Source organism: Panthera uncia, chromosome C2 (genome assembly GCF_023721935.1).
Source record: "Panthera uncia isolate 11264 chromosome C2, Puncia_PCG_1.0, whole genome shotgun sequence".
Taxonomy (NCBI): domain Eukaryota; kingdom Metazoa; phylum Chordata; class Mammalia; order Carnivora; family Felidae; genus Panthera; species Panthera uncia.
Window position 1 is genome coordinate 58,003,364 of NC_064810.1, and position 72,089 is coordinate 58,075,452.

At 40.0% G+C, this 72,089-nt stretch overlaps 1 long non-coding RNA gene and 1 pseudogene across 1 annotated transcript; one reads left to right on the plus strand and one right to left on the minus strand.

Moving 5' to 3' along the window:
- Positions 1-3,658: 3,658 nt before the first annotated feature.
- Positions 3,659-9,963, minus strand: LOC125921568 (uncharacterized; annotated as a pseudogene).
- A 5,385-nt stretch (positions 9,964-15,348) lies between these two features.
- Positions 15,349-40,235, plus strand: LOC125920957 (uncharacterized). Its single transcript, XR_007457264.1, has 2 exons — positions 15,349-16,340; positions 35,209-40,235. It is a non-coding gene; the product is annotated as an uncharacterized LOC125920957 (long non-coding RNA).
- The last annotated feature ends 31,854 nt before the right edge of the window (positions 40,236-72,089 follow it).

Here is a 72,089-nt window from a genome sequence, read left to right on the forward strand (position 1 = left end):
TCTGAACTCTCAGCTCAGCAAAGAGTGCGCCATTTTATAAGCAGAGTCTGTTCATTTTTTTCTTAACGTAATAACTTCTAAAAGATAGTGTTTGTGCGACCAGCAAAGGAGAAATAACAGTTTACACCTTTATGTATATATTTCTCAACTTCACAAGAAACATTAGAAAAGGTTTAACCCTCTATAATTCTCGCAGAATAAAGCTTAAGAGCAAGACCTGAGCAAAGTAGTGTGTTCTACCACCATTCTATTGGCATGGGCTACAACTGAGATCAAAGCCCAAGACATCTTAGATTGGGCTTCCCAAAAGGAGAGAGAGAGAGAATGGGGGGGGGGGGCAGGAAGGGGGAGAGAGGGAAGGGGGAAAGGGAAAAAGAATACTTTTTGAATTGGGTAAATGTCCTAATCGAAGGCCTCACTTGCCAAAGCTGCTGGCAAAGGCAGTGTTTCAGAGAAAGGAATCAGGATGGAAGCATCCCTAATAAGGGACTTGATTCAGATTCTAACTTAAAATTGCATTCCCAGACCCAAGAGAAGGATGATCTCCTGGTTGATTCTCTCTGCTGTTGTCATGACCGGAATTCTTCTGGTTCACATCCATGCTTAATTGGTTGGTTGCATTTGATCTGAGACCGTGAATCCCACTAAATGATTATTTCCTTTAAGAAAGCCTCCCTGCGAGAACGCCACTCTGGCATTACTCCAGATAGGAAGCTGCCTTGTGTCTTTTGCTTCTTTTACAGTAATGCATTTCTTCCCCCCTATGTAAGTCTCCATATGTCCTTCCCAGTCCCCCTTATGATTCTTCTTTGGCCTTCTGTCATATTGCAGAAAACTTCTAAGTTGTCATCTGGAGATTTCTTTACTCAGAATTGTTTATCCCCAAGATCACAAGAGCATGGGAGGTTTACCCAGACCCTTACCACTTTTCTCTTCTAGGGTGCTCTCTAGGCACCTTCATTATAGCTGCAGCTACAGCAACATTTCTTCTGTATGTGGCCTTGAATCTTTGATATTTGTTTAATGAAATGGCCATACATGTTCCCAGATGCTTAGCTTTCTTGGGACACTTTCAAAGTGCTTTGTGCCCTCAGATTTAGTTTATTCAGTCTGCAAAAAGTTGTGCTCCTTAGACCTCTCTGGGTCACTGCTACCAGTCTCTATCATCTGTGAGGAAATCAGCAAAGCCCTGGGTCACAAGGACTATTCTCATTTGCCCATCGCTTCATGATTCCAAATATCATCCAGTGAAAGACTGGAAGGCCATAATACTTCTCTCTCCATTGTGCCTTGAGGGCTGAGCTAGCACATACAGAATAGAACTGGTTTTGTTTGTTTGTTTGCTTGTTTGTTTGTTTGCTTTTAAGCAAGTATAATGTACAGACACTATTGGTGGAAGACTAGAGAGGGGCAGAGATAGTGGTTTCCTTTGACCGAATGATCACGCTCATATGTGTGGTTCAGGCATATTTGCTTTTTGTTTCTTCTGTGCGTTCTTTTTAGTGAGTTTGTCTCAGAGTGCAAGATTTAAACAGTCCAGGCACACAGTGTCTTCTTGGAGGACCTGTGGATCCCAACAGCATGAAGTCATGATTGCTCAATTCACATGCGAAGATGAATGTAATGAGAAGAATCTCCCAGAGCCTAGGCTAGTTAAAAAAGAAAAGTTGTGAAGACGGCAAGTTTTGAGGTCAAGCCTGGCTTCTCTGTTTCTGTAGCCCTCTTCTTGAATTTACTTTAGGTCTGCTTTATTGTAGTGCTTTTTTATGACAAAGAGAAAGCTTCTCTCTGGACACAAACTTTCAAAGATCAGAACTCTTCAGTCACTGCTATTAACTACTCTATAACCTCAATAATTAAGCCTTTTACTCTGGTCACTTTCTTTCACTAGGGAATTTATGTCAATCCAAGAAAAACAAAAGAGCTAGAAATTTCATCTGTGTTTCATATAATGGGGAGAAAAAGGAAAATGGAATTGAGCCTAAAAAGATGGCTCCAGGGCACCTGGGTGGATCAGTTGGCTAAACATCTGACTCTTGGTTTCAGCTCAGGTCATGATGTGACAGTTCATGAGATCGAGCCCTGCATCAGGCTCTATGCTGACAGTGAGGAGCCTGCTTGGGATTCTCTCTCTCCCTCTCTCTCTCTCTCTCTCTCTGCCTCTCCCATGTCTCTCTCTCTCTCAAAATAAATAAACAAGCTTAAAAAAAAAAGATGGTTCCAAATGAAGGTATGTGTTAGAGTAAGGCACTCCTCAAATATACGATACATTCTAATCTGAAGAAATATTTAGATGTAAAATAAACCAGCATGAGCAAAAGTTTGAGATAGTTGAAATGTTTCCTTCTGAGACTGGAAATAATTCTCTGGTGGGTACTTTTACTTAAAAATAGAGTATACTGAGTTTGCTTTTCATAATAAAACCAGTTCATGATCACTAGAAAAATTGAAAAATATAAAAAAGAAGGGAGGAAAAAAAACCTACTTACAGTCCCCACTAGATTGGAAATCATTTAGGGCATAGATGGGATTTTGTAAAAAAAAACAAAAAACAAAAAAAAACACAGCCTTTGGGATCAGAAAGATCTGGATTTAATTCCAGTTCTAAGTTTCATGACCTTAGGCAAATTCCTTCAATTTGAGCAGATGCTTGATAAATGCAAGATGAGCCAAAAAAAAAAAAAAAAAAAAAAAAAAAAAAAGAAAAAAAGCCTGATAATTTTTACATACCAGAGTCATTAGAGAGGAAACTCTCTTTTCTTTTTCATATGTGGCACTGGTTTAGGATCCGTGTTTAACAATCTTTAATGTTCTTGTTTGGGCTTCTTTGTTCTTTATTGTTGTGAGCTGAACTCTGCATTCCTGGCTTTCTCAATTGGCAATCCCATAATGGCCTTATTTTAGCTGTTTTATGGGGTTTTTTTGTTTGTTTGTTTTTTGTTTTTTAAGTAATCTCTACACCCAATGCAGGGCTTGAACTCACAACCCCAAGATGAAAAGTCAGGTGCTCTACTGACTGATTCAATCAGATGCCCCTATTTTATCCCACAACTTTTCTCACTGTAGCTCTTGCCTTTCTCCCCCAGTGCCTCCTTTACCTCTTTGAAACAACTTCAGTCTTGACCTACCAGGCTCAACCGCACCAGTGATGTCTCACTCTCTAACTAGAAAGAGGACAGGCAACCCTTGAACTTGAGCCTGCAAGTCCTTTTTCATTCTTGAAGTAAATGAAAGCTAAAACAGAAATGGCTGATGGGCACCTGGCTGGCTCAGTTGGTTAAGCCTCCAACTTCGACTCAGGTCATGATCTCATGGCTGCTGATTTCAAGTCCCACATCAGGCTCTGTGCTGACAGCTCACAGCCTGGAGCCTGCTTCGGATTCTGTGTCTCCCTCTGTCTGCCCCTCTGCTGTTTGCCCTCTGTCTCTCACATTGTCTCAAAAATAAATAAACGTTAAAAAAAAATTCACACAAATGAAAATGGAAAAACTGCCAATACCTGATTTCTGTCCCCTATTTTTCCATTTGCAATCATATACTTAGGTACCTTTTGTCCCCATGGAAAAAAAAATATCTAAAGTTCAGACCTACCAATAACAGGAAGAAAAGAAAAAAAAAAAGCTTTTTTTTTTTTTTTTCAAGAATGAAATGTTTTTCCATCAGAGAGGATTCTTAAGCACCTTCTCCACGTATGCGGCCTGCTAGCTGGACGTCTTTTGGCATAATTGTTACACGTTTGGCATGGATAGCACACAGATTGGTGCCTTCAAAGCAGCCCGCCAGATAGGCCTCGCTTGCCCCCTGAAAAGCACCGATAGCCACGCTCTGGAAGCACAGATCTGCTTTGAAGTCCAGAGCAATTTCTCGCACCAGACACTGGAAAGGAAGTTTGCCGATCAGAAGTTCAGTGGACTTCTGATGACGTCACCGAGGGCCAAGGTACCAGGCCTGTAACGATAAGGTTTCTTCACCCCTCCCAGTAGAGGGCGCAGTCTTGTGAGCCTGGCTTTTGTAGCCAGTTGCTTCCTCAGTACCACCGGTACTGAGAAAAAATAATATTTTTTTCTCTGTTAAAAAAAAAAAAAAGAACAACTGGAGACCCGTTTCTTTCCTGGATTGAGTGTAATGAAGGGGTGAGCAATTCATTTGGTTTTTTTGTTGTTGTTGCTGTTTTTACATAGCTGCTTATTTTAGAGTTTCTGTTTTTGAGTACATACTTTTTTAAGATTAATCTCTACACCCAGCATGGTGCTTGACAACCCCAAGACCAAGAGCCACATGCTCTACCCACCGAACCAGCCAGGTGCCCTGCTTTTGAATATTTCAATTAATAATAGCATAAATACATAGAGCCCCCAGTGTTAGGTTAGATGACAAGCAGCTATAATTCAAACATGAAAAAATCTTATGTTTTATGTTCTTAGTCACCTGTAATCGCTTGATCTACAGATGCTGCAAGCTTCTTTCCTGAGGAAGTGTCCAGTTAAACCACATGCTGAATTGTGCAAGGAGATCATGTGTGGTTCATTTGCCTTTTGATCTCTGGCAGTATCTTCAGAATACAGTCCAAGCTGCTGAGCTGAAGCCATGGGTCTCTTTAACTCCCTTCATGTGGGGACACTTGACATTTTCTCACCTTTCTTGCAAACATGTAAACCTCACAAAGAAAGTTTGAGAAGGAGGTTGAGACTGTTGGGGCAAAAGGAAACGAGAAGCACTCAGAAGCTCCCTGGGTCTCCTCAGCTGCTGGGGCTCCCCGGCCCCAGTGCGAGTGGGGTGTGGAATTCTCAGCCCTTCCAGCCCCCTTCCTCCTCCTATGGGGCTGAGAGGCAGCCTCCTCCCTGTTCTCTGAGCTTCTCTCCTGCCATCACTCCCACCCCGATGACACCTTCCTGCATTTAAATGTTAGTCACCCTTGCTATAGAAGTAGCAAGATCCAGTGGAAAAACACTGGACTAGAAATATGGAGTCTTGAATTCCAGTTCTTGGCCTGATGTCATTGACTTGAACTAATATAGGCAAGTTATCAGCCTCCCTAGAGGTCAGCTTGTACAACTGTAAAACGGACCACCTGCACCTACCTTCTTGACCACACAAGGATCCCTCTAGGATTTGGATGAGGTGATGACACAAAGGTACATAAGAGTAAGAAATGCAGGACAAATGTGAGCTCAGTTTTCTCAGGAGCCTCCTGCTTATATTCATGTTTCTTAGTCTGGATTAGATTGCAGGAAGCCAGGGAGGGGATTTTGCATCTGTCTTCACACCGTAGCAATAGCAATGCTTTTATATTCTGAAGAATTAAATTAGAATTTTTTTCTATTTTTAGCTGTTTTATTTATTTATTTTTATTATTTATATTTTAATTAGTTAACATCCAGTGCAATATTGGTTTCAGAAGTAGAATTTAGTGATTCATCACTTACGTACAACACCCAGTGATCATCCCGACAAGTGCCCTCAATACCTATCACCCATCTAGCCCATCCCCCACTTCCCTCCCTGCATCAACCCTCAATTTGTTCTTTATCGTTAAGATTAAGAGTCTCTTGTGGTTTGTTTCTCTCTCTTATAAAGAATTATTTCAAAAGAATGTCCCTGCATCCTCCAACCTGGCTGTCTAAGTCACCTCAAAGAGCGTCCCCTTGTTCTTGCTGAGTTCCCGTTCACAATTTTCCAAAAGTTTTGACTCCTGAGGACCCCTTCTGTCTTTCCACTTGGTGCCACACACTAGACTGGCTGGCTGCCTGCCTGCCCTGCCCTGCAGGGTGCAGAAAGCTCTAGCTGGGCAGGGGGCAGCTGCGGTGGACCTAACAAGTAGAAGGTGATGGGGCAGGAGAGAGGAAAATGGGGTGCATTAGAGGGAGGAGGAGCATGCAAAAAGAGGGGCTGGCTCACCTCCATCTTGGGCTGAAGTGAAAAGGAAGGATCCCCCTTGGACTGAAGGCTATTGAACTTCTGCTCAGAAGTTGACTTGTCAGTCAAAAGCAATTGTAAATGGCCTTTCTATCCTGGATGGAAGATGTGGGGCTAAAGGCTAAACAGCTAATCTAAGGGCTGGGGGGGGGCAGCATGATGTGAAGGCTCTGGGCACCAACTTTAAGGTCAGGTGAACCTCAGTTTGAATCTTGGCTCCATAGCTTTCTAGTTAGAAACCTTGATCTTCCTAAACCTTTTTTTTTTTTTTTTCATCTGAAAATGTGCTAGTAGGTATCTGATGAGGAGTTTTTCATGAGATTAAATGAGGAAATACATGGAAAGCACTTAGCACATAGTAAACTCTCAGTAACTAATAGAAATTCTTGTTACTGTTAAATACAAAGGAGACCAGCCTTAGAGTTTAAAATAGAACACAAAGGTAACCCTGGAGTGGGGTGTGTGTGTGGAGATGGGAAGGGAAAGAAAGACCACAGAGCAAGCATTTGAATCTGGGTATGGGTTTTGGGGAAGTGGAGAAAGAGGGAATTGAATCAAGGCACAGAACTTACGCCATTTAGAATAACACAAGTGGTCTGGTTTTGTCAGAAGGTTTCCAGAATTGTTACCATGGCAAATTCTTGTTAACTTTTAGTCACCGGCACTGTGGTATGGTTTGGTGACATTTCCTAACTTTAAACTGGCTATATCAATTAGGCAAAGGTATCTTAAACTGATTACAAAAATAACTAACTCTTACAGGAAAAGATTGATTAGACTCATTAAATTTAAGAACTGCTCATAAAAAGACCATTAAGAGCATGAAAAGACATGCTACAGACCGGGAAAAGATATTTGCAACCCAGGTGTAACCCAAATAGAATGTCAAGGGGGAGAGGCAGGTGGCCAAAGACTTGAACTACACAAAGAAGATATCCAAATGGCCAATAAGTGTATGAAAAGGAGCACAGATATCAGGGATATGCAAATTAAAACCACTCCTTGTACTCTAAATGGGGGTGGGGGGTGGGGCAGGAATGTTGGTGAAGATATGGAGTAGTTGGAACTCTTGTACATTGCTGTTGGGAGTGGAAATTGGTATAAAAACTTTGGAAATGGATTTAGGAGTATCTATTGCAGCCATACACATGCATTTCCTATAATCCCAAATTCCAATCCTTAGTGCATGGAATAGTCAAAGCAGTGTTGTTCACAACAGTCCCAAACTGAAAATAGTCTAAATGTCCATTGACAATAGAATGAAGGAGCAAACTGTGATACATTTATACAAATGAAATATTATTCAGCAATGCAAATGGACAACCACTCCAGTAACAATGTGGATGAGTCTCACAAACATAATGTTGAGTAAAGGAAGTCCAACACAAGAGTACCATTTCGTGTACATAAAGTTGAAATGTCAAAAATATTCTATGATGATCAACAGCAAGACCGTGGTCATCTTTAGGGAAGGGGAGGTGACTGAGAGGGACAATAAGGGGACTGCTGGAAAGATTTTCATGATCCTTTCTTGATTTTATGAAAGTTGCAAAAATTTTATAAACTCATTGATTTGTCCACATATGAATTTTGTATTTTTCCAAATGTATTACACATAGCTCAATGAAACATAAGTTTACTTATACACCAAGGAGAACCTTCTTCTCTCCCATGTAACCCCCAGAAGAGCACTGTATCACAGCGAGCTGTGAGATGTGGCACTGTGCATTTCTTTGCTAGATGACCATAGCACTCTGCAGCCTTTGTGGGAGGGGAGACATCATCACCTCCGTGATGCCTGGGCATTGGCAGAAAGGTCAGGGAGACAATGAGGAGGTAATTAGGCACAACTCCATGAGAAATTTTGTGAATTCAGGAAAAGACTTACACATCTTAAAACCAAGTATGCTCAGTGCCTGCAGATAGCCAGGGCCCTGTGACCTGCCAGAAGGAAGTTTCATGAAGCAGGATGGAGGGGACAGCCTCAAGGAGGCAGCAGAGACTGCATCTGAGCCTTGCACTTTCCCAAGAGGCAGGTACACATGTGAAAGAGAAGAGAACTAAGGCATGGAGAGATTAAGTACCCAGGTCCAGGCACCTGCTGTGAAGTGGCAAGATCTGAACCCAAGCAATGGGAGCCACGTAGGTGGTTTTAAGTTTTCTAGTAGCCACACTGGAAAAAGAAAGAAGAAAGTGGTGAACTAATTATTTAAATTGATATTTCCAAAAAATTATTCTTTCCACCTGTAGTAAATATAAAAATAAGTCTTGATGAGATCATTTTTCCAACACTAAGTCTTTGAAACCCTGTGTGTATTTCATACCAACAGTACAGCTGCACTTCGAGTGCACACATGGCTAGTGACCCTGTTTGGGACAGCACAGGTCTAGAGCGCTGGAGAGGAAAGAGGAGGACCATCCAGGTGAGTAGGATGGTTTGTGCAAAGGCTCACTGATGGGAGTGCTCTGCGCATTCTAGAAATGTGAATTCCAGTGTTTCCGAGCAAGTTAAATCTATGCTTAGCTTCCTAAGCATCTTCCCATGAACTGCCTGAGTCTGTGCATCCTGATGGCTGCCCCCCTGGAAAATTTCCTCTGCTACCTGGCACCCCTCTCTGCCTCCAGTGATTAAAGAGAGCTAAAAGCACACATCCAGGAACTCAGGCTTTCAGACCCACAGGGAGCATAAGCCAGCATGAGCCACACGTGCAGCATCAGTCCCATGCACGTGCAGCAGAAGCCTGGCCTCTCACCTCCTGACTTATCCCTCCCTCCCCTTCAAAGTTCATTCTCCACCGTCCTCACCTCTCCCACCCACCTCACTCTCTTCCTCACTTCTGACTTTACAACTCAGGGGCTTCTACTCTGCCTTCTTGACCCTCTTCCTCTCTGCCCCTCTGATCTGCACTCACCTTTTCCTTAGGACATGATGCAGGCTTTTCATGTAATTTATGAAGAGCTCTGCTCTAACCAGCAACCACTGTTAGGGCTGCACAGTCCTGTTGGTGTGTGTCCACATACCTTTGTCTTGTCAGTTTCACGGCCAATTTGTCCCCCCATCAGAGCTGTGTCTTTGTCATTGTCGGATAGACAGCAGGCAACTTATAAATAAGTGTTGTGGGAATTAAACATTCAAGGGTTGAAAGAAGTGGTATTCCCATGCCAACGTGACTCTCAAAACAGGACGGCTGAGTAACTGTACTCTATGGTCATTGTACATTTGCCAAATATTGGCCTGTTGAATCATTCCCTGAAGTCTGTCCAATTACAACATTAACTATGAATTAATTCTCCATCCGGATAGGAAATAATGATATGCGGTAATGTGAGCTAAGCATAGATTTAACTTGCTCAGAAACACTGGAATTCACATTTCTAGATGCTCCGGCCAGAACAGACTGAGACGTTCATTCACAGATACACATGCCCTGGCGGTGGGCATGTCCTAGATAATGCCAAGCGTTAGGGTCAGTCACTTTCAGAGATACGTGAAAGGTCAATGAATAATTTTCTCAAAAGATTTGCAATAATGCTCTATTCCCATATCACCCTAGGAAAATTTAATTAAAATAATTTTATTTTCATCCCTGAATGTATTTGTCTTTGCTTTGAGGTCTTCACCAAACAATGCTAGGGAAATTCCTCTGAAATTCTTCTGATTCATGGAAACGATGACTGTTCTACAGAGTAAACTGGTAGGTGCTAGGACCACTACAGTGGGTGTGTTATAAACCACAGGACCGCACCTCCACACTTAGGGACCTGGGTCAAGTGCCAGTCCACTGATAATTTGCAGGGTCACTACCTCTCTGAACAGCTTTTCTTTTCAACTGCAAAATGGAAGGAAGTAGACTTGCGTTTTTAGGTGAACTAAAAACCCGGTAGAAAGCACACATATTGCCAGAGGAAGCCCTGAGGAAGAAAATGAAGAAGAGCGTCTTCTCTGACCCTCCCTTCCTTTCATGAAGGGAGTTAATGGGGAGGAAATAGGAACCCCAGGAGAAGAGAACAGAGTTCTCAACAGAGTTGAGCACCTCCTCACCTCATGGCACCCAATCATTACCATCTAGGCAAGGCCTTTTCTTGTTTTATTTAGTTTTGCTTGTATGTTTCCTCTTCATCCCTGGCTTCATCCCTGGCTCCCACTTGCCCTCACCCCAGATACTCACTAACATGTACTTGGATGTGTGTGTGTATTGATACACTTGAAATTCTATGATGTTATATTGTCTTTTTTTAATTTTTAATGTTTATTTACTTTTGAGAGAGAGAGACAGTGCAAGAGAGGGAGGGGCAGAGACAGAGGGAGACACAGAATCCAAAGCAGGCTCCAGGCTTTGAGCTGTCAGCACAGAGCCTGACACGGGGCTTGGACTTACAAACCACGAGATTATGACCTGAGCTGAAGTCAGACGCTTAACCAACTGAGCCACCCAGGCACCCCTGTTATATTGTCTTTGTATACATGTTAAATATGTATGTACATATGTGTGTATATAAATATATGGAGAGAGAAAGGGAGAGAGAGAGAGGGAGCAAGCAGTGGATAGGGAACTCATTATTTTTTTTACTTCTTTTTTTTCATTCAGCTCTATGTTTTTAGGAGTTCCGTGTCCCTGGTTAACAGTATCTTACATTCACTCATTTATTCCTCAATGATGGACACAGAGATAGGCTATAAAACTCAAAGGTTAGGGATGCTCTGGAGCCAGACTGACTGGTATCATTCCCATTTACCAACAGTGGGAACCGAGCCCATTCACTCAACCTCCCAGACTTCAGCTTCTCAATTCTAAAACAGAGATAGTAGTAGTATCTACCACGAAGAGGGCTGAGAACAAACAAAGTGCTGGGCCCACATAAGCTCCCAACAAGTATCACAAGTGTTAGCTGTCATTATCATCACCGTCATGATTATTATTCCTGCACCCAGTGCTGCATGGAGCACCCTTGTACACATTCCTTATTGGACCCGGGCCTGAGTTTCTCTGGGGTGTAGACTCCAGAGAGGGATGGCTGGGTCATAGGGCGTAGGTGCACTTAATTTCACCAAGTACTGCCAAATTGCTGTCCAGAATGACGGCTCCAGTCTACATTCCCACCATCGGTTCCTGAGAGTTCCGGGAAAAGTTTTCTCAGCCAGTGAGAGCACAGATTTTAACAAGTCTTCTCTCCAGTTGCACTGACATCATCTGTCTGGGAGACTTCTGTCCAAATTGGGTGGACACGTGGCTGATTTAGGAGTCTGTGTTCTTCCACACTCCAGAGCCCTAAGTCCTGTAGTGATTATCAAATGGGCTCACACCTTGGGGGGCATAAGAATAACCCTGGGAGGAGGTTCAAATGCTTTCCTTTGGGATTCTGACCACACATCCTAGGAGAACATGCACCGCTCTCTCCTTAATCCCAAGTAAGAGTCCCTGCCTCCAGGAGCCACTGTTGCTGATGGACAGGTGTTTTCAGCACGAAACAAAAGGTGGAGAATCACAGTGGGGAGAGTAAGCCTGCAGTGGCTCCAGGATGGAGCCTGCAGTGCAACCCGATGGAGTGGGAAGATCCCCTTATCCAGAAAACTCTCCTATTGTCAAAGATCTTTCTATAGCCTGGATAATACAGGAAATGTCACTACTTAATTCAGTCTTTTAAATTCAGCCTGTAATTTCTCTGGAAGATCATGCACTATCAACATGTTACCTGGGTTCTCCATTACCTGGGCTCCCTTGCCTGTGGCCCAATACCTGTCAGTACTAGAAGGTATAAGCATCTAAGCAGAAGTCCCTGAGGGACTTGGATGTTCAGTAGGCAAAGCGTGATAAATGTTTGATAAATTTAGGAGATGTGTCTCCGGTCCACAGGGGTAGTGAGTACAGCTCCAGAGGAGATTCTGAGGCTCACTTAAGAGTGTCATTTAAATTCAGCCTGGCACCTACACCATCATAAAGATGCTAAACCGTAAACAATTAATAGCTAACTGCCAGTAATCCAGGATCTAGGTCTGGAACCCAGTAACTTCCAAAATATCCCTTTTTATGAGAGGCAAGTCAGTAAAATTTTGTTCCTTCTGTGTCTGCCTCACAAGAGTTCATCAAACTTCAAAAACAGAAACCAGGTAATTCACCCATTGCCTCGCTCACTGGTGAGCTATTTCTTATCCGTGGTTCCTTTCTTCCTCTGAAAAGAAACCACAAGCCTCCAATTTCACTGAATCTGTTGGAAAGTAAAGTTGGCATTTGGATGTGGATGTGTGTAGCCCTCAGGGACGAGAGAAAGAAAGAAGAAGGCTCTGTGCCAGGTGACGGGCAGACAGTTTCCTGCGTTATGAGGTAATGGTTAGTGATGCTGTTTGGCTGGAGGCTCGCACACTGGTCTCTTCAGTGTGTGCCAGTGTGTGTGGATGGTGAAGCACATTTTGGGATGCTGGGGAAGATAGAGTAATATTTAAAGTGGCATAGTAATAGGTAACTAATTTTTTTTTTTCTAACGTTTATTTATTTTTGAGACAGAGAGAGACAGAGCATGAGCAGGGGAGGGTCAGAGAGAGAGGGAGACACAGAATCTGAAACGGGCTCCAGGCTCTGAGCTGTCAGCACAGAGCCCAACGCGGGGCTGGAACTCACGGACCGTGAGATCGTGACCTGAGCCTAAGTCGACCGCTTAACCGACTGAGCCACCCAGGTGCCCCTAGGTAACTAATTTTTAAATATCGTTCATATCTTTCTTATTACTTTGACCCTCCCTTCCCACATAATCTCTTGACCCTGTAAGGCATATATTGGTTAAAGAAAAAAAAAAAAACATACTGGAATATGTTATAAAAATCCCAGCTGAAGGCTGGTCCAGTCCCAGCTGAAGAGCTAGCAGGAGGCATGGCTGGATGGGAATCTGAGGGACCAGAAAAACAAATAATCGGCTGGCTTAAGAGGGAAAGAGACCAAGGCCCTGTGGACCACTGTGAGGTCCACTGTTAGAAAATGGATCGGCCTGAGGAATGATGGTGTTTACAATGACCTCTTAGAAGGCAAGGACTGGGGCACCTGGGTGGCTCAGTCAGTTAAGCGTCCAACTTCAGCTCAGGTCATTATCTCACAGTTCCTGAGTTTGAGCCACACATGAGGCTCTCTGCTGTCAGCTTAGAGCCTACTTCAGATCCTCTGTCTCCCTTTCTCTGCCTCTCCCACATGTGCACAGGCTCTCTCTCTCTCTCTCTCTCTCTCTCAAAAATAAATAAACATTAAAAAAATTATATAAGAAAAGAAGGCAAAGACTAATGTTGCAAAGGCAAGGATGAATTAAACAGGAAGCATTTGTTGGAAGAGCCAGATTAGAAGCTGATATTAGGGGTGGGGTTTCGGCACAGGAGGCAAGGACAGGTATCAGGTGTGCAAGGTTAGGAGAGGTTGGAATGAGTAAAATAACAAAGTAAAAAAGAGGTTGAATCTTGAGGACTGGACCTAGAGGCCAGAGAGGGAGGTTCTGTTAGTTTCCTCTTGTCCGTGTTTTCCTCCTCATAACATATTGTCTCTATCCCATCCCCTACTTCCACATGCAGAGAGCGGGGGATGCCTCTTCTGAGGGTTCATCTTCTCAATTTGGTGTCAAGTTGGTATCAGTGAGTGTCTCTGTCTCTGTTTTCAGGTGCTGCTGGGCCCCAGCTTCCATGGCCCTTCAAGTGAGGCTCTGCAATCCCCATCCAAAGGTTTGCCCTGACCCAAGAGAGACAAGCCCAGAAAGAGAAATTTAAGCTAACCTTGCCCAACCATTGGAGTTCTAGCCCCAGTTACTGTGGCCTCTCAACTCTCCCTAACTTTGACCCTCAATTCTGAAAAATGGGCCTCAGCCTTAGCTCACAAACATTTATTGAACCCCTGCAATGAAGCAGGCACTCTGGTCTTTACTGGAAATACAGTTACAAATAAGGTACTGGCCTAGCTTCCTGGTGACTACAGGTCAATGAGAGACAGGCTCGGGTAGACAGGAAGTTGCAGTAAGCTGCACTGAGTACTGGGATGGGGAAATAGAAGCAAGTAGGAGGGCAGCTAACCCCAGCTGGGGGAGGAAGGGTGGGGCAGGAACTCCTAGGGGAAGTGATAACCAAGCCCTCCTACAAAGACAAGTAGAAGGGGGGCGCCTGGGTGGCGCAGTCGGTTAAGCGTCCGACTTCAGCCAGGTCACGATCTCGCGGTCCGTGAGTTCGAGCCCCGCGTCGGGCTCTGGGCTGATGGCTCGGAGCCTGGAGCCTGTTTCCGATTCTGTGTCTCCCTCTCTCTCTGCCCCTCCCCCATTCATGCTCTGTCTCTCTCTGTCCCAAAAAAAAAAAAAAAAAAAAAAAAAAACGTTGAAAGAAAAAAAAAAAGACAAGTAGAAGGGAATCCAGCAAAGTAGAGGGTTGTGGGTGTGGACAGTGACGTTGGGGAAAGGAACAGTAAGTTCAATGGCCTGTAGATTAGATAAAGGTCTCAGGATCTGAACACAATTCAATATGGCTGAAGCCACAGAGGACCATGGAGGAAGGGCAAAAGATGTGACTCTAGTAGTAAGAGCCAGATTATGACCAGCTTACAAGTAGGGTGACCACATACATTTATTGTCCAAATCGAGGATTCAGCCATTGTAAACTGGGACCACTCTGGCAAACCAATTCAGATCGTCATTTCACTTGTAAAGCAAGTAAGGATTTGACTGTAAGTGAATCTGGGTCCCTCTCTCTGTCTTACTATACCAAACTTCACCTCAGTGGCCTGCCTGAAATGTAAGTCCCTTCTGTACAGAGGCCCTGGCTTACTCTTGCTGAACGTCTCCTGTGTATGCCCTACACATGTGGATGGAAATAATTTCTTGCTCAGCTTCTCTAGTCAATCTTATCCCAGGGTGGTCAACCAGGGGGTGCCAGAAGAGACGCTATCTAGAATCTGCAAAAAGCATCTTGTTTGCGTCATATGCCTCCAAATAAAACAAGTCAATATTTCTCACTAATGATGGGGTTTTGGAGTGCTGGGGGTTCAGAGCTGATGGCCAAGAAAGAATCCTTAAACACATCTTTGGTGCAAAAAAGATGATTTAATTAAAGCACAGGGACAGGACTCGTGGGCAGAAAAAATTGCACCTGGGTTGTGAAAAGTGACTGGTTATATACTCTGGAGTTGAGGGAGATAAAGGCAAAAGGGAGACTTCCAGAAGGACTTTGATATGCTAAAGAGGCCTGAGACCTTGCTATTGTCAAGCTAAGTAGTTTATCCTCTAGTAAGGCATTAACATCAGGATGGTAGGGGGTTCCTAGAAAAATGTTACATTCTGTATTTTTCTCAAGTATTTGTCAGTGGGCTGCAGGTTATAAGGAAATTTTACCTGCCATTTCCTTCTTGCCTTTGTTCCCCACATCACTGTGGAGGGGAGGGTGATATTAGGGGTTCTAGGAAACTGTCTATAGGTTTCTGGAGATTAGGCTATTGATAAGATTGCCTTTTTCTTGTAATTTTCTAAGATATTTGTAAACTGATGAAGACTCATGTCCTGCATGACTGTGATCTCTATCAGTTAACCATTTGTTTTCTTTCCTTTCCTTTGTTCTTGGGCAGCCAGGCCTGCCTGAGGAATATCACACATATCCCACCTGGGGGGTGGGGGTGGGAGGTGTTGTTAGCTTGTGTTTTGCCCTCAGTTTGCCTTACGTTCCCTCATCACTAAGATTGTTTCATTTTTTACCAACACCTACATGTGCACTGAGTTAGTATCAGAGGTTATAGTTCACATCCAGGCTGCCCACTTACTAGGTCTGTGAACTCAAGCTACCTGACCGTGAGACCCATTCTCCCATTTGCAAAGTAAAGAAAATAGAACCAGCTGCCCAGAGTTGTTAGGGGTAAATGAGGGAACACAGGTGATAGAACCTAACTTACTGTCGGATTTGGGAGAGATGCTCTATGAGAACTAAGAGAGATGATTCATTTTCAGAAATACCAAATAAAAGCTGTGCTGTCTAGATAACAGTATGTTTACAACTGTTTCCTATTGGAAATATATAGGAACTCTTCCCCCTCCCATAATGGAGTCCCAAACCCTTGGACACTTCACTGACTGGTTCTTCTTCCTCTCTTGGTTTCCTGAGCTTATTTTCATGGGCTTTGCAATGAGCATGCGCCAAAAAACGAAGGACTGAAAGTCACTGAGTCACATCAGGAAATGTACATTTGTTCCAATCAGACGACTTTTTGCCTTACTTGGGTATAGGCGACCTCAAGGTAAGACTATAACCTCTGTAGTACTCAACCAATGAGGAATCAGGCAAGAGACTTGTATGCTGGGAGATAAATTGTCTGCTGTAACCGCCCCAAGTGTGCCTGTCCGTCAGACATCCGCTCTTGCAAGAACGTTGATTAAACCTATCTTCACTGTGCTTGGGGTCTCTGCGTCCCTCCTTTGATTGGGTAGGTGGCCTTTTATTTCTCACACTCAATATAACTTTATTTTTTTTTAAAGAATCTAAACTTAGCAGCAGCCATGAACAAGTACTACAGAGGAAAGAGCCTTAAAAGATTACTGCAGTTTTTTACGTTTGAAGGTACAATAGTTATCCACATTTTTCAGACTCAACCATGCTTACTCTGATTCTCTGATTACATGTGGGAACCTCATCTATGTATTTCTTGCAGGTACCAACTCAGGATGCTTCCACTAGGTGGGGCTGTGGTAGGTACATAGAACATCTCTTCTTGATAGTTTGACAGGGTTCGTGTCCAAAGCCTATTTAACCAAGCTGAGCCCTAGAATGCTGGCTCCCTGGGGATGCCAGGTACATAGAGGTGAAAAGCATATTGCTGGTAGCCTGATCCCCTCCCATCTATTGGCTGATATTCTATTCCACTGACACAGATACCTTCAATTCTTCCTCTTAACAAATTTTGTGAGCCACTGGGCTCTACTTGTCCCCTCAGCTAATCTAGCCCCCTGGGTGCAGAACCCAGGATTATAACCTGTTTCCCTTTGCTTCAGATTGTCTTTGTCATGGCTGTTCATTGCTGCCTTTATTGTTGATTTGGAAGTACCATATTTGGGAAAGTTCACCTCCGTTGAACCTTGGCCTCTCTACTATACTTCACAAGTATACTTCTATACTTGGATAGAAAAACAATCCACATTACAATGACCTTGCTTTCTCTCCCCTAGAGCCTGATAACCTTTAAATCTCAGTCCAAAAGGTGCTGCTTCACACTTTGGAGCCGACTTTTTTCCTGGGCGTACTGTGGTGGTGAGGACTGTGGTTTATAATGAACATTAACTGCACATCTGATAAGTCTTTCTGATGGTCCTGTTCTTACCTTGGGGTTCCCAGGATTACAGTAGAAGGAATGATCTTGAAGGGGAGTTAATAAAAAGAGAACTAAACCGATATGTGGGTATAAAGTTTGAATGGTTCCAATGAGTCACTTATACCATCCAAGGAATTCTATATCCTACGTACAGTGTTTCATCCCTTTCCTTTCTGTCCCAGGGAACCAAATTCACCACATTGACTAAAGGAAGTGTCAGTGACCACAAGACACCTTCCTCACAGGGAGTACATACCAGTCCTTTACATTACCCGGTCTTCTCTCCATCTTCACAGAATATGGGCTGACTTTTCACCTATGCGAGACCTTTGATTTGGTCCTAATATTATCTCTTAAGGGCCAGGAGTATATACTTTACTTACTTCCATGCTATTTACCTTTAAAATGTCAGGAAACTGAACACCCTGCCTCAGGAGATGTTATTTTTGCTGGTTCTTAAGCCTGCTGGTCACTTTTGGTCATCTGAGACAGCTGTCCTTTGTACCTCCTATTTCACACATATGAATCTAGGAATATATGAACCTATGTACATCCTCGTGCATAATGCTTTTGGTTGATCTTTTCCAAATTTCACAATACACTTGCTTCCAGGGATCTGAACCACAGGTAACTGGATTTTTATCTTGTGCTCCAGGAAAACTCCTGCCACTTCGGAGTTGCCTACCTAAGAACTCCTTGTCACATGGCTGAGTCATTGTATCCGAGGCCTCACTCTCTATCTGCCTACCTGCCTAGGAAACTTCCTTTCTGTCCCACTGAGGCTCAGAATGACCTCATGGACCTCACGACAATAATAATTGTGGCCTGAAGCTCCTGTCTTCAGACTCAAGAATTTGTAGGTGTATCCTTCTAAAGACTTGGTCTTGTCTTGAAGTTCCAATACCCAGTCTTTGAGACATCCTAAAGTATAAACTGATCCACTATTCTTCCCTGATCCCATCAGCCTGAAGTCGCAGTCATCATGGTCAAAGCCAGCTTCTCTTTGAGGCTGTGGGACATGGCACCTGGCACAATGAGGTAGCGGCAGTGGTGGGCACATAGCTCGAACCTGCTGCAGCAGATCTCCTGATAGCAGTGTTCCCAGGATAGACCTGTTCCTAAAATTCACAGAATGAAGTTTCCAGGACAGAGTTCTAGAGGTAAGGAGCAGGATGCTAATTCAGACAGGTACAAAACATCAGGGCCACCTAGCGGGAAACTCCTCCACCTTATTCACTGGTGTTTCCCAATATCTAGCCCAGGGTTTGGAACTTAGTGCTTGTTCTGTAATTCTTGCATGCATGAATAAAACAAATATCTAACAGGCTTACAGGTTTGAAAAATAAAATCTAAAAAGCTAAATAGAACTCAGGGTGCCTGGATGGCTTAATCAGTTAAGCGTCCAACTCTTGATTTTGGTTCAGGTCGTAATCTCATGGGTCCGTGAGACTGAGCCCCGTGTCAGTCTCCATGGTGCTTGGGATTCTCTCTCTCCCTCTCTGCCCACCCCGCCCCCACTCATGTATGCGTGCACCTTGGCACGCACTATCTTTCAAAATAAATTTAAAAAATTAAAAAAATATTTATAAATAAATAAATAAATAAAATAGCAAAGAGAGTTCATTTCTTCTGTTTCAAGAAGAGAAAAAAATGTAAGAAGAATTTACTATTAAAACGGTGGTTGGGCTTAATCAGAGATGAAATATAAGAGGCAGTATTAGATGGTATAAACATTTGATTCTGACGTCCTAGGTTCAGATGGTGACTTTGATGTTTACCAGGCATGTCAATGTGGCAAGTGAGTTAGTTTCTCTAAGACTCAATTTTCTTATCTGTAAAAATGGGAATAATAATAATAATAGCTGCCAGTTGGAACTGTCGTAGAAACGACATGAGATAATACATGGGCATAGCGTAGCACCCGGCTGCAGAGTCAGTCCCCATCATTATTAAGCTCTCATTTGTAATGACATAGTATTAGTATTACCTCACATGCAAACACCAGTAGTTTGGTGACAGCTTCCTGGAGGGCTGTGTGGAACAGTATGTCCACTGAGCATCTAGTCTTGGAAGGAAAAAAGTTTCATATCTGCCCTGGATACTACATGAAGGAGTAGTGTGTACCTGTATCACATATGCAATTCCTGGCCTGGACTGCAAGGCTCTCAAAATAGGGACTGTGCTTATTCATATCCGTATCCCCAGCACCTGGCACGGTGTTTGACACATAATCGTTCTGTCAATAAACCTTGCGCAAATGTTCAACCTTTTCATTGGCTGGCTAATTGCTTTTCTCTGCTATCAATCCATATGATGGAGTATTGCATGATAATAGTATAGTCTCACACTAAATATTGAAGGAAACTCTAGTTTCAGGCAGGTCGTGGTGGCATATGTAGAATGAATACTCAGGCTCCAACAAAATTGTTCCACATTCCATAAATTCATCACATTCCAAGAAGGATTAATGGTATACCAGGATTCCACCACATGGCATATGAACACTCTGTTGATTTATGTGTGTCTCTCTTTAGAAGTCTGTTTTTAACAACCCCACTTGAAATCTTATATAAGAATTCCTTGAGAGTATTGTGGTCTTGTAGCAATAATCTGGCAATGAATCACCTATATTTCACAATTAAATACTGTAAAAAGCAACACCCAAAGCTTGCCAATGAATTCCTCAACTATCTTCTCTATGACCTATTGAAATAGCAAAGGTTTTTTTCTATCATCAGCACATAGATGATTGAAGACTCAGAGGGCAGTCCAATATTTTTTAAATTACCCAGCACCAGAATAATAGACCAGAACTTGAATTATGTTGTTTCTTATTTCTACACACAAATTCCAGATTACTTCAAAACATACAAGTATTCCTAACTTTCCACAAAGGTTATAGAAGGAAGAATATTCCTAATAAGAAGTCCTAGGAAAGAGGAGTGATTTTATTTTTTTATTTTTATTTTTTTAACGTTTATTCATTTTTGAGACAGAGAGAGACAGAGCATGAATGGGGGAAGGTCAGAGAGAGGGAGACACAGAATCTGAAACAGGCTCCAGGCTCTGAGCTGTCAGCACAGAGCCCGACACGGGGCTCAAACTCACGGACCACGAGATCATGACCTGAGCCAAAGTCAGACACCCAACTGACTGAGCCACCCAGGCACCCCAAGAGGGAGTGTTTTTAGAAGTGAGATGGTATTTAGTAAATAGAGGATGAAGCCAGTTGGGGTAACACTATGGCTTTGGATTTATATGAAAATGGCCCTTGATGTTCTCAGAAAAAAAAAAAAATGCATTACCTACAAGCCTGGACCACTCTGCTTCAGCAGGAGCATCTGGTTACTTATTCAGGGTAGAACAGGTAGGAACAGGAACAGGGTAGAACAGCTAGGAACCTAGCTCTGGATGCAGCTGTGTGACTACTGGGTTGGAGAGGAACAGGATGCCAGGTGAGGGCTGGCCCAGTCAGAGTCGATGAAAGGAAGTGGAATATAATAGGTAAGGGATGGACATCCACATAAAAACTCAGTCTTGCAACTGAGTAATCATCTCTATACTACCTTCTTGGGAAAACAATTATACTCAGAAGACCAAAATTCCAGATCAGAAAAATTATGTGGTTAAGCATAAAATTAGGATGACGTCCATCATTGGAAATGCTCAAGGTATATCTCTATTTCACTCTAGCATATCTATTTTAAAAAACTATTTAATTCAGAAATGTTTTGATGAGAGATATGTTGATAGAAACTAATTGAACTCTAAAACTGCTGGTGGAAGCAGATTTATTTTTACAATCTTGAATGATTTAGCTGTTTAACATGCTATCTTCAGCAATCTAGAACAAAATAACACATAAATTCTAGCTTCAGAGAACAGAGAATTATTACTTTTGGAAAGTTAGAGAAACTCTGAATCAAAAACACTCTGGTGGCTTTTACCTAGATCCAGGGGAAGTGAGAAGATCCCAAAGAATGAGAAAGGTCACCTTTTTCTTTTCTTTTCTTTTCTTTTCTTTTCTTTTCTTTTCTTTTCTTTTCCTTTCCTTTCTTTTCTTTTCTTTTCTTTTCCTTTTCTTTTTTTTTAAAGAACAAATAGAACCATGCCAGTAAAGTCAGATGAGGCATGAGATGAGCCATGAGAGTCCTATCCAGGACATCCTACTTAAAATTGCAAATACCCCTGCCTTGGAACTTCCAATCCCTTCACTTCACTTTGGGTGTTTGTTTGTTTGCTTTTCCCATAGCACTTACCTACTTCTAACAAACTGTTTACTTTTTATTGTTTGCCTCTCCTTGACAGAATGTAAGCTCTATGAGGCTTAAGGATGTTTGCCAGTTTTGTTCACTGAGGTATTTCAACTTCCTAGAACAGTGCCTGGTACAGGGTAGATGTAGAATAAATATGCGTTGGATGGTTCCTCAGTGAGTTCTATGTAAACAGAGCTAGAAGACAGCACCCCAGGTAGGGAAGGTCAGTGTGTTAAGTGTAAGTATTAGTGATTGAAACTAAGTTATGAGCAAATAGTGAAATATCTGACAGATGGGCTGAGGGTTTGAATTCAGCGAGCCCCAAGATTACAAGCTGCTCTGAAGCTGTGAAGCCAGAAGCAAGACAAGTAGGAATCCAGAAGACCTTGGACTCTGGCAGACACTGGTAGCTGCCTACCCACTTTCCATTTCCCACTCCTAATTATCATCTGAAACCTTGTCTTGTTTATACGGACAGTACACACGGCTTCAGAGGGGAACCATAGTTGGCCGAAGCCATTTATGACTATCCTTTTCCCCGTTTCTCAGCCTGTAAGTCTGATTAGTGAGAACTTACCCTAGTCAACCATGCATTTTATGGAAAACTGAAAATTAATTTTCATTCCTGCCCTTTGTCCTTCTAGAGCTGTTTCTGACTCTCCAGAATTGCAAAGAGAGCCACTTGCAGCTGGCAGATCATGTTATCAAGGTTATTAAAGTTTTCACAAAAGGCAGAGTCAAACCCCTGATATCAAAAGGAATATCTTTATCCAATGAGCTTAGGTTAGATTGTCTTCCCCTAAAATGAATGTTCATCCTGGAAGGTATGCTTGCTTCCAGGGCAAATCAATAACAAAATAAACCAGGATTCTAGGTGATAGGTAGAACAAAATCAAATGGAGCCCCACTTTTGCTTTCTCTCACTGACTAGCTAGAATCCAAACCCTCACCCAACCATTGTCAACTCTTCATCTGATTTGTAGAGTCTCCATCAGCAACCAGTCCAGACTGAGGCACCTAGAATGTGCAGGAAAGTGGTAGGAAGGAGGAAGATAAAATCTCTCACTTTGGAGTGGAATCTCTCATTTTGAAGAGTGGAATTGTCCGAGGAGAGAGAAAAAGAGAAACAGAGACAGAAATGAGGGGTAGCAAGAGAGGTCATGTCTTCATGGGACTCCTTCCTTTTGGAGGCTTCAGTATGTCAGACTCAGCAGCTACACCTGAAAAAAAAAATCCCCCCCTTTTTTAGCACTAACACTCCAGGATTCTAAGATCTATAGCAAAATGGGGGGGGGGGGAGCCCCAAATTCATTAGTTGGATTATATAACAGTTGATAAGACTCATTTTTTCTTAAGGAAGATGTGCTATGTTGTAATTAGTGCTCACAAAGAAACACATAGTGCATTCTAATTTTCAAAAGCAGTTGTAAAATTTAATGTATTATACTCCTGAAGAAAAATCCAAGTTCAGTCAACACTACACTGGTCTTTACAATCAAATCAAAATTCCTTCTAAAAATAAAAAGTAGTTTCTGCATTAAACTGAAGTGAGATCTTTAAATTATTCTAACAATATTAACTTCTATTATCTGGTTTAATCTTCACATCTGCCCTATGAGGTAAATACTAATTTTTTTAAGTTTTGTGGGTTTTTTTTAATGTTTATTTATTCTGAGAGAGAGAGAGAGAGAGAGAGAGAGAGAGAGATAGGGAGGGAGAGAGAGAGAGAGAATGAGTCAGTGAGGGGCAGAGGAAGAGAGAGAGAATTTCAAGCAGGCTCCATATGGACAGTGCAGAGCCCAACACAGGGCTCAAACCCACAAGGCATGAGATCTGACATGAGGTGAAATCAAGAGTCAGATGCTTATCTGAGTGAGACACCCAGGTGCCCTGAGGTAAATACTATTTTAAATCCTATTTACAGGTGTGGAGTTTGGGACTTGGAAAAGCTGAAAAACCTGTTCAAGGTCACCTGGCCAGTAAGTGACAGAATCAGGATTAGAACTTTCAAATTCTGTAGCTATTTAGTTCACTAGCCTGTAGTGCATCAGATTGACTAGAGGATGTTACAGTAACAAAGGACTAAGAAAAATCTTAAACTCTGCTTGTTTTAATAATCATCCCTAAGAAATTTCAAACAAAAACACTTTGTGTCTTTTTTCTTAATGAATGTATATTGCCCTCTTTTATAAAATTCATACTTGTGATATATATACCAATCCATTTTCATCAATTTATTGGAATCATTTTGCACAAGAAACTGTCTTCCTAAACAAACAATACTAATATTAATTTGAACAAACAGTTGCAAAGCTAAACACAACTCAAGAAATTATTTCCCCAGGCAGATGTCATACCTCATATTTAATCAGAACAGCACATGCCTCAACCACATATGAAAACATTTATGTGTGTGTGTTTTCCAAGGACCACAGTTTTATGCCTTTGACACTATCATAGGGAGAAGAACAGAGTAGAATCCTTCTCCAGGCTTCTGAGGAGAGGTAAGAATCTTAGCAACTGCTTCCACTTGAAACTGCCTCAACTGCTTAGCCTAGGATTTTCAGCCTGTGTGGCATATAAACTTTTTGGATCTTGGGTTGTTTACTCTTTCTCCCTCTGTAAGTGAGAAAGTTAACTTCCCGGGTGAAATGGATGTAAGGATAATGAATGTGTTCCAGGACCTACTGCAAAGGCTCTTGAAGACCCAAGTTCTGCCCATCATCGAGCTTATCAGAGGCCAGCCTCAAGGAGCTAGTCTGAGAGGGCACCAAAGAACTTCCAACGCTATTATTTATTTATTTATTTATTTATTTTTGAGAGAGAGAGAGAGAGAGAACGAGCAGGGGAGGGGCAGAGAGAGGGAGACAGAATCTGAAGCAGACTCCAGGCTCCGAGCTGTCAGCACAGAGCCCGACATGGAGCTCGAACTCAGAAACCACGAGATCATGACCTGAGCAAGTTGGTACTGAGCCACCCAGGCACCCCCGAGCTTCCAAATCTAAAGGCCCTTGTTCTCTGAGCTTTTTATCTCTGATTTAGGAGATAAGTTGTAATAAAACTATGTATATCACTTTCTACAGAATCCTTGTTCCCTGGGGTGCCTGGGTGGCTCAGTCGGTTAAGCGGCCAGCTTTGGCTCAGGTGGTGATCTTGCGGTCCGTGAGTTTGAGCCCCCCCTCGGGCTCTGTGCTGACACCTCGGAACCTGGAGCCTGCTTCTGTTTCTGTGTCTCCCTTTCTCTCTGCCCCTCCCCCGTCCACGCTCTGTCTCTCTCTGCCTTTCAAAAATGAATAATTGTTAAAAAATGAAAAAAAAAAAAAAGAATCCTTGTTCCCTTTCTTTATATCCCTTCATCCAGTTTCAAAAAGGAAATGCAATGGACCTTATCACCCTCACTCAGTGGTCCCTTCACAGTGAGTCTTTACAGCTCAAAGCATGATTGCCCTTGATTGATTATTGGAACAGACCCACTTTCCACATCTTTGTGAATACAGCTGCTGACTGCCTTATCAGAGGGGCATAGAATAGAGCAGCCCACAAGTTTATTTTTCTTAACTAAAAATAAGAGCATAGCCAGACAGCAATCTGGGGCTGAGTGGTGAATGGAAGGATATAGAACACCATTATAGAAAGGCAAGAGAGAGAATGGCAACACTCCGCTCTATGGGGACTTTTTTATTTTCTAACGTCTGTGAACTGAAAGTTATTGATGGGGTTTGTGAGTTCAGCTGATGCCAGCTGTATTGAATTTACAACAAAGTTCAGCCCTATCTTAAGTTCCCAAACTCCTACCCGTAGTACATTAGCCCAGATCTTATTGGGGCCTTCCAACAAAGTCCACATGCCATAGGTTAGGAGATCAAGAGTGGTGATTCTCCAACATTGAATGTAGCACTTGAGAACAGTGTTCTCAGCTTGAGTTACATATTGGAACTGTAAGGGTTAAATTGTAGTGTAGGGCTAATGCTTAGCTTAAAAAATAACAGCTTTGTGTTGACACTGAAGATTAAAAGATAACAGCCTTGCTTTGCTCTGGTAAACTATGCCTCATACCCTTGTAAATTAGGCTTCACCAATTAAGGAAACAAAAGTTCAAAGAAAAGAGCATCAGAGGCAGGGTCAAGGAGATCCACTGGTTGCAACTTAGAGGCAGAAAGTCTAAAGTAAACACCTCATTAGGCAACTGTTTCTAACTCATCTGGAAACTGTTTCTTTGTTCTGTTCCCAGGTGATGATAAAACGATGTAATCGGTTATAAAAACTCTGTACCCCGGCTGTTCGAGGCCACACTCTTATCAAGAGTGTTGGTCCCGATCGGTCGGCCTTGCCTCTCATTGTAATAAACTTTGTTGTGACTGTCACTGGTGCCCGTAGCATTCTGTTTCAGGAGTCGTTTGGATGCAACAGAACCTCTTGACAGCTTGAAAAACTACTAATGCCTGGGCCCCGGCCCCCAGCATTTCTGATTTAATTGAGTTAGGTAAGCCTAGGCATCAGGATTTTAAAATTCCTTCTAGGTTTTTCTTGTTGTAGACAGAACTGGGGCCCTCTGCTGCTGCGGAATGCCGCATCTGAGGTCCACACTCCCTATCTGCACACCAAAGGATTCCCAGGGGTGGGGAGAAAAGATTCTATAGAGTACCAGTGAATGTGGTCTTGGCCATGTGGGGCTGCCTGTGGCTCTACAAGTCACTTCTTTAAGTGCTGATACAGATCGAGGATGGGAGTCCTCCCTAGCACACCCACGTGCTGTATTTTCCAGTAACATAAAACCTCACAGATTTGAGTCAAAACTACAAAGACTGATCGAAGCCTCTCCATTTTCCTACCAACCAATAGGTAGGATTAGTGGGCCAAGAATGAATCCCTCTAATCTGCTATTTGCTCCCTGGACATGATTTTCAGTCCACCTGAACTTAAACTCAACTACATCATGAGGGTGCATCTTTGCCCCGTAATTCAGGTTGGCCTGGAAGATACACTACCTCTTCCCTTATTGATGTGCCAACCGCATGCATTTGTCTCTCAGAGGAGTAGGAAGAGGGCAAGGTCTTCAGATTTCTTAGAATTAGAGGTACATCCAATTCGACTTTGAAGGTTTGCTGAAATCATGCATTTAGCAAAGGCCCTATCATCTCTCCCTCTGGTGCCCTTCTGAATATGTGAGTAATACATTTATTACCCATGTTACATGAAAGTCCTGTGTGGACTTTTCCAGAGTCTCACATCTAATCATGGTTAAGCCAACAAAGGGATTACAGCCTTATCGGGAGTTTATTTTGCAAAACTGCCACATAACTTTGCCAGAGACAGTATCCTGTTTTTCCCACTAGGCTAAGCTCAAAGATCCCATTAAATAAAGTTGAACTCTTCAGTTATGCAGAAATATAAACAGACTGCTCAATGTGATTTGGAGTTATATTTTCATTTAGGAAAAAAATAGTGTTCAAATACTAAACAGTGTTGACCTCCATAACTCAGAAATCTGGGTATGATAGAAGAGGAAATTCTAAAATTTCCCCACTGGAAAAAAAGGCATTATGTATGCAATGATTGCACACACATGCGCGCGCACACACACACACACACACACACACACACAAATTTTGCCATTTTCTGTATTCTAACCATGGAGTCTACTTGATGATTAATAATGCCTGAAGAGTTATTCAATGGATTAACCAGTAAGAACTATACATACTCTTTTGTAGCATGGGACAAACTGGGGAGAAAAGCTTTGTAAAATCAAGTCTAAACCATTCTTCTGATAGACAATTAGTTTAGCTTAATCTGAGCATGTGGTCTTTTGTGGGCTTGGTCACAGGGTAGCTTGAGAAAAATACTAAAGGTAGGGTGGATGGCTGTATTGTGCAGATTTCCATAGACTCCCTAGTATTAGTATTAATGATCTAATACTGCCTTTGTCCTGGGTGGGCCAAACTAGTGGAATACAAGGTCCATGCCCAGATAGGGCTGGATCTAATCAATCGCTTTAACTAAAACAAAATAACTCTCATTTCTATGTAAAATTACCAACTTTAATTGCAAGGAAGAAAACTATTGTGTATCCTTAGATGCCTATACACTTTCTACTGACAGAACTCAAATCATGTCTCCTCAGACATGCATTTCTGACAGTGCATGAGTGATTTAGTACAAGATGGTGGCAATGAAAGAGGGTGGTGGAATTGACTCTTCTGAAAGGATATTGATAACTCCATTCCACACTGCATTTTTATCCACTCACATTGTGTCTGTAAAAGCAGCATGGTTGAACTGTGACTCTCATGTAATGAGAGAGTGAACTTTCCAAAATGGCTGCAACAATATCCCCCCCATTCTTCCTGCTCTTCTAGTCACTCCCCCATCAAGAAGGGAGTCTAAATCCTCTTGGTCTGAATCTGGGCAGGGCTTGTGGCTGCTTCTACTAGTAAAGTATGGGAGAAGTGATACTGTATGATTTTCAAGACTGGGTCATTAAAGGCAAAGTAGCTTTCTCTTGTTCACTAGAATACTTAAACATAGAGCCTGGAACTGCCATGTAAGATGTCCAACTACCATGAGGACACCATGCTGTCAGGAAGCCAAACCATATGGAAAAGCCACAAGAAGGTGCTATATCCAATAGTCCCAGTGACACTCCCAGCAAACAGTCAATACCATCTGCCTACGCTATGAGTTACTTATCTTGAACATCCAGCCCCATCTAGCCTTCAGATGATAGCAGCCCCAATAACATCTGATTCCAACTTGTTGAGAGACCTCAAGCCAGAATCATCTAGCCAACCTCTTCCCAAATTCCTGACTCAAAATAATAATAATAATAATAATAAGCAAAATAAAATCGCTGCTTTAAGCCACTAAGTTTTGGGGTAATTCATTATGCAACAATAGTAACCAGAACAGAATTATTTCAGAATTACTTTTACATCCTGCTATTTAGACTGTTTTAGAATCTAAGAAAATTAAACGTTTCTGGCAACCTTCAGGAAAGGAGCATCTGTTCTGAGACACGACCCTGGTGTTCCTGGAATTTTCTGACAGCTAATGGCCCTGACAGGAAGTCATAATATGTAATCAGGTAGAGAAAACTGTATCACAACTCTTCTAAGAGATATTGCTCTATAAATCTGGGAAAATACACTTTGATCCTTGCATTGTGCGAATGAGATGAGAGTAGGGCAGAGTGAGACATTCAAGTTCATGTTTAAGTAGTAATAAATAGTGGCTAAACTGCCTTCTATGGGGAAGGAGTCCTATTCACCGTAGACTTTTTTGCTTTGTTAAGCACCTAGTTGAGGAAAGATCTCAAATTTAGGAGAACTGAATTGCTCTGCAAAACAGAAACTGGACCATGTTTGGGAAAAAAAAGAAAAAAGAAAAGGAGAACACCTGCTTACTGAGTAGCCAAAATGAGAACTTTGGGGAACAGAGATATTTAACAATGCTTTAAAGGAGTTTGCTGTTGAGTGTATAAGGAAAACCTTATCGTCCTTCATCCTTACCAGAATTTTGGTAAATAAAATGTTGCTAAATAATTCTCTTGTTGCTAGTAGTTTAGGGAAATATATAGACATTCAGGTTAGCAAGGGGATGAGAAACAGATTCCGTACAGCACCATCAGGTATCTACAGTACCCACATATTAGTAAAGATGTAGCAAGAACAAACAACTTTTTGAAAAGGGAAAGAAAACTGCCAAAAACCAATTTACCCTAGCTATCACCCAGTCATAGAAGGCCCATTTTATTTTATTTTACTATTTTTTTTTGAGTTTTATTTTTTATTTTATGTATTTATTTTTATTTTTTGTATTGTGGACATGTTAATATGATATGAGTGGAAATTACACAGAAATATCACAGCCTGTTCCTACCAGTAATATCGAGGGCAGTTAATTCGTATGCAGCAGGGACTACACGTCATGCGATCGGAAATGTATCTCAGCACAAATGCCTAGGGGCTCAGGGCATTTTACACATTTAAATAAGAAAAAAAAAAAAAAAGACGTAGGTGTGTGTTCAATATGGACCACTAGAATTACAATGTAGCTTATGGATGCTGCGCATTTCAGAAAGGGGTTCCCCGAAGCTAATGACTTTAGTGCCATTGTGTATGATTCTAGCTATGGTTTAAACATTTATTCTCAAAACATTCATAGGCGCACAATACATTTTCAGCATTTACTCTGGGTCATGCTCCCCGAGACAAGTGTGGTGTGGGAATGCACTTATGAGCCCCCTCCGTCCACACCGCCTTCATTTCCTCTCCTCGGCGTCAGCAGCAGCCAGGACCCATTCTGCCTGCAAGTCATGTCCGTCAGTGGTGACAACGCGAATGTGCAGATATTATTTCCTTATGTAATGCTGCAGATCGTAAGGCACATACACATTTTGAAAATGTGATGCTGCTTCTCAAAGCCTGTTAAGAGACAGGCTTCACACCTAGGTTTTTCAAAGGCTAAAAGATGGGTGCTTTGGGAGCAGGAAATGCTCTGCTTAGCACGCCCTGCCAGAGAGCCAATGCACAGACGGTGGAAGAAATGCCATCTCTCTCCAACACTGAGGCTGTCCTCGTCGTTCAAATACATACAGTTTATTTGGCACAGTTTACTCTCTGAGTCTGTTTCTCTGTAAAACAGCAGATTAATATTCACCAAGGCTGATTAATATTCATCTGGCACCAGATGCTACGTCCTTACCCATTGGCCCTTCTGGTGCATTGATATCCATATGGGCTGTTAAATATTTGGAATATCCTGTCTTGTACGATCGCTCAGACTGAAGGAAACCATCATAGCCATTATTTGCTGAATGAAACATGTTCAATAAATTGGAGGGCTCATAAAATAAGCCCTTAAATGATATAATCACGTCCAGTTCCCTCAGCTTTAGAGATGAGGAGATGGACCCAGGTGTCCTCACCTGGGGGAGGTGTGGATGCCTCTGCCAACTATCACTCATGCTCTTACTGTTGTGTCCTGTGGTCCCCAGCTTTGGGGTCTCCATCTTAAAGGAAGAGTTTTACACATACTATTGTTCCCTAAAGATTGAGAAAAAGGACAAGCACACATAAGAATTCCTAAGCATTGATCAGGGTTTGTTTCTTTTTGTTTTGTTTTCCCCAATGCTAACAGTTGCTTAGCTTTGAAGAAGAAACTCGTGAGACAAGTTGAGCTGTGGATGTACGGGAAGGGTCATTTACCAGAGTCCCATAAAAATGGCCCAATGCTCTTACCAACTGCTGGCAGTGAGCTTTGTCTCTTGATATCCATTTCGACTTTTCAAAATTTTCCTCTCATCTGTCCCACTTTTAGAGAACAAGTTCTAATGTTCTATTCTGATGAACAAATCTTCACTGAATTGTTGATAACTGGTTATAAGTGAGTGTATTTTATATAATTTAGTTCCCTGGGTCATTTGCATTTGTAACCTGTATGAACTTTATGCCACAAACTTGGGCATGAGGAAAGGGTGGGTGCCATTTCTTTACTGTCTTCAAATTAAATCCAAGTTTGAGCCTCTTCTCTTCTGCAATTATAGAAAAATTCTACTTCTGTCATTATTGTTATTAGTAGAGAGAAATCTTTTCCTTCTTCGGCTCCAATTATAATCTAGGAGCTTGATGTGGTTCCTCGAAATAGAGGGAAAAGTATGGTCAGTCCCTCCTGACCTGCTGATATACACTGTTCAGGTTGTGTTCCTCTCTGCAGTCTTGTGGCTCGTAGTTTCCTCTGCTGTGTCAGGAAATGGTAGCTGAGGCAGTCCTGTGCTAGGGTCCAGCCTCCTCTGGTGCCGCATTCCTGAGTCCTGCCTCCAGCCTGTGTCTGTTTTATGAGGCAAGATTCCCCACAGAGTTTCACTCTCTCCACTCTTGGGGAGTCTCCGTTCCCAAAGGACACTCGCTTCCCTCCCCCTCCCTAGCACCATCCTCTCAAGGACATCAGTCCCTGGAGAAGTGAAAGCCAGGAAGCTCTTCTGATACTTTCCATAAGTCATTTTTGCTTCCTGCATCCATAACACAAACCTCTCGGAGGCAAGGCAGGAGCGCAGAGGGTAAAGCTACCTTTCTTGGAGAGGGATAGGAAAACATACTACAAAAAGAAAATACAAATTAACGTTTCAACAAAGCACTCCAACATGTATTTAACAAGACACTGCAGAAACAGTAATATCTTTAACTCAAAGGAAGGGAACTTTTTAAATGGGTCCTCTAGGACTCCTCAGGTCTGAGCAGTGGTCTCTCTCCAGACAGGGTCCACTCAAGTTCACAGCACAATGCATTTGGGAAAATCCTGAGTTCAGGGATGTTGTTCTTGTGGTCACTCCCTGGAAGAGGAGACGTGCCTGTGAGGACACAGTCCTTAGGAAGATATTTTCCTGCCCCAGCTCCTGCCCTCCAGGAGAACGTCAGCAATAATTCTGGATTAGTTAGCCAAAGGCAGGCTCTGCCCTACCTGACTGCTGCCAGGAGCAGCTGCCTTTGAAAATAGCTTTCTGTGTCAGGAAGAAGCAATAGGACCCTGGCACTGAGCAGACCTTGTACTTCCCTCATGCCACTTGTTTACAGACAGCACAGAGTAGGGAAAATGAGGTGAAGTTGCTGTTTCCCTCTTTTACTGGGCCCCGGTGACATGGCAGATGATCCTCAGAAGCAGATACCTTGAGGCCCTGCCTTGGCACCCATGAGACTGATAAGCCCTCGCATGTGACTTTGGGGCAGTTCTACTGAAACCCCTTGTTATTCTTCAGAGAATAGCAAATTTAGAAGTTTAAAAGGATATAGATCTTCATATACAAACTAAGAGAGGTATTCTAGAAAATCACAGGTTATGTTTTTCAGAGAACATTTTTTTGCCTTTGACTTTGATTGGGTAACCATCAGTCCAAGCCCTTACTCTCCAGTTTATTTCTGTCAGCGGCCTCACTTTATAGATCAGGTAAACTGAGGGTCAGAGGGATTAAATGACTCATTTCAGGTCCCCTAGCTAGTAAATTATATAGTCCAGGACTGCAAGCTAGGATTTCCAGTTATCTTTACCCATTTGTAGCCTTTTGGGGTGACTATTTCGCCAAAACATTTTTAGCTTTATTTGTTCTTTTAAGATAAGTGCTTGAAGAAGACTGAAACTTCCTAACATGAAGAGAGGCTGAATCCTTCTTAGGAAAACCAGACAAGTACTTCTGAAATTCTAAGTATTGTCTGTCTCTGGCAGAGATTGGCAAGGGAAGTCTAAACAAGTCTGTCAATTATTTTACAAAAAGTTGCTTTCTGTTTATGAACGGTCACTCAATTTAAGCATTAGTGTGTATATTGTGTGTGTGTGTGTGTGTGTGTGTGTGTGTTACAAGTATCCATGGGGTAGACAAATAAGCTTAAATATAGAGCTGGGTAAAGCCAAAGAATGAGTGCATTGTATACAACAGAACAACTAGAGTGTTCTGTAGCTCTGAAAAACATTGTGGCCAAACAAAATGTTCTGCCAGGGGCAACACGGTTAGCTTTCTATCATCTCAATATGAACAGGTTATATTTTCAGGTTATATTGACCTTGAAGGTCCAGCCTAATAAACTCTGTTCTTGGGTTGTTCAATAAGACCAACAGTTCCATTTGGGAAGCTGAGAAAGGCGAGCTAATGTTCAGTTCCCTTCACAGGAATTGTACCTTTCCAGAAGGATTCTTAGTCCTCGAAGTGCCCTCTAAAGGGGGGGGGGGGAGGGGAGGTATGTTTCCTTTGAGAAATTATAGCATTTTTAAAGCATTTTTTTCAATGGAATGAGGGTTTCATTAGGACCATGTAATAGTAACCACCATTAATTGAATGTTTACTAAGCACAAGTACCATACAGACATGAACTCATTTAATCTCCAAGAAGGCTCAGAACAACAGTAGCATTTGTCACACTTTCAGACACAGGAACTGGGGTTCAGAGATTTTAAATATTTTACTTACAAAGGCACTGTAGAAAGTGATGAAGCTTTCTGATCTCAGCTCAAGTCTTTCTGACCCCAAAGTCTTAACCACTAAGCACACTGCCTCCCAATTTGATATGGGGGAAATGATACCCACATGGGAGAGGTAGGTGTAGGTACTAGATAACAAGGAACCAACCTATGAGCAGCTGTCCTTCTAGGTTAGAGGACACCTGTAACCTTGATCTTTGCTTTGAGGGGAATTCTTACCCATAAACATAGTCTGTATTTTTCCAGTTTTCAGCTCGGTCCACTGGGGGGAAAATAAAGGTACTAAAATTAATTGCCTTGCATGAAACACTACTTTTTTCATCTCCTGGGACATTAAAAAAAAACAAACAAACCAGCCACATAAAGTTAGATCAAAATGATTCACGGGGCGCCTGGGTGGCTCTGTCAATTGAGTGTCTAACTCTTGATTTCAGCTCAGGTCATGATCTCACCGTTCATGAGATTGAGCCCCACATAGGGCTCTGCATTGCCAGTGTGGAGACTGTTTGGGATTCCCTCTCTCTCTCTCTCTCTCTGCCCCTCCCCAAAACACCCCCCCCAAAATAAATAAATAAGCATTATAAAAAATGATTCACATCCAAAAACTTCTGAGCTAATCACATAAAGATTATTCTGTCCTAAAGGAGAATTACATGGACGTTCAAATGAGTCTAAAAGCAAGATCTCTATAGAAAATTTTGCTACAAGTACCAGTAACATTGATGGCTTTAAATCACAGTAGTCTGCATAACAGAACTCCTTTGAATGTCCTTGGAAAGTAAACGTGGTAGCACCAAAAAGTGTGAAATTGTGATTGTTTTTGTCTGCTTGGTATTACCAGTGCTAAGGTCAAGTAGATAAATCACAGATAAGTTATTTGCAATACATACACAAACAAAAAAAATGTACATCCATAATATACAGAAAACACCTATAAATCAATAGGAAAAAAAAGTAACAAGTAGAGAAACAAATGGATTATGAACAGAGAAAAAGCCTTTTAACCTCACTAATAAAGATAGGCATTTTAAAGTCATGAGGTATTTCTTCGAACATTCAGATTAGCAAAAGGTGAAAAGCAACAATTGCAAGTATTAGAGATAATGTAGAAAAATAAAACTATTGGTGTGTATATGGGCACAACCAATTAGAACAATTGCTTGTATTTGCTAAAATTAGATAATGTAAACCTATTGCCTAACAATTTCCTTTTGAGGATTATCCCCAGAAGAACTCTCCACATATACATAATGAGACAGACACATGGAAGAAATTGCTGCATTATTTGTCACAGTCAAAATGAGGGGAAATACATCAATTATAAAATGTCTAAATAATTGTGATATAGTCATAAGATGTAATACTATTTAGCAGTGAAAATGAATGAACTAGAGCTAAACGCATTAACATGGATGAATATTGTGGATGTAATGAGAAGTAAAACACAGAAATTTCATGAGAATACATAAATATGAGTCCATTTATATAACATTTAAAATATGTAAAAGTAAATCATATATTTTAGAAGGATACAAACATATGTGCAAGCTATAGAGAATTTCATGACAATGATGCACCCCAAAGTCAGAACAGTGGTTATCTCTGAAGGGGAAGGAAGGAAATGAAATCAGGGTGGGTTACGTAAAGAGTTTTAAGTGGGTTTATTTGTCAGGTTTTATTTCATAAGTTGGGAGATGGCTGAGATGTTTCTTTTATGCTATTTACATCTTCTGGTTTTTTGAAACATTCCATACTTTTTTCAGTGATCAACATTCCCCTCCCAATGAGCAAAGCAAGGGCCTGCTCATCACCTTTGGAACACACTGCCTTTGTTTGATCATGGCTGTGACTGAGTTCCTGAGAACTTACATCTCATATGAAACAATGAAGATAACTCAGAAGACCCCATTCTGGAAGAATGTGATTCCATGCTCTTGTCCTCTGCCTAGAGCTGGTGTAGAAGATACATTGACTTTCAGAGATTTGGGTTTGAATTCTAGCCTTGCCACTTTCTAGCCTTAGTTTCCTCACCTGTAAAATGGAACTAATAACCTACCTCAATGGACTTTTTATAAGGATATAATTAGTTACCACATGCAAAGTGCCTGGTGTGCAATAAACACTCATAAGTAATGTCGTCATGATTTATACAAATCACCAGGCTAGGAAAATCTGTTCTGGTTCTCTTGCTGTCACTTTCTCCCAGATGTCTGCCATTTTGAAATTTGCCCTGTAATTAAATATTTTCAGTCAAATCACTTCCTTGAGGTTTATGGTAACATGCATTCTAATTCATTGTTGGGATAGTTAATTTTCTAGGTATTTCTGAACTTAAAAAAAATAGAAATGTTCTATTTATTCACATTTATTTCTTCCTTAAAAGCACTGGTTGAGATCATGAGACCATTACCTCAGAGAGCTCAGACATTATTAAAACAAATTACTCTAGGCCAGTGTAAGGAGAGCCCTAACACTCACTCTCACAGAGGAGGCTGGGAGGTCCCTTGAGAAGGAGTGAAAGAATGGATCTCTTGTTGGCTCACACACATTATTTAGAAATAGCTTATTTTGTTAATATCACCAGATGGTTCCAAGCCATACATAAAAACATTCTACCCCACACTGATTTGCTTGACAAGTGTCCCACAACAAAGGGAGTTAACTAGACTGAAAGGCATGTGTCTATTTAGGGGCAAGCCTGGTTCAAGGTTCATGTGGTCTGTTGATGAGAGCTCTTTCTTGGGAATACTAAAATCCTAATGTTGATGAGAAAAGTACTTTCTTGAGCCAGAAATTATGCACTACAAATTTTATTCTACCACTTCCTGGTGATGTGGCAAGAGTCAAATGTTTCATCTCTAGGCCACCATTTCTTTGTTTGTAAAGCAGAGATAGTAATAGGTGTCTCACAGAGTCCTAGTAAGATTTAAGTGATTATTATGGAAGAATCTGGAACAGAAACAGATCCACAGCAAGCACCCAACAAATGCTGGGTGAAATATTAGTTCACCCAGTAGATCAATCTGAATACATGTCTTCATATTTCAGAATCTAAATTCAAGAAGGCAGGGATGATAATGGCATGGAAAGTTTTCAACTTTGAGTCAAGAAAAAAAAGCTAAACTGTACTTACTACTTGCTGTGTTGCTTTGGGCAAATTGCTCAACTTTTCTGAGTCTTATTTTTTTAATGTGCAGAATGGGGCATAATAATAATATCTCTTCACTGTAGTTTCTAGGATTACTGAGGGAGTAAAATTTGTCTCTGTGTATCCTCAGCCTTCAGATTCTTCATTCATTCTCTTCCTAAAAGTAACAACATTGTTGAATGTGTATTTGAGTTTTCTCAAATTACTAACTTCTAATGGAACAGATAGCCTTAAAAATATCCAGTGGAAGAATCATAGTTAACTTCTGGAATTTTCTGAGGGAGCATTTCATATGCAAAGGCAAATTAGCAATACTAATAGAACATTAGTAAGAGCAGTGGTTAAGATAATTATCCATCTCTGGGGAAATGCCACCATCTTCTGTGATCTATCTTATGCTTTCAAATGCAGGAAGATGCAATAATTTCATGATAATTTCAGTTTCAGAACTACCTTTACTAAGTGTCTGAATATTCATTTCTGAATACTCTACAAGCCGAATATTACAGCCAGTTGGATAAATCAGTTGGATAATTACAGCCAGTGTTGGATAAATCAAAGGATAAGGCTAATGAAATCCTGAGCTTGTCAAGGATTCAGACCCAGTGAATTGGTTGGTATTCTAGAAAATGGGGTATGCATGGAAGTAAAACATTGCCAAGAAGATAATAACTTGGGTTTGATTTAGTTGAACAGAAAATGCTTAAGTTAATTTATCCTCTTTCATTGTCAGAGGGGAAAAAAAACCCAAACAAACCTGTCTTTAATTTCTAAATAATACATGAATGTATTCTTACTTGAAAAAAATTTAAACCTTTTAAAGTTTACATCCCTCTCCTCACCACTTCCCTTCTCAAAGGTGACTATATTATCAGTTCATTGTGTATCTTTTTCTAAGTCTTTTCCTTGCCTTTTCTTTAATATGTAATGTATTTATAGAAACACAGTTTGATTAGTGCGTATTTGTGTGTAAATAATGCAAACTGTCCTGTAACTACCTTTTTACTCTACAATGTGTATTAAAGGTAGTCCCATGTCAGTATGCAGATATCTGGTTCATTCTTTTTAACTGTTATGTAGAACTCCACAGTACGAATGTGTTATCATTTGCTTAACCATTTACCTATTGACTTACAGGTGAGTCATTTCAAATGTGTTGCTCTTACAGATATTGCTGCAATCAATATATTCAACCAATTCTTAGGCATATGAACAAATATAAAAAAGTAATTACCGATCATAAGATGTACACATTTAAAATTATAATAACACTGTCAACTTATCTTTCAAGATGTCCATGCCGGTTTATACTCTGTCTAGCATTGTTTTGTGGTAACCACTTCCCTATATTTTCACCAACATTTGATAAAAATATTTCAATATCTTACTTAATGACAGGAAAATGGTATCTTATTGCTGTCTTTATTTGTATTTAGTAGTAATATTGAGCATTTTTTCTACATATATTGGTTATATTTTCTCTTAAACTCCTGCTAATGCATGCATCGGCTCTTTCTGTATTTTATTCTTTTAATCTACTTGCACTTTCCTACAAAGATGGCACATGTATTTAATCTAGCTTTTTAATATGTTTTAAACCTTTAGGGAGGAGCTCCTCTTATACAGACCTTTGTACTTGCAAATTTCTTAGGCAAGATAATATCTAATCAGGCGTCACACCTGGGATCAAGTGATGGCTATTATTCTTTATTTTTAGAGATGAAGAAATAAAACTACAAAGTGGACAAAGTCAGATCTAGACCTCAGATTTTGGGTTCCAGTACCTTTCCTTCTAAACTAAAATCCTGCAATTATACCTAGGTGCCACAGAAACCTAGGATATTAGAGGGGAATTAGGTTAAGTAAAAAATTATCTATCTAAATTCCTTATTTTACACATGAGCAAAATGAAGTATGGGAAAGCTAAATACATATGACCTGATACTAGAACACAGGTCTACAGGCTCTCAGTTGGGATTCTTTGCACTAAACCATGTAGATTTATGTAATAGCAGCATTTCATAAGCAGATTCTAGTGTTTTATCCCTACTTATCACCTAGAAGCAGAAAAAAATTGAGAAACCACTGCTAAACTTATAATTTTTTTTCCATTCTCTTAACTCACAAAATAAAGGGAATTGAAATCGTTAAAGTTGATACTAAACATATGAAAGTTAAAGCTCAACAGTCATATATATATGTATATATATATATACACACTGACTCTATGAAAAAGACAAAAAGAGTAAAAAAATTCTCAGTTATAACAATATATTATACTTATATACTGTCCGCTTACTGAGTGTATCAAGTATTTCATGAATAGTGTTGCATCTATAAGCAATGATAGGCAAACATGTTTGGAATGAACAGTCATGGCTATCACAAGGACTCCCCTGGAACAGGTGATTCAAACTTTTCCCTTGACCGGGATCTTTTATAACCTGGTTTTTAATATTCTCAGCTGGGAAGTGCATGAACACTGGATTTCAACAGCTCTCTGTTTTCACCTGATAGCACTTTTGTTTGGTTGAGCAATGGACAAGAACAGATTCACCTGTGTCACAAACTTCAAATTTTTTTAACTACTCTGCAAAAACAGGCATTTAAGACTGCCCGTAAATAGACAGAAATGCAATGATACTAGAGGACTTGAATAATCCACTTTAAGGACACCAAGGTGGCTCAGAGTTGGTTCAGCGTCTGACTCTTGGTTTCGGCTCAGGTCATAATCTCACAGTTCGTGGGTTCGAACACCTCAATGAGCTCTGTGCTGACAGTGCGGAGCGTGCTCAGGAATCTCTCCCTGTCCCTTTTTCTCTGTCCCTACCCTGCTCTAGCTCTCTCTCTCTCAATCAAAATAAATAAATTAATAATAAAAAAAAAATAACGCACTTTCAACATTGGATCGATTATCCAGATGGAAAATCAATAAAGAAAGGTTGTAACTAAACTACACATTAGATTACATGGACCTAATAGGCATTTATAGAACATTCCATCTAATAGCAGCAAAATACACATTCTTCTTAAGCCCACATGGAACGTTCTCCATATGTTAAGCTACAAACCAAGTCTTAATAAATTTAAGAGCATTGAAATCTTATCAATTATCTTTTCTGACCACAGTGGTATGAAACTGGAAATCAGTTAAAAGAAAAAAAACTAGGAAATTCACGAGTATATGGAAATTAAACAACATGCTCCTGAATGACCAATGGGTCAAAGATAAAAATAAAAATTAAAAAAAATATCTTGAGAAAAATGAAAATTGAAACACAACATATCAGCTAAAGTGGTTGTAAGAGGGAAGTTTACAATGATAAATGTCTATAGTAAGAGAAATCACAAATGGTTGATTTTACACATCAAAGAAATAGAAAAAGAAAAACAAATGAAGCCCAATATTAGTAGAAGAATGAAAAACTACAAAGATCAGAAAATAAATAAATGAAATAGAGACCAACAAAACAATAGAAAAGGACAGTGAAACTAAGAGCTGGTTCTTTGAAAAGGTAAACAAGATAGATAAGCCTTTAGCTAGACTTACCAAGAAAAAGAGAAGACTCAAGTAAATAAAATTATAAGTAAATGAGGAGACATTACAACTGATACCACCAAAATACAAAGGATCACAAGAAACTACAATGAACAATTTATGCCAATATATTGGACAACCTACAAGAAATCGATAAATTCCTAGACACATACAACCTGCCAAGACTGAATTATGAACAAATAGATAAAGTGAACAGACCAATTACTAGTCAGGAGACTGAATCAGTAATCAAAAACGCCACAATAAAGTCCAGGACCAGATGGCTTCACTAGTGAATTCTACTAACCATTTAAAGAATAACTAATACCAATTATTCCCAAATTTTCCAAATAATTAGAAGAGAACACTTTCAAACTCATTTAATGAGACCAGCATTACTCTGATACCAAAGCCAGAGAAAGACACTACAAGAAAATAAAATTACAGTCCAATAACCCTGGTAAACATAGATGCAAAAATTCTCAACATAATATTACCAAGAATTCAACAATATATTTAAAAAAATCATACATCATCACCAACTAAGTTTATTTCAGGGATACAAGGATGGTTCAACATCTGCAAATCAATCAATATAATACACCATGTTAATAAATAAAGAATAAAATTTACATGATCATCTCAATTGGTACAGAAAAAGCATTTGACAAAATTTGACACCCTTTCTTAATAAAAACTATCAATGAAATGGATATAGAGGGAACATAAGTCAACATGATAAAGGCCATCTATCGTAAGCCTGCAGCCATCATACTCACTGGTGAAAAGCTGAATACTTTCCCTCTAAGATCAAGAACAAGACAAAGATGCCTTATTCTTGCATATTTATTCAACATAGCACTGGAAGTCCAGCCAGAGAAACTGTGAAAGAAATAAAAATGAAAGACTTCCAAATTAGACAGGTCTCTGTTTTCAGATGACATGATATTGTATACAGAAAACCCTAAAGATTTCACAAAAAAACCTGTTAGAATAAATGAATTCAGTAAAGTTGCAGTATACAAAATCAATATACACAAATCAGTTGCATTTCTGTACACTAACAATGAATTATCAGAAAGAGAAATTAAGAAACCAATCCCATTTACAGTAGCATGCAAAAGAATAAAATACTTGGGAATAATGTCAAGTAAGTGAAAGATTTATACATTGAAAATGGTAAGACATTGATAAAGAAACTGAGAAGAGACAAATAAATGGAAAAATATGACATGCGCATGGATTTGAAAAGTTAATATATTAAAATGTCCATGCTACCCAAAGCAATCTACAGGTCCAATGCAATCCCTATCAAAATTCCAATGGTATTTTTCACAAAAATAGAAAAAACAATCCTAAAATTCGTATGGAGCCACAAAATACTCTGAATGGCTAAGGCAATCCTGAGAAAGACAAGCAAAGCTGGATGCATCACAATTCTTGATTTCAAACTATATTACAAATCTACAACAATTTAAACAGTACCATATTCACATAAAAAAACAGACACACCGATCAATGAAACAAAATAGAGAGCTCAAAAATAAGCCCAGGACCAATTAATTTATGACAAAGGAGTCAAGACTATACAAAGGAGAAAGGATAGTCTTTTCACTAAATGTTACTGAGAAAACTGGATAGCCACATGCAGAAGAATGTAACTGGACTCTAATTTTACACTGTACACAAAAATCTACTCAAAATGGGTTAGAGATTTAAGCATAATACCTGAAACTGTGAAACCATTAGAATAAAACATACTGGATAGTCTCCTTGACACCGGTCTTGGTAATGATTTTTTGGATTTGATACCAAAAGCAAAAGCAACAAAAGTAAAAATAAACAAGTGGGACTACATCAAATTAAAAACCTTCTGCTCAGCAAAGAAAACTGTAAACAAAATAAAAAAGAAACCTTTGAGATGGGAGAAAATATTTCAAACCACATTTCCAGTAAGGGATTAATATCCAAAATTTACAAGAAACTCATACAACTCAATAGCAAAAACATAACCCAATTAAAAATGGGCAAAGAACCTCAATAGACTTTTTTCCAAAGAGGACATACAAATGGCCAACTGATACATGAAAAGGTGCTGAACATCACTAATCATTAGGAAATGAAAATCAAAACAATAAGATATCACCTCACACCTGTTAGGATGATTATTATCAAAAAGACAAGAGATAGATAAAAAATGCTGGCAATGATGTGGAGAAAAGGAAACCCTTGTACGCTGTTGTTGGGAATATAAATTGGTAGTCACCATGGAAAATAGTATAGAGATTCCTCAAGAAATTAAAAACAGAAATACTATATGACCCAGCAATTCCACTTCTGGACATAAAAACAGGAACAAAATCATTATCTAAGACAAAATGTACTCCCATGTTCATTGCAGCATTATTCGCAACTCAAAGAATGGAAATAACCATTATTCATTATTCAAAGTATGGAGATAAGCTAAGTGTTCGTCACTGGATAAATGCATCAAGAAAATGTGGTCTATACATGCAATGGAGTATAATTCAGCATTTAAAAACTATTCTTTTTTAAAATTTTTTTGTTATTTTTTTATTTAGTTTTGAGAGAGAGAGAGACAGAGCATGACAGGGGAGGGGCAGAGAGAGAGAGAGACACACACACAGAATCAGAAGCAGGCTCCAGGCTCGGAGCTGTCAGCACAGAGCCTGACGTGGGGCTCAAACCCATGGACCACGAGATCATGACCTGAGCTGAAGTTGGACGCTCAACCAACTGAGCCACCCAGGTGCTCCAAAACTGTTCTTATCACTTGTGACAACATAGATGAAACTGAAGGGCATTTTGCTAAATAAGCCAGATAGAGTAAGACAAAGACTGTGCAGTATCACTTCTATGTAGGAAGAAAGAAAGAAAGAAAGAAAGAAAGAAAGAAAGAAAGAAAAAAGAAAGAAAGAAAGAAAGAAAGAAAGAAAGAAAGAAAGAAAGAAAAGAAAGAGAAAGGGGGAAGGAAGGAAGGAAGGAAAGAAATAAAGAACAGAGAAGAGAAGGGAAGGGAAGAGAAGAGAAGAGAAGAGAAAGAAGAGAAGAGAAGTTGAACTCATAGAAACAGTAGAAAAGTGGTTTCCAGAGGCTAAGTGATGGAGGAAATACAAAGACGTAGGTAAATGGATATAAATTTTCAACTGTAAGATGGATAAGCTCTTAGGATCTAACGTACAACGTGGTAACTATAGGTGATAACACTGTATCATATAATTGCTAAGAGAGTAGAACTTAAATGCTCTCTCTCTCTCACACACACACAGACACAAACACACACACACAAATACACACACACAAAACTTAACATGTGAGGTGATGTATGTGTTAATTAACTTGGGAGGAAACCTTTCATAATGTATATGTATATCTAACCATCACATCGTACACTTTAAGTATGTCACAATTTTATTTGTCAATTTTACCTCAATAGTTCCTGGCAGAGGGGAATGAGAACGAAGTTTGCCCTTGCCTCAATATCTTCTGGATTTTGAGCCAGAATGAAAACAACAACAACAACAAAACACGCAAAAATACAATGCTTGAGGTTTTAACAAAGTTTGGGCTAAAGGTTTCAGATCCTCTGCAGGGTGAGTTACACAGCAGGATGGGAAAAGTCCATTACAAGGTCATGAGCCACATAGCTTGAATGAATAATTCTTGCTTATTCCTGGGTCCCCAGATTTCCATCTCACAGCCTGCATGTGTTCCATTTGTAGTCCTCAGGCAAATTCTTTAAGCCTTCTGGTTGCATTTTCCATTTCAGCTTGTTATAAATAATAAGTCAGAACACATGTCTTGAATAGCTTCAGATCTAAAACATATGTTTGTTCAGTGAGACCACAGAGGTAGAACTACAGAACCTGAAGCCAATTTTGTTTTCAGCAAAGACTTCAGATGTCTGTTCAACACATTTATTGACAAGTATTTTTCCCCCCAGTGTGCCATGCTGTCAAGAGACATATCAAAGAAGAGAAACTTCCTGTCCTCCAGAAGCATATAATCTTTTTGAAGAGCAACGAGTCTCACTCCGCAGTGCCCTTCTTCATGCACAGAGAATACCAGTTTAAGGAACTAGAGGTTCAAAAAAGATCATCAGAGTAAAGTTAAGTTGAAGGACATGTGCTTTCCCCCTTGAGGTCAGTTCCAAGCCAAAGACATATCCTTACCTTTGGACCGTTCAGTAAGGGCTATAGACCTGTCAACTATGTATGATGGCTCAGGTCTTATTTATAAAAATGTTCCTTTGGCTTCTACAAGAATGCGGTTCTCCTATTCATGCACATAGTTTCCTGGCTGTACAGCAGAAGCTTATATGCAAAGCCCATTTCACAGGTCGGCCTATCTCCTTTCAGTGAGGAAGGTTTTGTCTGCTCAGATATTCATCCCTTAAACTTCTTGTCATTCTTCATGAACTTGGAGATACCTTCATGCTCCTGGAAGATTTCTGGCCCTTAAACCATTAGACCTCTTCATTTTCCTGTTCACAATTTGCTAAAGGAAGGTCTGGGAGGTAATAATATCGTGGGAAAACCCTGAGTTAGAACTTTGGTTCTCCACCACTTAATAATTGGAGCCTCAATGTTCTTGACTGTAAAATACATAAAACCAGTAATAACTGCCTTCTTGGGCAGATTGATGAAATGATTATGGCACATAAAGCAAGTGTCCTTATCAGTATTGGCTTCTGTCTCCTTTTCCTAATGCAACCTTAAGTTCTCCCTCCTGGCTGTAGACCATCCCAAGCTGATCTGCAATCACCTTTACTTTTTAAAAGCCTCTGTGGTTCTAGATCCTCAATACGTCCCTGGACCAACTCTCGCTGTCCTGTGAGCACTGTCTTCACTTGAACCAACCAGCTTTATCTCCAGAAAAAACTCTGCTTTTTAATCACCATCACCACCACTACCACCTACTGTTGTAAATTAATCATAGTACCACTTTTTCTGAGGGACCCCATTGTAAACCTCCTACAGGTCCCAGAGAACTGGTGAATTAGTTTTCTAGCCTGCCATAACAAAAATATCACAGACTAGGTGGCTTAAACAACAGAAATTTATTTGCTCATAGTTCTGGAAGCTGGAGTTCTAAGATCAAGATCAGCAGATTTGACTTCTGAGACCTCTCTCCCTGTCTTTCAATGTCCACTTTTCACTGCGTCCTCACATGGTCTTTCCTCTGTGCAATTGGATTAGAGCCCACCATAATGGCCTCATTTTAACTTAACTGCCTCTTTAAAGGCCCTATCTCCAAATACAATCATATTCTGAGGTATTAGGGGTTAAGGTCTCAAGATACGAATTTTGGGGAGAAACAATTCAGCCCATAACAACTGGTTCTTTGGCAAAGTGCAGGGGAGTGAAGAGAGAGCATGGAGTTGTATGACGTAAGCATTACCACCAGCTACCAATAGTTTAACAATCAGTTCACAAATTTCCTGAACATTTGGTATTTGATCTTACGAGTTAGAAAGTGCTGGCTCCAGCACATGGCTGGCACAGATTCTAGCCAAATGTTGCTTCTTTTTTTGGGGTGAAGGGGTATCACCCTGTATTCTGTAAACACTATCAAATTTCGTAGGACCTTCTATGAAGTCCTCTTCCAGCTGAGGGATGCCTTCTGTTTTTAGCCCATTTGCAATGCTGAAGTGGTTGGCATACCCTTGAGCTGAGTAAATTCCCCAGCCCTTCCAGGATTCGAATATGAATTCACTCACCTCCTGAGGATGGTAACACATTCTCTCTACCCTTGAGAAGCTGATTATTGGGAATATTGGGAAATTACTCTTTTCTTTTTTCTTTCCTTTTCCTTTTCTTCCTTCCTTCCTTCCTTCTTTCTATCTTCTTTCTTTCTTTCTTTCTTTCTTTCTTTCTTTCTCTTCTTTCTTCTGTTTATCATCTTAAGTACAGTGATATTTATGTAAATCCAAAGGGACATGTATACAAATAATTTCACTTAGAGCCAAAAAAGGAAAACTTGTTAAAATTTTCTCCATTTCTCAACTGATCTTGTAGGAGCACTAGGGTAAGAAAGGAATAAGTCAAGCTTGTGAGAGTTAAGCAAGAAAATGTCTTAAACATGTCCTAGCATGGAAAATAATGACCTTTATCTTTTACCATCCATGTCCAAAACTGCACGACTGTTCCTAATTCTAGGTAAAAAGAATCTAATATTTTTAAACAATTTAAGAACCTTCCAATATGGTAGCATTCCAGCCAAACAATGCACCAAGGAGAACAAATCCCCTTAATTTTCTAGTTTCTTATTTATTCTGACAGTTTTGGAATAGTAACAGGAAGTATCTTTTGATGAAGAAATTCCAAATTGGCTTCAATGGAAAAAAATTCTATAATTTATTTTGTGAGACACTTTTAATTTCTGTCTTTCATTAAATCATAACTTAATAGATTCAGGAAAGTTTATGGACTTCAAGTCAAATAATTATGATAACCTCACTCCAAGTTTGTGTCTACATATCTCAGAGTCAAAGGGATAGTGAGTCTATTTGACTTTCCACTTTGATTATGAAATTAACTCAAGAGTTTTCAAGTTTCTATTTTGCTTAGTGTGATGTCCAGCCTCCAGTGATCCTCTCCTCCTCGTTTCCATGCCCCCAGTGTAGTTTTTTCCTATACTGAATAGCACTAACTTGTATAAGCAGTAGAATATTTTGCAGAAATATCATAGAAAACATTACAGCTTGGGCTTTGCTCTCTCCTAGCTTACTAACAGCTTCCAAGTCATGAAAGCACTCAAACCCTGTAGAAGGTTTATATGGGGAGAAACAGAGCTCTTCTGCCAACCCCTGGTATCAACTGTCAGCCTGTGAGTAAGCCCTCTTTGAGGTGAATCCTCCAGCCCCAGTTAAGCCTTCCGAAGACTGCAGTCCCAGCTGACATCTTGACTACAACCTTACGAGAGATTCCCAAGCCAGAACTTCCCAGTTCAGTTGCCTCTAATTTTCTGGCTCACACAAACTATGTGAAATTAATACATGCTTCTTTTTGTTTTAAACCGCTAAGTTTTTTTTAATGTTTATTTATTTTTGAGAGAGAGAGAGAGAGAGAGAGAGAGAGAGAACAAGGAGGGGAGGGGCAGAGAGAGAGGGAGACACAGAATCCAAAGCAGGCTCCAGGCTTTGAGCTGTCAGCACAGAGCTAGATGTGAGACTCAAACTCAAAAACTGTGAGATCATAACCTGAACTGAAGTCAGATGCTTAACCAACTGAGCCACCTAGGCACCCCTAAACCACTACGTTTTGGTGTAATTTGTTTTGTAGCAAAAGAAAGCTAATACACTTAATTAGGCATTTAATACCCAATATTTAGAGATCCAGTGTTTATAAATTTCTCAGGGTCAGGAAATGAGAAAAGGCTCCACTTAATCCCTGTGATACACATTTATGATTTTTTGCAATTCTGTGGCCTTTGAACTCCCTTCTTTGTGAGTTTTCTACCTTCTGAGTTTAGGAGAGATGTAGAGGCTTCCTTCCATTCCAGACCCAGAAAATGCAGAATACTTACTTTGCCAGCCCATCTGGCAGTTGTTGGACCAGTGCCCCAGGCATGATTTGTCAGGTGCACTTGTTCACAGTAATGGTATTGTAAGCTATGGCACCAATTGTGGTCCAGCAACAGTGTTCCCCTTGATTAGACTGCCCATTTCACAGTGCTGGTTTTCCAGCTTACAGAGATTCTGTGAGCTATGCATATTCCTTACTAAATTTCTTTTGTGCTTAAATCATCATTTACTCTATGCCTGCTGCATCATGGCAATGCAGTGGAAATCACAAGACCATCAGATACATCACGAGGTCGGTAGGAACTGCCTGAGAGAGAGGATGACTTCATCCTTGAATCAGTCTTGAAAGGAACAATTTAATTGGCAGGAAGAAGTTGCCAATCATGATATGGAAAGAAAAAGGATCATGATATGGAAAAAAAAAAGGTTAACAGACACAGTGTCTTTAAGATAAATCATTATGGGTAGGCATCAGTGCACCTGGAGTTTGGGACCCTCAAACACTAGTGATTTTTAAATGAAATGTTTTTCAAAGTCCACATTTTTCTACTTCAATTGTTTTATAATTACATGTTAGCTTACTAAAAATTATTTCAAAGCAGTCATTAACTTCAAGAAACAGAAGGCATCAAGAAATGAAAAACACAATTAATTTTAAAGCCATACTAGTTAAATAAAGCAAGGGCACGTAGAAAATGAAATTTAAGCTATACACAACTTAACATAATTGAAACCAGCTGTAAAAGCAGGAGACAGTCATAAATATCAGATTTTTATATTGTTTCCCCAAGTAATTAAAAAGGCATATCTATGACAGAACTTAGATTTAATGTTTCATCTTTTTCCTCATAAACCTTTGATTAATTCTTGAGTTACGAACTCTTATAAATTCTAGTATTTTTAGGCTGGTAGATGAATCTGTAGGGAGACCAGAGGAATTACCTACATGAAGAATCAGTAAAAGTGCAGAATCACATCTTCCTATAGGTCGAACTTAGCCAGCTCTACCCCTGGCTTATTGGGTTCCTCCTTAGAAGCCCATCAGCTCTAAACTCAGCTCCTCTGCACAGCCTTACTGAATCCAATAACTCTTGCCCAACCTTTTGGCAAGAAGTCCATTGAGTTGTCTTTTTATCTTTTATCTTTTGGAAATTCTTATTTTTAATTACACTGAGTATATGAACACATTGTTTTAAAAAAGTTTTTTTAATGGTTATTTTTGAGAGACAGAGACACAGAGTGCAAGCAGGGGAAGGGGTAGAGAGAGAGGGAGACAGAATCTGAAGCAGGCTCCAGGCTCTGAGCTTCCAGCACAGAGCCCAACACAGGCTTGAAGTCACAAACCATGTGATCAAAGTCAGGTGCTTAACCGACTAAGACACCCAGGCACCCTGAACACATTCTTGGTATAAAGTCCAAACATTACAGATCAAGGTAAAGCCTTTCTTCACTACTAACCATAGTTCACGTCCTCTGTTCATGCTTGCAAACTTCCAGATGTTTCTCTATGCACCTATTACACAGGTACAGCTGTAAGCTCAGCCTCTACTCTATTCAGCCTCTACTCTGAATGTAGGAAAATCATTAATATTTAGAGGACTTATTATGGTAGCATGAAAAACCTTGCTCCCAGTCCATCAGCCCCTTCCTTCCTCTCTTTTGACATGGCTGCATTTAAATTTGGTGGTGGTTATGGCTGTGTAATATTCCACTATATAGAGAGGCTACATCTTCCCTATCCATTCATCTATTGGTCAACTCTTAGATTGCTTCCATATCTTGACTATTGTAACTAATGCTGCAGTAAACATAGGGGTGCATATATTGAATTAGTGGGGTTTTTTCTTTGAGTAAATACCCAGGAGTAGAATTATTACATCAGAGAGTATGTACTTACTATACATAATGTTTTGAGGAGCCAGCATACTGTTTTCCACAGTACCAATTTACATTCCCACCCAGGGTACACAAGTATTCCATTTGTGAAAACATGCATGGACCTAAAGAGTATTAGAGAGTATTACCCTGAGTGAAATTAGTCAGACTGAGGAAGACATTATTTCATCTTATGTAGAATCTAAAAACAAAAGATAAACAAACAAACAAAAGTAGAATCAGAACTGTAAACACAGAGAACAAACTGCCAGCTGCCAGACAGGAGAGGTGTGCGGCAGATGGGAAAAATGGGTGAAGAGGAGTGGGAGATACAGGCTTCCAGGTATAGAATGAAGAAGTCACAGGAATAAAAGCCACCACATAAGGAATGTAGTCAATGATATTATAATAGTGTCGTACAGTGAAAGATGGTAGCTACGCTTGTAAGAAACATAGCAATAATGTCTACCTTTGTTGAATCGCTATGTTGTGCACCTGAAACTAATGTAACATTGTGTGTCAACTACACTCCATTTTTACAAATTAATTAAAATAAAATAAAATAAAAATAAGGTACATTTAGTGGCAGTTAGAGAAGCATCTGGTCCTCTAAGTGATCTGCCCCACAGGCATCTGTGGAGAACACCCTTGTTTCCCTCAGCCTGGCTCCTTAGAACTAGAGTCTGTCTTTGCCACGTCAACATGGGAAGAGTAGGAATCAGTCTTCTGGTAGTGCCTGTTAAAATAAGAGAATCCCTGCAATGCCATCCCAGTTCCCTTCTGCCCAAACCCCTCTGCTTTTCACCTCCTGAGCTCTGCCTGGGTGAGATAGTTCCCCCAAAGGAATCTATGTTCTCATCACTTGCCCCACTTTCCCTTCTCCTCTCAGCTCAAGGTGGGTTGTTGCTTTGTTTTGGTTGTGGAGAGGGTGGAGGGAGAAGACTCAGAATTCTCTTTCTTCCCCTAAGAGAATTGACACTGTTGAAAGCGAGAGTTAGGAAGAAACATATTTGTGACATTCCTACCTTCTGTCGAAATATACATTTCTGCGAAGATGATGAGCCTAAGATGGCCAAGCTTGAAATGAAACGGGATGGGGCGCCTGGGTGGCTCAGTCGGTTAAGCGGCCGACTTCGGCTCAGGTCATGATCTCGCGGTCCGTGAGTTCGAGCCCCGCGTGGGGCTCTGTGCTGACAGCTCAGAGCCTGGAGCCTGTTTCAGATTCTGTGTCTCCCTCTCTCTGACCCTCCCCCGTTCATGCTCTGTCTCTCTGTCTCAAAAATAAATAAACGTTAAAAAAAAAAATTTTAAAAAGAAAAGAAAAAGAAAAAAAAAAAGAAATGAAAGGGGATGAGGAGAGAGTGGAATTGTTAGAAAGGTATTTTTAAAAAGTTGGTTTTTTACCTACTGTACATAAACTATATCATCCTAGATGTATTATTCTATAACTTGCTTTTTCTTCTTTATTAGGTATGCCTTGAAAATATTTCCATGTTGTTACATATAGCTCCACATTATTCATTCAGTTTCCACTTACTGAGTCCCAATTATGTGCCAGGGGCTGCATATACAGCAATGGAGAAATAGACTAAGTCTCTATTCTTGTTATGCTTACATGTTAGAAAGGAAGAAAGACAATAGTCAAATATGCATGTGCGTGAGTAATATAACATGGAGTGATGGGTACAAGGAGAAAGAAAGTGGGATAAAGGAGTAGAAACAGAGGTGGTGTTTTAGACAGTCAGAGAGGTCTCCTCCACAGAGGCAACCTCATTCTTTTTAGCTCCTATGCAGCCTAGCATGAAATTGCCCTTCAGAAGGATAGCAAAGTTTGTTTCCCATTTTTTGATGTTGCAAACCATATTGTAATATTACCTCCTCGTGCACATGAACAATAGTCCTTTGAGTAGGTGCTGAAAAACAGAGATATTGGGTCATCCTTGCAAACTGCTGTCTGAAACAGCTGTACTGATCTTTACACCCATCAGAAACTGTTTGTTTCCCATACCTCTCTTAGTTAATACTATCAAAAATTATTGGTTTTACTGATCTGATGTACCCCCAAAAAATGGAGTCTTGGATTTTCCTTTTTTTTTCTTTTTTTTTGGTAATTAGCTCTTCCCTTTACCACTTACGTTGAGTATGGTTTCACATGTTTATTAGACATTTATAGTTCCTATCTCATAAAATGGCTATTCATATCTTTTACCCATATTTCTATGGGATTTCTTGCTTTTCTCTTGATTTGTTGAAGCTAATGTACTGAAACTAATAATATTTTGTCTTACATATGTTGCAAATGTTTCCTCTCATTCTTATTTATCCTTTTAATGATTATACCTTTATCCTTCTTTATTATGTTGAATTTTTTTTATTTTTTTAGTTTTTATTTATTTTTTAACTTTATTTTTTATTTTTTTAAAATTTACATCCAAGTTAGTTAGCATAGAGTGAAGCAATGATTTCAGGAGTAGATTCCTTAATTCCCCTTACCCATTTAGCCCATCCCCCCTCCCACAACTCCTCCAGCAACCCTCAGTTTGTTCTCCATATTTATGAGTCTCTTCTGTTTTGTCCCCCTCCCTGTTTTTGTATTATTTTTGTTTCCCTTCCCTTATGTTCATCTGTTTTGTCTCTTAAAGTCCTCATATGAGGGAAGTCATAGGATTTTTGTCTTTCTCTGACTGACTAATTTCACTTAGCATAATTTCCTCCAGTTCCATCCACGTAGCTGCAAATGGCAAGATTTCATTCTTTTTGATTGCCAAGTAATACTCCATTATTACTATTCTATATCTCCACATCTTCTTTATCCGTTCATCCATTGATGGGCATTTGGGCTCTTTCCATACTTTGGCTATTGTTGATAGTGCTGCTATAAACATGGGGGTACATGTGTCCCTTCAAAACAGCACACCGGTATCTCTTGGATAAATACCTAGTAGTGCAATTGCTGGGTTGTAGGGTAGTTCTATTTTTAGTTTTTTGAGGACCCTTCATACGGTTTTCCAGAGTGGCTGCACCAGCTTGCATTGCCACCAAAATGCAAAAGAGATCCTCTTTCTCCGCATCCTCGCCAACATACATTGTTGCCTGAGTTGTTAATGTTAGCCATTCTAACAGGTATAAGGTAGTATCTCATTGTGGTTTTGATTTGTATTTCCCTGATGATGAGTAATGTTGAGCATTTTTTCATGTGTCGGTTGGCCATCTGGATGTCTTCTTTGGAGAAGTGTCTATTCATGTCTTTTGCCCATTTCTTCACTGAATTATTTGGGTTTTTTTGGTGTTAAGTTTGATAAGTTCTTTGTAGATTTTGGATACTAACCCTTTATCTGATGTGTCATTAGCAAATATCTTCTCCCATCCATTTGGTCACCTTTGAGTTTTGCTGATTGTTTGCTTCGTTGTGCAGAAGGTTTTTATTTTGACGAGGTCCTAGTAGTTCATTTTTGCTTTTGTTTCCCTTGCCTCTGGAGACGTGTTGAGTAAGAAGTTGCTGCAGCCAAGATCAAAGAGGTTTTTGCCTGCTTTCTCCTTGAGGATTTTGATGGCTTCCTGTCTTACATTGAGGTCTTTCATCCATTTTGAGTTTATTTTTGTGCATGGTGTAAGAAAGTGGTCCAGGTTCATTCTCCTGCATGTCACTGTTTTCCCAACACCACGTGCTGAGGAGACTGTCTTTATTCCACTGGATATTCTTTCCTGCTTTGTCAAAGATTAGTTGGCCCTAAGTTTGTGGGTCCATTTCTGGGTTCTCTATTCTGTTCCATTGATCTGAGTGTCTGTTCTTGTGCCAGTACCATACTGTCTTGATGATTACAGCTTTGTAGTATAGCTTGAAGTCTGGGATTGTGATGCCTCCTGCTTTGGTTTTCTTTTTCAAGATTGCTTTGGCTATTTAGGGTCTTTTCTGGTTCCATACAAATTTTTGAATTATTTGTTCTAGCTCTGTGAAGAATTCTGGTGTTACTTTCATAGGGATTGCATTGAATATGTAGATTGCTTTGGGTAGTATTGACATTTTAACAATATTTGTTCTTCTTATCCAGGAGTGTGGAATCTTTTTCCATTTCTTCGTGTCTTCTTCAATTTCTTTCATAAGTTTTATATAGTTTTCAGTGTATAGATGTTTCACCTCTTTGGTTAGATTTATTCCTAGGTATTTTATGGGTTTTGGTGCAAATGTAAATGGGATTGATTCCTTGATTTCTCTTTCTGTCGCTTCATTGTTGGTGTATAGGAATGCAACCTATTTCTGTGTGTTGATTTTATATCCTGCAAGTTTGCTGAATTCATGGATCAGTTCTAGCAGTTTTTGGTGGAGTCTTTTGGGTTTTCCAGATAGAGAACCATGTCATCTGCGAAGAGTGAAAGTTTGACCTCCTCCTGGCCAATTTGGATGCCTTTTATTTCTTTGTGTTGTGTGATTGCAGAGGCTGACTTCCAATACTATGTTGAATAACAGTGGTGAGAGAGGATATCCCTGTCTTGTTCCTGACCTTAGGGGGGAAGCTCTCAGTTTTTCCCCATTGAGGATGATATTAGCATTGGGTCATTCATATATGGCTTTTATGAGCTCGAGATATGCTCCTTCTATCCCTACTTTCTTGAGGGTTTTTATCAAGAAAGGATGCTGTATTTTGTCAAATGCTTTCTCTGCATCTATTGAGAGGATCATATAGTTCTTGTCCTTTCTTTTATTGATGTGATGAGTCACATTAACTGTTTTGTGGATATTGAACCAGCCCTTCATCCCAGGTATAAATCCCACTTGGTCGTGGTGAATAATTTTTTTAATGTATTGTTGGATCCGGTTGGCTAATATTTTGTTGAGGATTTTTGCATCCATGTTCATCAGGGAAATTGGTCTATAGTTCTCCTTTTTAGTGGGGTCTCTGTCTGGCTTTGGAATCAAGGTAATTCTGGTTTCATAGAAAGAGTTTGGAAGTTTTCCTTCCATTTCTATTTTTTGGAACAGTTTCAAGAGAATAGGTGTTAACTCTTCCTTAAATGTTTGGTAGAATTCCCCTGGAAAGCCATCTGGTCCTGGACTCTTGTTTTTTGGCAGATTTTTGATTACTAATTCCATTTCCTTACTGGTTATGGGTCTGTTCAAATGTTCTATTTCTTCCTGTTTCCGTTTTGGTAGTGTATATGTTTCTAGGAATTTGTCATTTCTTCCAGATTGCTCATTTTGCTGGCATATAATTGCTCATAATATTCTCTTATAATTGTTTGTATTTCTGCTGTGTTGGTTTGATCTCTCCTTTTTCATTCTTGATTTTACTTATTTGGGTCCTTTCCTTTTTCTTCTTGATCAAACTGGCTAGTGGTTTATCAATTTTGTTAATTCTTTCAAAGAACCAGCTTCTTGTTTCATTGATCTGTTCTGCTGTTTTTCTTGGTTTTGATAGCATTAATTTCTGTTCTAATCTTTATTATTTCCTTTCTTCTTCTGGTTTTGGGTTTTATTTGCTGTTCTTTTTCCAGCTCCTTAAGGCATAAGGTTAGGTTGTGTATCTGAGATCTTTCTTTCTTCTTTAGGAAGGCCTGAATTGCTATATACTTTCCTCTTATGACTGCCTTTGCTGCATCCCAGAGGTTTTGGGTTGTGGTACTATCATTTTCATTGACTTCCATATACTTTTTAATTTCCCCTTTAACTGCTTGGTTAGCCCATTCATTCTTTAGTAGGATGTTCTTTCGTCTCTAAGTATTTGTTACCTTTCCAAATTTTTTCTTGTGGTTGATTTCGAGTTTCATAGCATTGTGGTCTGAAAATATGCACAGTATGATCTCGATCTTTTTGTACTTACTTAGGGCTGATTTGTGTCCTAGTATATGGTCTATTATGGAGAACGTTCCATGTACAGTGGAGAAGAATGTATATTCTGTTGTTTTAGGATGAAATATTCTGAATATATCTGTTAAGTCCATCTGGTCCAATGTGTCATTCAAAGCCATTGTTTCCTTGTTGATTTTTTGATTAGATGATATGTCCATTGCTGTGAGTGGGGTGTTGAAGTCTCCTACTATTATGGTATTACTATCAATGAGTTTCTTTATGTTTGTGATTAATTGATTTATATATTTGCATGCTCTCAAATTTGGTGCATAGATGTTTACAATTGTTAGGTCTTCTTGGTCTATCGACCCCTTGATTATGATATAATGCCCTTCTGCATCTTTTGATACAGACTTTATTTTGAAGTTTGGATTGTTTGATATAAGTATGGCTACTCTGGCTTTCTTTTGTTGACCATCAGCATGATAGATTGTTCTCCATTCCTTTATTTTCAAACTGTAGGTGTCTTTAGGTCTAAAGTGGGTCTCTTGTAAACAGCATATACACGGATCTTATTTCCTTATCCATTCTGTTACCTTATGTCTTTTGATTGGAGCATTGAGTCCATTGATGTTTAGAGTAAGTACTGAGAGATATGAATTTATTGCCATTATGATGTTTGTAGAGATGGAGTTTCTGGTGGTGTTCTCTGGTCCTTTCCAATCTTTTGTTGCTTTTTGGTATATATATATATATATATATATTTTTTTTTTTTTTCCATCTTTTCTCCCCTCAGAGTCCCCCTTAAAATTTCTTGCAGGGCTGGTTTAGTGGTCACAAACTCCTTTAATTTTTGTTTGTCTGGGAAAATTTTTATCTCTCCTTCTATTTTGTTTTTTGTGTTTTTTTTTTTAATATATGAAATTTATTGTCAAATTGGTTCCCATACAACACCCAGTGCTCATCCCAAAAGGTGCCCTCCTCAATACCCATCACCCACCCTCCCCTCCCTCCCACCCCCCATCAACCCTCAGTTTGTTCTCAGTTTTTAACAGTCTCTTATGCTTTGGCTCTCTCCCACTCTAACGTCTTTTTTTTTTTTTTTTCCTTCCCCTCCCCCATGGGTTTCTGTTAAGTTTCTCAGGATCCACATAAGAGTGAAACCATATGGTATCTGTCTTTCTCTGTATGGCTTATTTCACTTAGCATCACACTCTCCAGTTCCATCCACGTTGCTACAAAAGGCCATATTTCATTCTTTCTCATTGCCATGTAGTATTCCACTGTGTATATAAACCACAATTTCTTTATCCATTCATCAGTTGGTGGACATTTAGGCTCTTTCCATAATTTGGCTATTGTTGAGAGTGCTGCTATAAACATTGGGGTACAAGTGCCCCTATGCATCAGTACTCCTGTATCCCTTGGATAAATTCCCAGCAGTGCTATTGCTGGGTCATAGGGTAGGTCTATTTTTAATTTTCTGAGGAACCTCCACACTGCTTTCCAGAGCGGCTGTACCAATTTGCATTCCCACCAACAGTGCAAGAGGGTTCCCATTTCTCCACATCCTCTCCAGCATCTATAGTCTCCTGATTTGTTCATTTTGGCCACTCTGACTGGCGTGAGGTGATATCTGAGTGTGGTTTTGATTTGTATTTCCCTGATAAGGAGCGATGTTGAACATCTTTTCATGTGCCTGTTGGCCATCTGGATGTCTTCTTTAGAGAAGTGTCTATTCACGTTTTCTGCCCATTTCTTCACTGGGTTATTTGTTTTTCGGGTGTGGAGTTTGGTGAGCTCTTTATAGATTTTGGATACTAGCCCTTTGTCCGATATGTCATTTGCAAATATCTTTTCCCATTCCGTTGGTTGCCTTTTAGTTTTGTTGGTTGTTTCCTTTGCTGTGCAGAAGCTTTTTATCTTCATAAGGTCCCAGTAATTCACTTTTGCTTTTAATTCCCTTGCCTTTGGGGATGTGCCGAGTAAGAGATTGCTACGGCTGAGGTCAGAGAGGTCTTTTCCTGCTTTCTCCTCTAAGGTTTTGATGGTTTCCTGTCTCACATTTAGGTCCTTTATCCATTTTGAGTTTATTTTTGTGAATGGTGTGAGAAAGTGGTCTAGTTTCAACCTTCTGCATGTTGCTGTCCAGTTCTCCCAGCACCCTTTGTTAAAGAGACTGTCTTTTTTCCATTGGATGTTCTTTCCTGCTTTGTGAAAGACGAGTTGGCCATACGTTTGTGGGTCTAGTTCTGGGGTTTCTATTCTATTCCATTGGTCTATGTGTCTGTTTTTGTGCCAATACCATGCTGTCTTGATGATGACAGCTTTGTAGTAGAGGCTAAAGTCTGGGATTGTGATGCCTCCTGCTTTGGTCTTCTTCTTCAAAATTACTTTGGCTATTCGGGGCCTTTTGTGGTTCCATATGAATTTTAGGATTGCTTGTTCTAGTTTCAAGAAGAATGCTGGTGCAATTTTGATTGGGATTGCATTGAATGTGTAGATAGCTTTGGGTAGTATTGACATTTTGACAATATTTATTCTTCCAATCCATGAGCAGGGAATGTCTTTCCATTTCTTTATATCTTCTTCAATTACCTTCATAAGCTTTCTATAGTTTCCAGCATACAGATCTTTTACATCTTTGGTTAGATTTATTCCTAGGTATTTTATGCTTCTTGGTGCAATTGTGAATGGGATCAGTTTCTTTATTTGTCTTTCTGTTGCTTCATTGTTAGTGTATAAGAATGCAACTGATTTCTGCACATTGATTTTGTATCCTGCAACTTTGCTGAATTCATGTATCAGTTCTAGCAGACTTTTGGTGGAGTCTATCGGATTTTCCATGTATAATATCATGTCATCTGCAAAAAGCGAAAGCTTGACTTCATCTTTGCCAATTTTGATGCCTTTGATTTCCTTTTGTTGTCTGATTGCTGATGCTAGAACTTCCAGCACTATGTTAAACAACAGCGGTGAGAGTGGGCATCCCTGTCGTGTTCCTGATCTCAGGGAAAAAGCTCTCAGTTTTTCCCCGTTGAGGATGATGTTAGCTGTGGGCTTTTCATAAATGGCTTTTATGATCTTTAAGTATGTTCCTTCTATCCCGACTTTCTCAATGGTTTTTATTAAGAAAGGGTGCTGGATTTTGTCAAAGGCCTTTTCTGCATCGATTGACAGGATCATATGGTTCTTCTCTTTTTTTTTGTTAATGTGATGTATCACGTTGATTGATTTGTGAATGTTGAACCAGCCCTGCATCCCAGGAATGACTCCCACTTGATCATGGTGAATAATTCTTTTTATATGCCGTTGAATTCGATTTGCTAGTATCTTATTGAGAATTTTTGCATCCATATTCATTAGGGATATTGGCCTGTAGTTCTCTTTTTTTACTGGGTCTCTGTCTGGTTTAGGAATCAAAGTAATACTGGCTTCATAGAATGAGTCTGGAAGTTTTCCTTCCCTTTCTATTTCTTGGAATAGCTTGAGAAGGATAGGTATTATCTCTGCTTTAAACGTCTGGTAGAACTCCCCTGGGAAGCCATCTGGTCCTGGACTCTTATTTGTTGGGAGATTTTTGATAACCGATTCAATTTCTTCACTGGTTATGGGTCTGTTGAAGCTTTCTATTTCCTCCTGATTGAGTTTTGGAAGAGTGTGGGTGTTTAGGAATTTGTCCATTTCTTCCATGTTGTCCAATTTGTTGGCATATAATTTTTCATAGTATTCCCTGATAACTGTTTGTATCTCTGAGGGATTGGTTGTAATAATTCCATTTTCATTCATTATTTTGTCTATTCGGGTCATCTCCCTTTTCTTTTTGAGAAGCCTGGCTAGAGGTTTGTCAATTTTGTTTATTTTTTCAAAAAACCAACTCTTGGTTTCGTTGATCTGCTCTACCGTTTTTTTAGATTCTATATTGTTTATTTCTGCTCTGATCTTTATTATTTCTCTTCTTCTGCTGGGTTTAGGCTGCCTTTGCTGTTCTGCTTCTGTTTCCTTTAGGTGTGCTGTTAGATTTTGTATTTGGGATTTTTCTTGTTTCTTGACATAGGCCTGGACTGCAATGTATTTTCCTCTCAGGACTGCCTTCACTGAGTCCCAAACCGTTTGGATTGTTGTATTTTCATTTTCGTTTGTTTCTCTCCTTCTATTTTGAATGACAGCTTTGCTGGATAAAGAATTCTTGGCTGCATATTTTTCTGATTCAGCACACTGAATATATCCTGCCACTCCTTTCTGGCCTGCCAAGTTTCTGTGGATAGGTCTGCTGCAAACCTGATCTGTCTTCCTTTGTAGGTTAGGGAGTTTTTTCCCTTGCTGCTTTCATGATTCTCTCCTTGCCTGAATATTTTGTGAATTTGACTATGATATGCCTTGTTGATGGTCAGTTTTTGTTGAATCTAATGGGAGTCCTCTGTGCTTCCTGGATTTTGATGTCTGTGTCTTTCCCCAGGTTAGGAGTTTTCCACTATGATTTGATCACATAACCCTCCTACCCCTATTTCTCTCTCTTCCTCCTCTGGGGCCCCTATGATTCTGATGTTGTTCCTTTTTAATGAGTCACTGATTTCTCTAATTCTTAAATCGTGCTCTTTTGCCTTAATCTCCCTCTTTTTTTTCTGCTTCATTATTCTCCATAAGTTTGTCCTCTATATCACTGATTATCTGCTCTGTCTCGTCCATCCTTGCCGCCGCTGCATCCACCCATGATTGCAGCTCAGTTATAACATTTTTAATTTCATTCTGGCTATTTTTTACTTCTTTTATCTCTGTAGAAAGGTGTTCTAATCTATTTTTGACTCGAGCTAGTATTCTTATTATCGTGATTCTAAATTCTGGTTCAGACGTTTTGTTTGTATCTGTGTTTGTTAAATCCCTGGCTGTCATTTCTTTGTGCTCTTTCTTTTGGGTGAATTCTTTCATTTTGTCATTTTGAAGGGAGAAAGGGCATTAATGAGGTAGAAAAATTGAAATTAAAAAAATTAAAATTAAAAAAATATTAAAATTAAAAATTAAACACACACACACACACACACAAATCGAATAGATGATGCTAGATCCTAGCTGTGTTTTGGTCTGGGTGTTGAAAGTGGCTTGTCAGATTAGAGAAATGAAAAAAAAAAGTGGGAGGGAGAAAAAAGAAAAAAAAAAGGAAATCATTTTAGAAATTGAAAAAATGAATACATTAAAGTAGACTAAAATGAGATGATGTGGGTAAAATAGAATTTGAAAAAATATACACAAAAGTAGAGAATATAGTAGAAAAAAATTAAAGAAAAAGATTTTAATAAAAATTAAAAAGAAATATGATTTTTTTCATTTTCTGTATTTAAGAAAAAAGAAAGAAAAAAGAGAAAAAAGATAAAAAAAAAGAAAAAAGAAATCATTTGAAAATTTGAAAAAGTGGATACACTGTAGTAGACTGAAATAAAATGATGGGAGTAAGATAGACTTTGAAAAAATTGTCATAAAAGCAAAAAATATAGTAATAAAAATTAAATAAAAACCTTTTTTATAGAAACTGAAAGTAAAAATGAAGTTTTTCTCTTTCTGCGTTCAAGAAACAGAAAAGAAATGAAAAAGAGAAAAAAAGAAAAAGAAAGAAAAAAGGAAATTGTTTGAAAATTTAAAAAGGTGAGTACACTGAGGTAGACTAAAATAATATGACGGAAGTAAAGTAGAATTTGAAAAAATTTACACAAAATTTAAAAATATAGTAATAAAAATTAAAGACAGATATTTTTAATAAGAATTGAAAATAAAAATGAGTTTTTTTCTTTCTGTATTTAAGAAAAAGAAAAGAATTGTAAAAGAGAAAAAGGAAAAAGAGAAAAAAAATTGAATAGATGAACCTGCTAACAGTTTGAAGTAGGACTGAAATTGTTTCATTTTCCCCTAGAGGTCAGTCCACGTAGCTCTTTACAGTCCATAAATTAAGCTGGGGGGGGGGGTGACGTTTGTGTTCTTGAAGAGCCAAGTTGGCCCAGTTGGGCGGGGCTCGGTGTAACAGCTCTGCTCTCCACTAGATGGCGCTGTTAGCCTACTTGGGTGGATTGTTGCCTTGCTTGTAGGTGCGCATGCGCATGCGCGGCAGCGGTGAAAATGGCGCCACCCAGCTACCCAGTGTGTTCTCCTGGATCAACAATTGCACACTCGTCCTCCGTCTTCAGCTCTTGTCCATTCCCCGCTTTTCCACTCTCCATGACCAGGCCCCAGGCTGTACCTCTCTCCCAACTTTTGTCTCAGATGTGGCTGTTTTTCCCGGCCTCTTACTTCCGAAGGACTGCAGCTTTGACCTGTTCCAATCCTCTGAGGGAGAGTCTCATCGAGCAATGGCCAAATGAGCAATGGCCAAATGTCAGCTGCACCCAGGAATGCCTGCTGGACCCTGCTGGTGCCCTGAGACTGTGGCCAGGTGCCAGCCTGCCCCCCAAAAAGATTGCGAGACAGTGTAGCATCAGTATTTCAGGGATTATGGAAAATCACAACACACATCTGGCACCAAGCTTCACCCTCAATGACCTTGCTCCAGCACCAGTGAATGTGGCTGCCTTCCGGGGTCTGCTGGGACCAGGTGGCTTCAACAGTCTCTACCAAATGTCCTTCCAGCAGTGGAACCACTTTTCCCTGTGTGGCCCAAGAACCTCCTGGACCTCACTCTGTTCCTGGGGATTCGCCCTTCCCACCAGAGCACCGCCAGGTATGGAGCTGCAGAATTGCAGACTTTGTGCTCCCCTTGTTTACAGTCTTAATGGAATTTAAACCCTCTCCTTTCTCTTTTCTCCCTTTTTAGTTTAGTCCCTGTGGCTGTTTCCAATTTTCCACTTTCTCTCCAGCTGCTTTTGGGGAGGAGTGCTTTTCCCATATGCTCCCCACCTCCCCAGTGTCTGTCCTCTCTCTGCCCGCAAAAGGGGTTCCCTACCTTTCATGGCTTCTTGCTCCCCAAGTTCAACTCTTTGTGTCGCATACCTGCTGAATTCTGTGGCTCAGGTTGTGCAGATTGTTGTGTTAATCTTCCAATCAGTTTTCTAGTGTGTAGGATGTTTTAGTGTTGGTCTGACTGTATTTCATGGAGGCCAGACACACACAAAAAGCTTCCATGCTGTTCTGCCATCTTGGCTCCTCCCCCTATTATTTTGAATTTTTAAATTCAAATTCAGCATACATTTATTGAGTACTCACTCTGTAAAAGACGATGTGCTAGGCCCTTTGGAAAATATAAAAATAGTTGAGACTGGACATCTGCCCTCATGGATCTCATAATTCAGTGGTGGGGACACATGTACCCAAATATCTGTAAAGCCAAGGGTCTTAAAAATCCACAAAGTACTATAAAAAAAAGTACTATGGTGGGGCAATGTCTAGTTCAGAACATGACCTATGGTAACGTTTCACAGATGCAGTAGAATTGAAGAGACAGCGGTCTTTCTAAAGGCAGGGAGAGGTAAACGTCTTCATCACAGGAAGAACAGCACAAGCCAGGCAGAAAATGCAGCCATGAAGGATGAGGAGAAATTTCAAATTTCTGGAAAAGCTGGATAGTGGCAATGTACATAGGAATAAGAGGAGTCAAGTCAGTGGAAGATCAGATTCAAAAGGTAGGGTGGAACTATCTTAATCTGGTATCCATACATTTAAAAAATGCAGTAATAAATTCAATCTCCTTGTAAAGAACAATGCTGACTGTGAGAAGTTAACTAAAGATCCTGGAGTGACTGGGAGAACATGGATGGTGTCTCCCGAAAGCTTGACAACAGCATGAAGATGGACGCTCTGCGGTCCTCCAGGTGCGTGCGTGCGCACTGCCTGTGTATCTGCTGGTTTCTGCTGGCCAAAGAGAGCCCTTGCCTAAGAACAGCTGCACTTGGCAAGTCTTGAGTCTGTTTCACCATCCTGCAGAGGCAGGAGTTGGATAGTTTATGCGCTATGACTTCACAGTCCTCTGGGGAGGCTGCCAAAGAAAGCATGTTTTGGATAGGAATCTGAAAAAAAGTAAAAAAAATAAAATAAAATAAAATAAAAATAAAAATTTGAAATACCCGAGGCGAGTTTGGCTTAGAGATAAGGTTTCACATCCAGCTCCTCCCTAGGCTTCACCATTTAATCATCCTCCAGGACACGGGGGCTGCCATGGATAGTGATTAGGACTCCTTGGGCTGCATCAGCAAACACCCTCCTTTGATAGGCAGTTGGAAGGTAATAGGACTTGGGTTTTAGTTGCAAAGGAATGGTGGAAAATGTTACAAAAAGCCGACCTCCTTTGCCCCCATTGAAATGGCTGCCCTTCTCTGCACATTTTATGTTGCTTTGGAGAGAATTACAAAAGACAGATGCTTCTTGCTGGAATGTTAGTTGTTTCATCTTTCTTTCTAGTCCCAAGACATTTACTGTAGTTTCTTGGAGCAAACATCTTGAGCCACGCCTTCGTTTTCAAATGTCTTGTAAATGGTGTTGTGTTGGGATTTTCCATAATATGGAATATGGGAAAGTCTGTGGGAGAGCGTTTTGGGTGTTTTTGTTGTTGTTGTTTTGCTTTCAAGGTATTATGTCGTAGATGGTGTCCTCAGGCCAAAAGCCTCAAATTGGGAGTGGATAAACTGTAAATAAAGTGTAAGCTGCTGTCGTCAGACATGAAATACATAACCTGGTCTGGCCTCTAGGGCTTCAGCCAGGTGTACAGAGATGCTTATGTCCATTTCAATGATCGCTAGCAATACACAAAATAATCTTCGCAATTGCATGATCTATTTTCACACTAACCATAAAGGAGAACTGCTTTGTCTTCAGGTTCTGAGGTCCCTATGGAGCCTCAGAAAGCAGCAGAGTAGACAACATGCCCTTCAGAAACATAGTAAAACTCGTGTGTTAGCTACAAACCACCCTGCTCAATAGGTCTGTTGCTCTCTCTTTTCATAAAGATAACATGTTTCATAAAGGTAATGAGATACAAGAGAAACTAGCAAGGGGGCAAGCTCAGTAGGTTAAGTGTCCAACTTCAGCTCAGGTCATGATCTCATGGTTCATGGGTTCGAGCCCCATGTTGGGTTCTGTGCTGACAGCTTAGAGCTAGGAGCCTGCTTTGGATTCTGTGTCTCCCTCTCTCTCTGTCCCTCCACCATTTGTGCTCTGTCTCTCTGTCTCAAAAATAAAATAAAAACATTTTTAAAAATTATTAAAAATTATAAAAAAAGAAACTAACAAGATGTGATGTACTCAAACATTTTCATCATGTTAAGGCACAAGAGTAAATAATTAATGTCATAAATAACCTCATTTTCCCAGGAGGATCACATTCTTATTAACAGGCAAATCATGACAGCAATTTGGAAAGTGCTTCATTTCTCTGCTCCTAAAGAATCTTAACATTTGGTGGGCCTTCACAAATCTTTTTGTCTTAGTGTATCTTGTTTAAATTAATTTCTTCTGATTTGGAGACTGTGTACATTTTTTTCTCGCCCTCTTGTTAAATTTTCAAATTGTCTTGATTAGTCCCATGGCCTCCCCACTACCTGTGCAGAGATGATCACTTCCCCCCTCTCTAGTGATTGCCATACTCTACGGAGCTCTCTCCTCAATGTATGGGAACTTCAAGGTAGAGGACATAACTGGAAAAGGAAATCTATGTCTGTGGCTGTCTGTGTGTGGGGTTTTTGTATTTTAGGTAGGAGAGATGTTTTAGGGCAGAACACACTGTGAACTTTTTTTTTTTTTTAACATTTCTATGTGTGTATGAAAGACATTTGAAAACAGGGACGAATAACAAGGCTTTGTGTTTCTATAGCATTTTCCCCAAGGACGTTCATAAATTTATAAAGACTATCCTCAAAACCCTCTCTTCAGCTGGGTTAAGAGCAAGAATTATTTCCTTATTTAATTAGAGGAAACCAAAATAAGGAGAAGTAGCTCAACTTTGCAGGCTTTACCCTGCTTAGAAGCTGAGTCCCGCCCTTTGGAGATGAGTGACATCATCCCGCCAACCCACTGCCTCTCTAGGCTGAGCTCCCCTGCCTCTTTGGTTCTCCACTGTGTATAAGCCAATGTTCTTGGCTCCTTATTTGATCTTAAAATCAGTGTTGGGTGAATCAGTCAGAAGATTTGGACATTCTGTTCAGAAAATGTTATAAATTCATCAAGATTTGCTTGATCTGCAAAACGCTCCTGGCATTCTCAATAGAATAGCAGTCTTGTGTCCCCAGATGACTTTCTGATATGTAGGACTTGTATGGGATGATACAGTCTCCCCATTGCCCTGAGACATGCTCTGTCACAGCCCCCTGCCTTCATCCATGTTGTCTTCTCTCCTACCATGACTTTCTTCCCTGCCCTTGTCCACCTACAGCATTCCTGTGCATCTTTTAGAACTCAGCTTGACTGTTACCGTCTTCTTCACTAAGGCTTTCCAGGCATTCTCCAGTTCTGCTTCCTTACTAAAGTTCCAGGTTTTGTTCAGGTCTCTATTCATTCCTCTCTGACTAAAACATGTGCCTCGTGAAAGGTGCTGACTTTAGCCCAGCTGCACAAAAGACCTAATCATCATAAGCATGATCTCAGTCTCTTTGCCAGAGATTGGATAAAGAATCCGTCCTGTGGTCTTGGCCAATCAGACAAGAGAGGAAACAAATGGGGGTGGGGGCTGGGGGAGGCGGTTCATCCTCATGAGTAAGATGGGATTTGAGGAAGAGGAGGTCAGCCCTCTTCCTCTGGACATGATGTATGGCCTTGGGGTGGCTGCCATCTTCTCACTTCCAGCCTGAGGATGAAGCAAACACTGACGATGGCAGAGCACAGATGAGCATAAAATTTAGGCCTTTTAAGATTTCATACAACTATTGAAACAACTAGGCTTAAGGTTGGTTCTACTCCTGGATGCCTTCTTCTATAAAATAATAAAGGTCTTTTTTGATTAAGTCAGAATACTGCTTTCTGTTTATTGCAGCTGAAAGCCTCCTAATTCACCCAATGCTTTTCCTGACCTACAGCCCACACATTCAGTCAGAATTGAGTATTCCTTCCTTTGATTGCCATGGCACTGGGTACATACCTCTATTACAGCATCAGTACTGGGCTTTAATGATCTGCCTTTCCTTGCTGGCTTCTTGTCATCTCTCACTTTAAATTTTAAATCCCAGACCAGTTTCTTGGTCACCCTTGGTTTCTCATCACCAGGCCTGCCAACTGCCTCCTTCTATATACTGTTTTCCCCAGGATGTGGGTAGAGTTCCTTCTTCCTTCACTTCTAAATCACCATTAATCACATAAAGGCTGTTGTTTATACCAGACTTTAAATGTTAACAGAGAGGCATCCTTCATTCTAAAATTCTTTATCTACCTCATCATGGAAAATGTATGACCGACCAGCTCTCTTTTTGTATCTAAGACCTAGTCTACTTCTTCATTTACCTGATTCCTCAAGGGCTTCTCCAAATTCCAATCACTAGAGCCCCAAAACACTTTTTAAAAAATTATGCTGATCATTTTAGTTCCCATTATTTTGGTATCCCCAATGCATTCCACAAGCTGAGCTTTACCTTTCCTTCTCAAACTATTGGTGTATTTCCCCAAACAAGATTTTCTCTGAACCAAAAACCACAATTTCCTCTTCTGCCTCTTCTCTTGCTTCCAGATTATGGAAAGGACTGAAGTGCGATTTAAACAAGCAATTTTAAAACTTTATCCATTGTGCTTGTATTCTCAAAGTGCAGATGTGATAGATATCCTTGGCATGTGGTGACGCTCAATTTTTAATAGTAGCATCCAGTCCTTCCTTGAAGATAGCAATTAATCTCATGAGTATTTCATGTGTTATTTCACTTTTTCATTTTGTCATCTTTTTTAATACTCCCATAAATTCCCTCTTGAACCCCAACTCTCACTCCAAATAAAACAAAGTGTAAAGTCCACATTATGGGTGCTCTCATCAGCAAGCAAATCAAGTTCACACTCCAGCTGGCTTCTTAGTGACACCCAACAGTTACTTAACTCTGAGTGCCTTAGTTTCCTGTTTTGTAAAACAAGGAAGTCAGCCTACTTATCTGTAGCTTCCTTCCAGCTTTAGAATACCACATAGGCCTCTAAAAAGTCATGGGAGATGAGACATGGGGTTGGACACAAGAAGTAGAAAAGGCCAGCTAATTTTATTTGTAGTCCCAACCATCTGCTGCTATTAACTCTAACAAGCAGCTGTTTGCTCTTTAGTGATCAAGGCTCAAGCCCCCATTTAAGAAATAAGTAAGTACTAATCTTGGTTTAACCACCAAGAGATTCTCACATGTCCTTTTTCCTGAAATGAGACTGTTAATATCCACCCTTATCTCATTTAATAAAAAAAAAAAATGTTTCTACTAAAATTAAGTGGAAAGAGTAGTGCAATTCAAGTTTTAGAACCAAAAATTTTTTTTTCTCCTTAATTTTAACAATTTTTCCTTCCTTCTGTAATTGTCCCCCAATTACCCAAGTAGACGTAAAGAATTCATAAATGGACAGGCAGTTGTCTGGAAAAATTAAAGAAAGGATTACTGTCTGAATTTAGATTTTAGCTTGCTTCAAAATGTTAAAAGAATTAAGTTGAAGCACCATCTAGTGGCTCTCCACTGTGTTTTGCTAAAGGTTGCTCCCAATTTCCCTCAATTTCAGATAACACTTAATTTATTGGGCATATATATACATATATGCACTTAAAAAAGAAAAAAAAAATGTTTTTTATCTTTATGCAAGGGTGGATAAAGAGGTTGAGAGACAGTAGCTACAGCTTTTCACTCTTCCAGTCTGATATCGCATAGAAAACCATGGCAGTGAAGAAGCGTGAATTCAGATAAATCCCTTCCATGAATAATGGAGTCTTTTCATTTCAATAATGGCAGGAAAGGGATTAACACAATAAAGCCCCATAGATTTCAGTTCCTCTGTTTCTCCTGATCACATCTCTCTGAGTCCAAGACAGTGTCTTTATCTTCCCAATCCTGTAATGCAGACATGTCCTCACATGTCTAGGGATGGGCTATTAGATGGTCTTTGCACATCTCCAGATTCCCAAGCCCTTTCCTTTCAAACGCCCATAACATCCTTCAGGTTTACATAACCTGCAATTCTTCTGGAACTGTTATAGAGATGGCTCTCATACCTATCATTACTATCTTCTGAAGTTACATCTGTTGCATAATCTCTACGGGAAGAATGAAAACAGACCATGAAAAGTGTGCGTGAATAGAGTATAACCTATTGCAAGACTGACCACAAACCTTGAAATTGGCAAACTAGGTATTTGCATTAACCAGGATTAAGTTCAACTGTGTATGGAGTAAAACTCAAAATAATAGTGACATGAACAAAATAGTATATTTTCTCTCACACAAAAGAATTTTATGGTAGGTAGTCTAGGGTTAATAGGCAACTCCATGGTCATTAGGGCCCAGGATCTTTCTGTCTTTCTTTTCCACTCTCTTAGTGAGTGGCTTCCATCCTCAATGTCATCCATCCAATGTCAAGGCCCAAGTTGGCTGCTGGGCCTTCCATCATTGTATCAGTGTTGTAGTCCAGGAGATAAGGGGGAAGAACAAAAGAGGATCTCTTTCTTTCTAAAGAGCTTTCCAAAAAATATCACACAAGATTTATGTTTACACCTCATTTGTGAAAATTTTGATGGGTAGTCATACACAGTTGCAAGGGAAACTGAAAAATGTCTTTTATTTAAGTGTGTCTCCATACTAAATAAAATTGGAGTTATGTTATTAAACAATGTACCAGTGATACCACAATAATATCACAATAATGCTGTGCAACAATCACAAAACCTCTGTGACGACAATTGCTTAAATGTCTAGGATTATCTGAGGGTCAGGTAGGCAGCTCTTCTGATTTTGAATGAGCTTCTCCCTTGCCTAAGAGATGATTAAATATCGGATTACCTAGACCGGCCTCAACCGAGGTGGGGAATGGGACTAGCATGAACCAGCTCTGCTCTACATGTTTCTCATACTCCAGCAGCTTACCCCACGCATGTTCTCATGGACTAGCAATAGAAACACACAGAACCTCTTGAGACCTAGGCTCAACACCAGTACACTGACATTTCTGCCCTGATTTGATTGGCTTAAAGCAAATGATATGGGTTAGGGAAACATGCACTTTATGTTTCCAACTTTAAAGTCACTGACAAATACATGGCTAGAGGGAGGGGCAAAGATTAAAAATCATGAATACAATCTGCCCCAAAGAGAAAGGGAAGATGAGTATTGGATTAGGCAACTAGCAGTCTGTGCCACAGTGTTTTTGAGTCTGTGAAAGATTTATGGTACTAGACTTTTCCCCATTCTATGTCCTGTTGTAAATATGAGGGAATTATAATAAAAGCAAAGAGAGAAAAGAGCTAATATATGTTGTACATGAAATTATTTACTTATCTATTTCTTGGCTCATGTTCGGTTACTAATGGAGTAGGTATTAATCTTAGCACTCATCCTATCCTCCACGGTAGACAGAGACTGGCCAAATGTACCCAAAACCTGACTTTATTTCTGCCAAGGCTGCTATGCTACATTTATCAACTTAGAAATTAGGGTGGCCACGTGACAAGTACTAGCCAATAGAATGTGAGCAGAAGTCATTACTACTCCAGGCCTGGTTCATAAAAACCTCCCACATGAATCCCCCATTCTCTCTCTCTTTCCCATTCACTGGATGAATGGAGGGTACTCTGACGAGGGCAGAACCATAGGATAAAGTGTTAGCTTAGAACAGAACCACTCCTGTTTCCTGCCCTAGAGTCACCAACCTGCCCCAGGATATGAAGTGAGTGAGAATTAAACCTTTGTGGTATGAATACACTGAGATTGGGAGGTTGTTTGTTTCAACAATCAGACTATCCTACTCATATATTATCTTCCAGATAGTAGTATGCATTCATTTTCTCTCTTCAAGCCTTGCTAAAAATAAAAGTAATAGCCTGAATCACCTGCCACCTTACAAAATAAATTCTTCTATTAAATGAAAGGACACTTTTTACTATAAGATTACCATATATATCAGTGAAGATAGGGTTCCTGTTTACAGTGGCCCTAGCATAGGTTGGGGTTTCCCCAAGAACCCTTATTCTTCCACCATTAATCCATTCCAACCTGGATTGCTGACAAGAGAGAGAATTGAGACAATGGAGCTCCAAAAGGTGAGGTGATATTCAGCACTGTCTCCAGTGACTCTAACAACTCCTTATTTGGAATCAACTTATAATTTCTTCAAAAATAAAGGCGGTGCTAAAAATGACTCCTGGCCATTTATTCAATGATCAAGCCAAACATGCAATACAACTGTCCCACTACTTACTAGCAAGCAAGAAAAGGATGAGAGGTCAGCTACCGGTCGACTTGAAGGCAATGTTTGTAGTGGCTCCTGACATTGCAAAATTAGCATATTAAGAGGGCAGAGGAAAGGGGAAGCTAGGATGAAAGCACTGGCCAAAGAATGCAAGGGGTGTAGAAAAACAGCCCTGCATTGTTATTTGCCTTTTGCTGACTCATCTTCCTCTTAGGCTGAGAAGCAGGGCTGTTTCTTGTTTGCAAGTAAGGACTCAGTAGGGCAAAGGGGAAAGTAGATTAGTCATCCTAGGCATTTGTGATGGCAGGCAGCAAGCTTTCACATGTGTGTAAATACACATATGCTAAGAGTTTGAAACAGAATTTGCCAACTATCACATGGATTCTCACAAACACAAAGATATCAAATAGTGACAAGAGCGGTTGAGTTTGACGTTGAAACTGAAGACTGATCATAACTGGCTGCTTTTTTGTGATGTCTCATCAAATCTAAATCGACTTCCAGATTCTTCAATTTTCATGCTCTATGAAAGGAAAAAAAACATAAAATATATAATTAAGCATGGGGGGCCTGGATGGCTCAGTCAGTTAAACCTCTGACTCTTGATTTCGGCTCAGATCACGATCTCACATTTTGTGAGTTCAAGCCCTGCATTGGGCTCTGCGCTGACAGTGCGGAGCCTGCTTAAGATTCTCTCTCCTTCAATCTGACTCTCTCACACATGCTCTCTCTCTCTCAAAATAAATAAATAACCTTAAATAGAAAGTAAACATAGGGTCTGGGTGCCTGGGTGGCTCAGTTGGTTAAGTGTCCAACTTTAGCTCAGGTCATGATCTCGTGGTTCATGAGTTTGAGCCCTGCATCGGGACCTGTGCTGACAACTCAGAGCCTGGAGTCTGTTTCCGATTCTCTCTCTCTTTCTCTGTCTCTCTGTCACTCTCTTGCTCACACTCTGTCTCTCTCTCTCAAAAATAAATAAACATTAAAAAATTTTTTTAAGTAAAAATAAAATAAAAATATATAATTAAGTAGAATTGAATACAAGCCTTCAGAGGCATAGAAATGAAAGAGTAAACACTTAAGAAACTCCAGTTGAACTTTATTTCCCTCCCAGAGAATTCTTGAAGGGTGGCGTGGGACAGGTTATCTCTCAGGAGGCAGTGTAATGAATCAGAAGATTTTGTCCAGGGCTGCAGGCATCTCTTCCTGGGCTCTCAGGTGTTAATAAAGCTTGTACATTAAAGAAGGGGCTAAGGGAACAGACAGTATGCCAAAAAATATGCCCAGCTTTTCCCAGAACATTGTAGACTCAAAGTCTTACAATGATGTCATCTTTCTAATGAGTCTATATATTTTCTTAGTCTTTATTTCCTACCTGCAATCTTTTATTCTCTGGAAGTAGATGAATCCCACAATGACGAGGATAACCAGGAA